Source organism: Mya arenaria, chromosome 15 (assembly GCF_026914265.1).
Source record: "Mya arenaria isolate MELC-2E11 chromosome 15, ASM2691426v1".
NCBI classification, from domain to species: Eukaryota; Metazoa; Mollusca; class Bivalvia; order Myida; family Myidae; genus Mya; species Mya arenaria.
Window position 1 is genome coordinate 43,023,700 of NC_069136.1, and position 72,089 is coordinate 43,095,788.

The 72,089-nt window shown below is 33.5% G+C and overlaps 1 protein-coding gene across 2 annotated transcripts; it reads right to left on the reverse strand.

The window, feature by feature from the left end:
* Positions 1-3,240: 3,240 nt before the first annotated feature.
* LOC128220413 (probable G-protein coupled receptor B0563.6) lies at positions 3,241-52,309 on the reverse strand. 2 transcript variants are annotated; one of them, XM_052928791.1, is made up of 4 exons: positions 52,108-52,309; positions 6,831-7,205; positions 6,334-6,487; positions 3,241-4,804 (listed from the first exon to the last, which is right to left on the reverse strand). In XM_052928791.1, exons 2-4 carry the CDS (start codon positions 7,175-7,177, stop codon positions 4,268-4,270), a joined length of 1,038 nt encoding a protein of 345 aa, XP_052784751.1. In that variant the 5' UTR covers positions 7,178-7,205; positions 52,108-52,309; the 3' UTR covers positions 3,241-4,267. The 2 variants fall into 2 exon arrangements, with proteins under 2 accessions (XP_052784751.1, XP_052784752.1); XM_052928792.1 differs by lacking the exon at positions 52,108-52,309 and adding an exon at positions 24,219-24,298.
* Between the last annotated feature and the right edge of the window lie 19,780 nt (positions 52,310-72,089).

Sequence of the window (72,089 nt, forward strand, 5' to 3'; positions counted from 1 at the left end):
TATATTTTGGCTTTTCGTTGTTAGTTTTACCAAAATCCTTCTGTTACAGATCCTATATACATACATACCATTTGTAATTCTAGACCAGAAATAAACGTTTGTACTCGTTTGTGATTTCATCAATTGCTGTACTGAGTAAAGCTTATATTTTTGAATCATAATTGTGGATAATACAAGTGCATTTTGTGTTCACCATTTTAACCTTACTCTAAAATAATTAAGGAGCAAGTTTGTTTTAGGAATGAACTGATTTTGACACATGGCACAATAATCACTCTATATATATATGGCACCCTTAAAGATACTCGTCTCCTTAGTGAAAAACTTGAGTTTCACTATTATATCATCATTTATACACTTAGAGCGTTAACAAAAGATCCCGTGTAAAATACGAGGCGAATATTTCGATTGGTGCTTTAGACAGATTACTTTGAGAAATTGGAGCACATGATTGTTTTCACTAAGATGCATTTTGATACACCGTTTACAATGGGTACGTGTTCTCTATGATTACGTACATTAAATGATCACGTTCCAAACTTAACAAATAAAATGCCGTATATAAAGGGCATTCATATAAGCCGAATGAATTTGCCAAATAACGCATCATACCATTATTGTTTCCATACGCTACTGGGCAAACGTCCCTGGTGTAATAAGGGTTTAAACTAGCTTGTGTGCACAACCTCACTCTTATCTCAACAATCCCAAAACGTAAATGATAAATCTTATCAAAGCATATTCGCAATAATTATGTGGGAAATTGACTTCATTGATTTCATTGCCACGGTAACAGTATATGATTGTCCAAATCAACATGGAATGACGTTGTTTTATCTTCTTTTTCCCTCTAGCTCTATACTACGTTTTATAAAACGGACACATCCCATAACCCAGTTTTACATTAACGACGTCCCTGTTGAACACAATTTATTGTATCTGAGTTTAATTCACCTAACGCTTATTGACGCATATATACTCACTCGCATGTCATCTCGATCGGAAAAAAAGACAAACGACGTTGAAACTATATCAACAATTATAAGGAATCTCATAGTGAAATGACCGTCATTTAATGTCTTCAACGTCGGCGATTTTACGGTATATGTGTTTTCCGTGAAAAAGAATATGTATTTTGGTAAATCAATGTAACAGTTTAGAATATGTAATGTTTTTTGCAAATACTGCTCACATCGTATCTTTTTTTTTCGTCGATACACTTGCATTTACAAAAACACTAGTAGTTTGATGAAAATGAAAACGGAAAATGGAAGTGTTTGTGCAATAGGTGCTACCAACCATTTTCAACCCAGTTATTCATTTTGAGTAATGACAATTTGAATACCAACGTGTAAAACATGCCAAATTTTGTATTACCTTTAACATTGTAGCTGCATTTGTTCTGGTCCTACGCATTCATTTCATACAACTCTTGTAAGCAAATAACACAATCTGGTGATGAATTGAAAGTGTAGTACCTACTGCTGTTGTCGATATGCAGCTTCATTCAGACCGAGATTTTTGTTATCGCCTATTGATGCTGTGGCTTCTCTTTTTGGCTTCACATTTAAAGCATTTCATTATCTAATGACGACACAACCATATTATCGAAAATAGGCCGCGCTATCGTTATAACTTCGATCAATTTGACAATTTTCACAAACTGACCAATTACTTCGCTTAGAATTACGTGTATCGCCAAATTGCAAATAACAATCTTAAATATCCGTTTCAATTTTAGAGATAGTCCATGCTCAAACCACAGCTTACGTTATTCTATCATTTGTATATTAAGACAGAGTAGTATAACATGTATGGTAGACATTGTGGAATGCAAAGAAAATCGATACTTTCTGCTGTATTTCAAATTAGTACGGTTTTAATATATAAGATATGTACGGTTGACTGTGGAACTATTGTTTCATGCACAGCGGAGAAAAAACGAAACTTAGAATGATCCTGATCAATACAGACTAAAGTGTTTGTGTGTGTGCCAGTTTGACAATGTGCGGAAATGTCACATTGGCTGTATCTGAAGTGTGGGATTATTGCTTTTAAGTAAACAATGATGTTGAAACTTAATGTGAAAACATGCTAATCACGTTATTTAGATCTTACAATAAGAACAGGCAGATATTGCAAATATGTACCTGCCTAGTTAACGCTTGCTAAATATGTCACAAAATTCTTATGTGAGCTTTTAAAAATTAACAAGAAAATTTACTAAAATGAGTGACCTATTGTAGCCGAAGATGTATAGAACTCCAGTTGTAATCGGTCTTTTATGCATGTTATTCTTCTGTTTCAGATTGTATACTCGATCTATATTTCCATTTATTTGTTACTATTAACAAAGTGAAGTCTACATTCATTTAGGAAAATCGAATATAATTGGCATAAAAAGGTGTGCCAAACAATGTATTTATTTCATTTTACAGGGAATTGATAATCATAAAAAGAAAAAAAGAAACACTCAAATGAAATTAAAATGTTAAAACGTTCATGATTCGATACACTCGTTGTACTAAACTTCTAAATTCTTCCACTCTGGTAAGGCTCTGTATCCCCGTTCATTTTTGTCCCCGTTCATCCCCGAACAAAGAAAATATTTATATAAAATCGGGAGAAATTATACATTTAAGCAAGCAACTTATTTAAAAACCCATATTTGCCAATAGTAGCAAGTACAACATTTGAATGAGCGTAGGCAACGTAGGCAACGCGTTTCTGCAGTGTATATGTTGCATATTTGGAAAGTTATGTTTTATTACAGATAAGGGAAGCTCATTTATGATTCACTTGTGATACCGACTAGGTTTGATGCGTCATCCGAGGTATGTCAACAAGAGAGATGTGCCGATTTGTTAAATAGCTTTTTTATTTAGATATTAGATCCTGTACTACATATCCCGTTCCCAGAGATATTAATAAGTTAACGTCGATTTATTAAATGTTATCCGGTATATAATAGAGATTTATTTGTAAAACAAGAATGAGATTTCACAATGTCAAACAGATTTTGAACTGGCAACTTGCGACGTTTAGCTCTTGGTGCTCTCTCGGTAAATATATTACGATCTTACACTGAGGCAAACAATTATCAAATAATATGTAAGGCTTAATATATTAACAACATAACTATTTTCTCATTCAATTTTGTCGTATGTTGCAAGTTGGATTAAACGTATCATTGTTCGTATGTTCTACTTAACACAATAAAATGTATTTCAATAAACCATATCAGATATATACATTTATTCATTTGATATAAACAATTAACACAACTCTGTTTTTCATGATGTTACAAGCAAAATATAACGATTAGTTTGAAGCAAATAAATCTAAAGTAAAATAAGGACATCAAATACAAATATTCAAATGCAGTTGTACATTCCGAATACAATAAAAATATTTACCAAAAGATACACGACGCTTAACAAATGATGTTTGCGGTATGTTTAAATGAAATAAACTCAACACAACACAGCAGAAATTTACATGAATAACTAGAACGATAGGTTTATACACATATAATTTCATCTTTTTTTTGTATTTTGTAGTACTATTCAAAGAAACAGCAATCGCTATATATAAAAAAATAAGAATCGTGCGCATTTGACTTATAATAAATTTGTGAAACACTAGTAACAACTCGGTAATCTCCTGAAGCTTATGACTTCAGACTGATGTGTTCCAATAACAAAACTTCTTCAGAAGAGAGGTATGCATCGGGTTTAAAGTATATTTTGTCTACTTCATTCATAACTAGAAAATTGACATAAATCAGATCATTTTTTAAAACACTAAAATGTATTTACATTTTCACATTTGGTGCCCATTCGCATAACAGTTAATACGTCAAAACACTGCGTTTTACATGAACCATTATTCATATTTAATATCTACAGCTTCACCGAAAACAAACATGCCAATTTAAGGAAATGAGAAAACATAACACCTTTAAATGTGCTTTACTGCTAAAACTGAAGCAATAAACATTCGGAATAGTACACGTTTAAATATAATACAACTGTAGACAAATGAGGAATCTATAGTATATATTTATAACAGAAAACTAAAGCAATACATTTTATAATGAATTCATATTTAAGAAATATTTTATTTACTTAAATGATGAGACCGAAAAACCGTCTATATCACTAATGTGTATATGGCACCTTCGTTTAAAGGTTATTCCCTTTAAAACATCTTTTTACATCTAAAACATCTTAAAGCCATTGAGTCGTCAATTCATGCGAAGTAGTGTTCAAGTAGCCGTTTCCATTGTTTGCTGTGGAATACTGTGGTATCTACCGGCTTGCCAGCAACAGCAATACATGAAAAACAACTTTCTAAAATTCTTACTGCAAGCAATACAAATGAAGAACTTTATGGCAAACGAGGTGTAACTTATAAACATACAGATAAGGTAAATTAGTCCTTCTGTGTAACCAAGTATGTTTGCGTTTGTAATCAATGATTTAAGTTTGAAAAAGTGACTTGGAGCATTCAGAAACACGACACTCACTGACAAAATGTACAACATCTTCGCAACACGCACTTGTGGCAGTCTTCGGATCAGATTAGTCTGTGTTCCGTTCTCGTTTGTCTTCTTCAGGCTTCGTTGTTGCTTCTTCTGAATCGATTGCATTATGGCAACTGTCATGAATGCCAGTAATATGATCAACAGGAAAAATGGGACAACGAGAGTTAAAGCGCTGTCTGTGTAGAAGATAACCTGGTTGTACTTTGCGTACTTATCCACGGAGCGACACTCGGGACGACCAGTTTCTCCTTCCTGAACCTGCAAGGAATATTGATTACATAATATACAATTAACACAACGGTGATCGACCATGTCATTTCTGTTATTTTTATTGCATTACAATAATGCTATGAAACCTCCAGGGACAATCAAAGTAGTCAACCATTCAAATATAAGTTTTGGTTACAGGTTCTTATACTAATGTGAAAAACTACAGAAACAAGATCAGAAGCCAAAAGTTAAGACATAAATCCTGTTAAATGTCACTTGGTTAACTCCAAAAACAAGAAACATTGAACTACAGCACAAAACTCCACAATCAGCACAGTGCATATACACTGTATTAAAAACAATGTATATTTATCAAGGAGTGTTAGGTACCGCCTTGGAACGGTCAGTAAAATGTAAATTTACTGGGGGTTTAAACCAGTCTACGAGCACAAACCTCACTCTTATCCCAACAATCCTGATTACAGAAAAAAACGTAAGAGGTATATATTACCAAAGTATGGCATGGCACCAATGACGCTGACGTAGATAAGTACATTCAAACATTTACAAAAATACAAAAACACTTTAAAAAAGGCATTGTTTATTGTTATCAAAAACTCGAACAGCAATTGTACTGCCATGCAAATTGAATGCAGAATCTTTATTTCAGAAACATCGCACATCTATCTCTAGCCATAATGAGTTTGTTATTCATTATAAAACACTTTTAAGAAACTTGTAAGAAGGCATTTACTTCTCTCATATGTCCTTTCATTAGAATTGAATTTGACATTTATTTCTGTATTGTTGCACGACCTTTATCCCAATTTTGTTTTAGGGATGTTTTGACGAGCATTCCGGTTTCATAATAAAGATAAAAAAAATCACCTCAAAATGAATTTGTCTTTTTTAGGTGATGGTTGCTTCGCTATGGTAATTTTTCAATGCAGTTTAGTAAATGGCTGAATTAAATAAAGAAACGCTTATACCTACCAAACAAGTGTTTCCTTTTTCAACCAGATCTAATGAGTCATTAGGATTTAGCCAAGATGAATTTTAATGGGTCTATTGATTTGAGGTCTGATCGTGCCCATCATTATATCGTTTAAAATATATGGATGCGTCTGTGGTCCGATTGTGGTGTGTTAACGTATGTATTTGGTGTTAACATTTTTAGTCGTTTGGTCCTTGCTTTGTGCCTCATATATTAACACAGGATTTATATTTGTTTCTTTGCTAACTGGGCTTATTGTCCCTGTATGTTTCATTGAGAGTAAATTGTAATTAGTTTCATCTTACTCTTTAAATACTTGCGATCATCCATCTTAGGAGAATCTGTGAGAACCGAACTTAGTATATCATGTAATTAAAAATTAAATGAAAATGTTTCTTATTTGAGAGTGATTTATTTTTACGGCGGTTGAGTTTTTATGTACTTCTAACGCATTAATTACCATGTTGGTGTCAGCAAAAATATTATAGTGCAGACAACGAAACTAAGCATGTATAAATATGTGCTGTTGATTATTCTAATTGGCATAATATAGTGTAGCACTGAACAGCAAATCTCTTCTTACCTTATTAATCAAAGGAGCAATGACGTACAATCCAAGGGCCGTAATGAGAAGAACCAAGGTTACGATCCGAGCGCGAAACAATGTGCACATTTGTTTAATTTTTGTTGGATAGCATATCGTTATGAAGGTTTCCACTGTGATGCAAACAACATACCTGAAAATAAAACCATAAAATGTGGCCGTTTATAAATTGTTTTTTGTATATTATCTATGACCTTAAAACATCTTTATGTATAATTAATATATTGATCGGCTGAATATTTTTGGGTTTCCGAAAATATATAAAATGTTTAATTTTATATAATTTTGATTGCTGCTGCTAATCTGTTTACACAACATCCAGTTTATTGTGTCATTACAACTCAAACAAAAAACTTTTCATCGAAATCAATAAAAATTAAATAATGATTCTCATCTATCCATTAACAGTTAAGTTCGAAATCATTTAAATAATGATAAAGTGGTATATGTGTAATTAGATATAATACTATATTTACCAGATAGACAAAAATCCACACACGTAAGTTAAATAGACGTTGATTCTACAGACCGCCGGCAGGTGATTGAGAGGATAACCAAGAGTCTCCAACCAGACCAGCAGCAGACAAAGAAGCATCCCTGTGTCTGCCCCAAGCAGAGACATAAGGAATATACTTGATGATACATTGCGCATTGGTTTGTCAACAACTATCAGATAGATGGACATCAGGTTGCCAAACAAGCCAACAAACACGATGATTGGTAGGATGTATAGGTATAGAGTCTTGTAAACGACAAGATACATGGCTGTTTCTGGTGTCTCGAAGGACAGGTCGGAGCAGTTTGTACAGTTCGTGGCATTCATCTTGGCAAATATGTCCCACAAAAAATACCTGAAAGCAGAAAGGTTTTGTCTGGGTTACATGAATTCATAGACTGCACTACAGACTGATTTAATTCTGAAATTGTTTTGCCAAGAAAGACGGTGTGAAAATGGAAACTATATGTCACGCAATTTGTTTTGTCCTATTCACCATTACCCATTTACATCCTTATTGCATGTTTTGGAAATTATCTAAAGACAATTTGTCATTGTATGTGACCTTTGCAACGGCTCTGATAAGTTTTAAATTTAAATATAAATGTTTTACTTGTAACTTGCTATTGAACATTTTATATGTCATATACACGCATTCTAAGGATCAGGTTAACTCACTAAACAATGAACATGAACTTGAATATTCATGGATGCCTTTCATTGTTTATTAATGTTAAAATGACACTCTTATTCAAAATCAATACATACACATATAAAACAAACAAAGATTTTTAGTGATACACCCTCAAGTACTTACTAAATAATGCATTTATGGAAAATATAAGTTACTTTTAAAAACATTATTACTGGGTTTTGAATAGTTGAAAACGCAACAAATGTTAAATGATTGGTGAAAGCTAAATGATTTACTGCGATTTACTATGGACTCATAAGGTAGAAATACCGTGTTTTCTGCACATATCTTTTAAATTAAACTCGGTATCCTTCATAACAACCATTGTTTACGACATTTGTTCATCGATTTGGGTGCATTAATACAATTGTATTGAATATGTGGATTCTTATTTGGGAGTAAAAGTGCATCTTTAAGTATGTTAAAGATGAGACAAAAGTGACTTTGTTTTTTTATCTGTGTTCAAAGTAAAAGTAATAATTTTGTTAAAGCTACACTCTTACAGATTGTACGTTTTGACAACTTTATTTTTTTTTGTCTTAGAACGAGCCATGTTTTGCAAAAATCCATGAAAAGTGATACAAGACTGCTGATAAAAAAATAAATCGCTGATTATTATATTGCAGTTCAAAAATTAATGGTGTATGCTGTTTTCTTAAATCGTTAGTAACGGTTTAAGCCATAAAACATTAATTTTCGAACGAAAATATGCTTAGCTGCGATCTGATTTTTTGTCAGCAATCTTTTATTATTGGTTTGCAGATATGTACGCAAAAAATGTGCTCTTTCCAAGACAAAAAGTTATAAAAACGGTAAATCTGTGAGAGTGCAGCTTTAAAAGCGATGATTGATTTAAAATTGATTAGTACATCTCATAAATTATGACTAAAAGATCGATCAAAAGTGTTGACAATAAAAACAATAAATATAATTGGGTCAAAAAGTCTAAAACATAATAAAATTATAATGATTCCATAAAAGCGGTGCAATGTCATATCATTATTCATAATATGGGAAGGTCTCCTGTCCAATTTTACAAACCATGAAGCATTGACTTATTAGAGTGTGTGTTGTTTTTTTTGAGTTTGTAAGATACCTATTTTCTGTGTATATTGGAATAAAGGAAGGAGTGTTGTGTCCTATTTCCTTATTATGAAGATATATACCCATTTCGTGGCCCTTCTCTGTCAAAGGTTTTACTATCTATTGGCCATTTTTAAAAAAATAAATACAAGCTTAAATGGGCATCAGACTATTTTGGGCTATTTTTTGTAGATAAAAAATAGTCCTTTATACATTTTTATTTTCAATGTCCCTTGAGCGTATCGATAAAACGTTGTATTATGTTGTAATAGTGATATTTGAAACAGTTAGTTGAATTAAATTGAGCACATTTAAAGAACTTATTTTCATTAATTTGAAGAGTTATGGTTCTCAGAGACAAAATAAATATGTTTATGTTGACGCATAATACCAGGGGATCACACGTTTTACTTGATCGAATGGATGCAAACAAAACGGATATTTTGTGAATACATTACAGAAGCCAATTTGTTACAATATTCTACATTTCCAAATGATCAAAACAGCCTCCGATACATTGAATTAAAAAATCAAAGACAACATTTATAAATATTGAAGGTATTTTTCAGCCAAAGAAAAGTTTTTTGCTGAATTAAACCGATATGCTTGTTATACATATGTATGCATTGATTTTGAATAAGAGTGCTAATTGAAACGTTTAGTGATTATATTGTGGTTGTTATTGATTATTATCTCAGTAGTATTCGCTCTACCAATAAAGCGGATTTTAAAACAGTTTGAAAAAAAAATAATATATTGTTGCCATGTGGAGCTGGTGATTTTGTTATGTTCTGTTTATACTAGAAAAAGGCAGGTGATAAAAGAATCTGACACCCGTCATCATAAAACAAACAGTTTTATTCATTTTTTTTAAATTAAATTCTAAGTGGAAAACTTGAAATGTCTAGTTTTCATGGACAAACGATTTTAAACATTCGTCACCGTAAAACGTCATGAGCATATGCATGTAACGCGCGAAATGTCATTGCTTTGTTAGATTGTCAACTGCGCAGGTGAAACCCGTACGTCTATGATAACAAACTGACATGTCACCAAAGGCTCGGTTACTTTTCCCGAACTCGTTGAATAAAGTGAATATGTGTATCATATAACAATTTGTGATAGATCCTTTATATAAGAATAAAGCTGGCCTGCCTGCTTGTCCGCTTGCGATTTATTTGCTCGAGCTATTATCGTGCGCTCAATATTGAAAATGCTTCTTGTTAATTGACCATGCTGTCATACGTTATGATATATCATGTGTCGGCTACTCTCTAGTGACAAATTCCAACATATTTCACTAGGCCGCGGTAGATTCTTGCCCGCTTATTGTACAATATGATATTCCACGTCCTGTTTTCAGAGCAAACTAATATTACTCGATATAATATCGATTTTACTCAATAACAGATCTTAATTCCCTGATATTTAGGCAAATTGTGCATTTGCCACTTCAAACACTATATGCAAATTTGGTGTTTTAAGTGCTTATTCAAATGTTTATTCTCTGGAAGATGTTGATATTTTGAATAAAGAAACTTGTATGCATGCTAGACTTAATATTTAAATGAAAAACTACAGAAAGAAGTTTAGTAGCCAAGCGTTTAAACATAAACCCCGTTTAATGTCAAAGCGTCTCTGCAATGTATTCATGGCATAGCTGGATAATGTTCCACTACTGAAAATAAGTGTAGGAATGCTCACTCGGTGTTTAACTGATAATACCGACGAGGTTTGATGCTCCGCTACAGACATGCACAACTCGAAACATGTCTTGGGACAGATACTGTACTGTAGGATTTATGTTGGCTGTGAGAAATATTGCATTGTAGCTAGTAGTATGTGCATACGTATTTTCTGGTAATTATAAAAGTTAGTGTTATTCATGTATTCATGACGTAGTAGTGTAGCTCCGTTCCTTCATGTCTTAAGTTTAGATAGATGTGATATGTGCACATACATTTTTGAGAAATATCTCACACCACTGAGGGTCATATGACATTATAAGAACCGGCCAGTCAGCTGCCAAAAATGTATATCATTCACCTTTGGGGCTGACTTGCTGGCTGGTCTTTATCATATCATACGGCCTGATGTGGCAAATATTCCTTATAGTATTCCAAGCATTTTGTAGTACAATTCATTTGTTTTAAAGCTCTTAGGATGTGTTTCATTGAACAAAACTTATGATGTTTACTCGAAACAAATCTTCGCCGTTGTGAAAAAAGCAAACCGCACATACTAGTTGTATGACGTCTGCGGTTCATTTTGGCTGGGTCCGGACCAGCTAAAATCATGATATGGACCGCTGACGTCATAAAGCTTGATTTGTTTTCAAAATACAGTGATATGACGGACCGACCGACTTTATAAATACGAAGCAGGGACACATTTTTGTGAGGTATTATATATCTAAACATATATTGTCTTTGTGTGTTCACTCATGTCCATGAAAAACGTATGGAACAGTCGAATCGCCAAATTCGCCGTCAAATTAATGTAAAAAAAGTTCGAAAGAAGCATATATAGGTGCAATTTCTCTACATTTTATGTAGATATGTAGATTGCATAAATGTACTTCCATATTCATATTCTTGGAAGATATTAACAGACAGATCCCGCATTGACATTGTCTGTGAATTAATACGAAATTCCCTTAAGTGTTTCACAATCAGAGAATAACCAGAGTCGAGGGAGTTTAACGCCTCTGTATGGCCGACTTTGATGTCAAACAAATATTGATTTGTACTTAATAAAATAGGAAGCACAGCAAATAATGTTTTGTCTGTATCACGAAATATGATATTTGTAAATTTGTCGCGTACGTGTTTTGATTGCCTTAAACACGAATATCGGTGTTTATGGTCAGTGAACTGCATTGACATCATTGTTTTAAAGTACAATCAGTCTGTATTTTCATTTTACAAATAAGCATTATTGCACCAACTGATATTGCTTGGCAGCTCAAAGTTTTTCAGTTTAGAATAAGCAATTCTAATCTTGAATGTAATGCAAGGTTATGTTAGAGTTCATTTTTGCGATCTACAAAAAATGGAGCGAGCGCAGCGAGGCTGCAGGCCGAGAAGCGAATCCGCTATAGTGTTTGTTTCATTGAATGAGAGGCGGGTGATGATGAATCGTTGCGGCTTTGTGAATATTTTATCGAAGCAAAAGCAATGGATTGATGTTTGTACTCAAAATGGGAAAGCACCGATATATGAACGTGTGTGGTACGTTTTGTTAACAAATCAAAAAATTGTTGGTTTTAAGATGATGAGAATAACCTTGGAATTATTGCATAGCACGGAACTTTACTTTACTTTATACTAAATATAAAATTAAACATTTTGTACTGAATTTGAATAATTGGATTTCAATTATACAGAACATATTTAAGGATGAAACGTTAAATATATTTTGTATTTGAATATTGCCACATTTATATTTTAATTTAGCACTTAATAGCCGCAAATACGATTTGTAAGCTTAATACACATCCAGTTAATATTCGGGTTTATGACGGTATCTTCAACTGCCTCCAAACAATGGCACCGTAATCTGTCATTCAAAGTTACCTCGTGGATGCGCAGAGGGTAGATCGATTAATTGAAAAAACGTATGACTTATATGACGAATCGTGACATATACTACTCCTGTTACCGCTGCTACTGTTACTACTACTGTTACTGCTGCTTCTGCTGCTACTACTGATGTGGCCTTGTGTTGTTTTTTGTTTTGTTTATTTGGGGGAGGGGGAACCGGAGTACCTGAAAGGAACCCACTTGTCCGGCTTAGTAACCACTAACCTTTTTCACATGCGCTAAGGCCGTTAATCGAACTGGGTCGCCTTGGTGAAAAATGAGTACGCTAACTACTGTGCTAACCGGACAACCATTATTGTTATTCATTTGAAGCATTTCTTTCCGTAAATCAGCTATTGCTTCGCACAAACGTGTGAGTCTTTCACCAAACATGTTGTCTTATAGACTTACTACTGTTCGTACCAATACACAATACAGTTAAAGATCTTTTTCTGCTAGCTTTAATTCAAACGACCCAAATGTTTGATGAATCTACAAATTATTATCTAGACAATGAATGCATGAAGGGTCGCCGATGTTTTGGAGGTATGTCATATTGTGCAGGGGAATGTCCAGTAATTGAACAAGGGGGCGTCAATTTGGGGCTCAACCTCATAACCACAATTATAACTATGATTTTGTGTGCTGTCGTAAGAAACTGCTGTTTGGTTCGAAAGTAAAACTCTTCACCGAAACGCTTAATGGGCATCTCCTTAGTTTACCTCATGATAGTTAAATACCATTGCTATAACCAAAAGATGTAGAATTAAAATGCATGAACTTAGACCGCAAATTTAGTAGGCTAGTTCGTCTTACTACGTCTACTTGCGTCTAGTAAGCTGTTAATTATTTGAGCAAATGAATACAAGTCCATGTAATCAATTGTTTTTGTCATAGGCAGTATCCAGTGCGAACAAAGACCTCATACCCAAATTGATATTGCCAATATTGATATTGTCAAGCCATTGGCATTTGCAATTCCGGACAATGATGAAATGGTGATACATCACGTTATTATCAGTATCATGAAAAAATGTACAAGTGACAGTTTAGATAAAAAACTTTTTTACTCACTAGCTTAGATATAAATGTGTAGACAATGCTACTAAACTAGTCATAAAAAATGCTATGAACTAATTACCGAATAAAACAGGAACATTTCACGATAATAACAGCAAGATTAAACTACTTCCATTTTTTTTTTCCTTTCTCTGTGTTATTTTGTTTTTACATGCAAAGGAGGCATTGTTGGGTTGTATGTAGTACATGTATACGTTATTAACAATGTTCAATAGAATATTGTAATACATTAATTTATTGTAATATTGTATCATTTCCTTCTCTCGTGTACTTTTATGGGAAAATGCATTTTGTTGGTAATGGTGTTGTATGCCATTATTTGAGTATGTGTACATTTGTGATTTATTTACATGTAAAAGATGATACGCTGTATATGCTTTATTCTTAATGAAATGTTCTTATGTTGTTGTTTATAACATAACCTGTATAATGTTTTGTGCCTCTATTTTCATTGTAACAAGCAACAGCTGATCGCTTATATTTTGGCTTTTCGGTGATATTTTCACTCTACTCCTTTGATAAACAGTAACATATCTGTATTGAATGCTACGCAAACACTTCTGTAATAGATCTGATATGCATAACTTGTAAACTGTTAGACCAGAAACGAATATTCATACAAGTTTGTGATCGTTTTAATTGAGTATGGTTCACAAATATGGGCTGAAATTTTTCACACGCGGTTTCTACATCAAACTGTTGTTTAAATATCTTTATTCGTTTTTTCTCCAAAACGAAAATTGAGAATCAAATACTTGGGACAATACAATTTCGGACATATTGCAAAGTAATACCTATATTTTCATGGAATTCCTAAACATAGTCTCATCTAATTCAGAGGGTTATATTTCGCTGTTCCCATCATTTATACATTAAAATCGTTCAAAAAAAACAAAATGCAATATGAGAAGCAAGCTGTTTGATTAATGCTACACATATATCACGTTTCAGCATCTTTTGGACAAGATTATTAGCCATTAAGTTCTGATTTATGGCTCTGTAATACACTGTAAAAACGGCAACACGTTCATTATGCTCACTCTTATTAACAGAACGCGTTCCAAGACAAATACCATGACAGCTTGGAGGGGCATTCTAATTTATGTTTTGTGAAATGAGCTTTAATATTGTCATTTTGTGTGTTGAACAGCTAGAAATAATTTGATTCAAAGTCATGCATCGTGAAAATTAGAAAGCATTTAATTACAACAGTGAAATATAAAACAAAGGTAACATTTTTCTTGTAAGAATTAAAATGAACCGCTTTCAATCCATACTATTTGAAGGCAAGTACCCATTTAAATAGCGATTTACGTATATCGTTGGACTCAAGTGAGAAGAAACTAAAGATTGAGCATAATTATTTCGTAACAAAGACTTTCAACATCTTTAAATAGTAAACATTACGCGTGATTTGATCTGTAAATGAAAGAGTATTCGGTACTGAATGGGGAAGGGGAAACTTTCACATATTCATTATTGTAATTAATTCTGATGCGAGATATACTAACATTTTCGTCGTTAATTGCCTCATTAAGCCGAAAACAAGCCTTTAATAATTGCATTCAGGAAATTGTTTAGTATGTTCCAAGGTCTTTGGAATAATCAGACATTTTAGTGTTTCTCTTAACTTCTTAATAGGACCTTCTCATTCAAACAGGCAAGTCCTTAACCGCATTAAACTAGTGGCTGTCATAGTAACGATTTTTTTCTCTATAGGTTACGGATGGAAACGTAATATTTTATAACAATTTCCCGACATATATAATGTCATTTTTTATATATATGACTAATTTAGTGAGAGAGCTTCTGTCAGTTAGATGTAATAAATAAAAAATAATGTTGTTGGAAAATGAAACACGACGCAAATGAGAATTTCGTTACAAAGAAGACACTTCACCAGAAAGTTTATAAGTAAATTGAAAAAAAAAAAACCTATGTAGAAACCCACAATGTGGTTCTAATACCGAGTTCTAATTTTATTTAGATAAATAAAGGACCTTCTGTCAGCTACGCTTTAAAAAAGTTTTATGCACGGTGACATAATTATTGTCCGATCATAACATAAGCAAACTGTGTATACTCCAAAGTTAAGTCCCATTTGATGTATCGCACAGTTTATTGCATAGTCCTTTACCAAAGGCAGGATTTACTGGAGAAACATAAACTTATTTATTTTACAAACAAATTCGATATTACCAGGACAAATATCTTCAAGAAACTATAGATATGTTCTTATTATGTACTGTTCAACGACATTCGTGGTGAGTTACTTATGTTTCTGTCTAAATAACCATACTGTTGTAAACATTCGCTGATTAATGTTTCCAGAACAGAGACCAGTTTTTTGGATTAAAAAAATATATTTCCCTAAAAGAACAGGAAATGCATTTAAACCGTCTTTAATCTCGTTTTTACGACTTTTTTTACTTTAAAATACATTTAAATCTAGGTATAGTTACTTAAACGTCTTCTGAAAAAAAAACTCATAAAGAAGGATTAGTAAATAACGAAACTACAGTGGCATGGAGGTGACTTAGGTGTGTTTTTATCTCGTTAAAACCACTTACGTATCTCGATAAAACGACGTAGTTAGTTGTAATAATGTCGTAACACCGAATTACGTATCGTGTTAACAAAATGCTTACGTATCTCGTTTAGACAGCATAATTGACAAATCACACTCCTCTTATTGACGCGCAAAAAAGGCATCTTTTGCCTAGGCCACGTTTACAATGCCGATTATCTTTGTAATATCATAGATTATGAGTTGCCAATTATTCAATTCAATTCAATCTTTTTTTGCATTAAAATATCAAACATGTTTATAGCAAATTCATAAAACATACATGGGCAGGGCATGGATCTATACAGGAATTGTTTAAACAGCAGAGCAGAGCATTTAAATGGATACGAACAATACCAAATTTATAACTTTCTTACGATGTTTTCATAGTATATGGATTTTGATGGAATAATTAGAGATTTATTCGAATTGTTAGATAACAAATTAATAAGCTTTTGCTTTGCTGGCCACGTGTAGTGTTATCTTTTAATATATTTGGCTCTTGAGTCTGCTTATTTTTAATCAATCTTTGGTTGCAGTAGATGCATAGTAGCGGAATTTGTTAAATTGTGTATTGATGTCAAATGATAACGAAACAACAAAGGAAACAACTTGTGTGTTGTTGTTGTTGTTGTTGTTTTCAGCCGAAAACAAAACATTACTCCCAACGTATTAAGCTAGAGTTATGAATAGTTATATGAACAACTGCAGAAATAAGTCCAGTAATCGAAAGTTTAAACATATTGCCTTGCTTTTCATTTAAATTCTGTGTTTGGCAAAATGTGCATGATGATGCTTTAGAATATCTTGAACGGCTATGGAGCTATGTTTAATGTTGTGCTCTACGACGCAGAAGACGGAAAGTTAATATCATGCAATCAATATTATATGGAGTGTTGCCCTAACCTTCGTCATATACAGCTAGTAGGCGATAGGGCAATATCGGTATTAGATTAAATTTATTGCAACATTATATGAATCAGTCTCGTTGGCACAATGCTACGCGAGACCGTGGTCTTTTGTTGTATAAAACAACTGGAGGACCCAACGGAGTACTACTTGCCTGGCATGGTGGCGAATCTCTTTTATAGTTATTGAGACAGATGTTCCAATAATTGTCTCTGCTGAGCGGCGCAACCTCTGGCAGTGATAAACGCCGCATGGTCTTATGTTGATATGACAGTATATAGAAGATCTTTTGTAGATTTTAAATCTAAAAAACATAATTCCCCGAATGATCAGAGACAGAAATATTTGCAGGAGTGTCCCTACCCACAAATAAAAGTATAACTTTCTGTGATAGAAAGTTAAATTATTTACACGGTCTTACACAGGAAACAAACTTTTTTACGCTTTTATTTTCTTTCATCGTTAGTATTTGAATAGGTATTGTTATGAATAACACGTTAAAATTGCAGATATTTGAGGTAATCAAGGAAAATATGCATTACCTTTAACAGTTTGATACGATCTATTATTTTCAAGCAATGTTGTGATCCAATATTATTGCGAAGTGAACGAGTAAATGTCAAAGTAGGTATATGAAGAAGTTCCTTTCCTAATTGTAATGTGCTATAACGGTTCAAAGTTTGAAAGACAGTGAAGGGTAATGTATTTGATTTGAAGTTGTACGATCCACGAATAAGTTCGTATATTTATAGCTTTATTAACATTTAAGTTACAATGATAATGCCTGGTCGCCCGATGTTATTACAAATGCAATTATAGGGACCAAAGGTACTTATATATACAGTAAATACAGTTATTTTTATATATAATTTTATGCTCTTATTTCAATTGAAATTGCAAGTATAGTGACTTTTTAAAAGGGTTAAAGAATTGTAAATGGACTTTTTTTGTTTTCCTTCCTCTGAACATATCCATTTATTACCAATTTGTGGGTCGGATTACTTAAATACAAATAATGTTCCTCTGTTCATATATATTAATAAACAGCAAATACGATCCTTAACCTTAAATTCCCATTACTTAATCGGGCTTCTGAATATGTCATGGCAATAGTGCATTAAGAGCGGAAATGACATCCAATGCAAATGCGAACCCAATACCTCCTTTCGCCTTCCTCATAAAGCACGGATAACCCGTTAAAACATAACATTGCTGTCACTTAAATTTGATTAATGGTCCCCAGTGACAACGTTAATATGTTTTTTTATGTTCACTTATATTATCAACTCGTCTTTTCGAAGAGCGGTAAATATAGTGAGATGTGCATACATAGAAATGACAAAATGTGTGGTAGGTCCACCACACGAGTTCCGTCTGGTAGGTCCAAGTGAATGCATCTTTTAACCAACAAGAAAAAGCTTGACTGAAAAATACATAATAATTTTCGTGACAGTGTGTCTAATTAACCATTTTTATTTCCGTGTTTAAACGACTGAACGTAGGCCGAGATATGTAAATCGAAGTATCAATGATAAGTGTAAATAGTTTGAAAGAAGCATGCAATCACCGAAATGGCGGTCAAGTTTGCTATGTTATTTTCTATCATTTTGTTTTGTTACTTTTTACACTAACGCTAGGTTACCTCGGAACCTGGAAAACGAAACACGCCTGTAAACAATTTAATATGCGCAATTTCCAATGTCCTCTTGGGCAATCAAATACGCCATAAAATAATGATGTAAATTGGGTGCTTAAAACGACAGAAAGAGGAAAACTTGCGGCACAACTCTGATTAATGTAACCGATCAGTCCATTGCGAAAGCGCAACAGAAAATCAATAAAGCTTATCATCAGACAACATACACTATAAAGAGTTCCATTAAACAACAGGCATAGCCCATTTACAAACAGTTAAAGTGTCCGCTTTTTAATTGATAGCAAAAGCAGACGAGTCCGATTTGACCACAATTTGCTCAAGAATTTATTTAGAGAATTAATATAAAGTACCAACAATATGACATGGATGGTCAGGGGAATAAATGTAGCCCGATTTGTTTAGTTCACGCATATTACGTGACGCATGCGTACCATAAACCAATCTTTGTTATTCTAATTGTATATGAACAATTCAAATACAGTATATCTGATTGACAATTCTATAACCAATACCAGTGCCTGAAACCCAAAGCCACAATCTGTATACCTATATACCACTACTTGAATGTCCCAGACCACACTTAAATACCAAAATACTCTACTTGAATGCCCAAAACCACACTAAAATACCCAAAACCTCTACTTGAATTCCCCACACCACACTGAAATACCCCAAACCTCTACTTGAATACCAAAACACACACTGAAATATCCAAAACCTCTACTTGAATGCCCAAAACCACGCTGAAATCACCAAAACCTCTAATTGAATACCCAAATCCACACTTAAATACCCAAAACCTCTACTTGAATGCCCAAAACCACACTGAAATACCCAAACCTCTACTTGAATACTCAAAATCACACTGAAATACCCAATTTCACTACTTGAATAACCAAAACCACTATCCGAATGCCAAAAAACACTATCCGAATGCCAAACCACTACCCGAATTTCCAAATCCACTACTTAAATATCCAAAACCACTACCTGAATATCAAAAACCACTGCATGATTACCCGAAACCTCGACCCTTACAGTAACCATTGGCAAATTGTTCATAGTTGGCTAACGTTTCTAATGCTTTTGGTTTGTGTTTCGTTCGTAATGAGTTGGTTTGGCCTTGGCTTTTAGCCTTTAACCACGAGTTTTGATTAATATATAGACGACTAGACATCTCCGTATTGGCCAATGATTATTACAAATGTGTTTACAAATTGTTTATGTTTTTATTCTATATCTAAACAATGTTGGAGCTTACAAGTGCTATTTCTATTTTCGAATGTCGAACCAAAGACAAGGCATTAAGTATTGAGTAGTATAGTTGGGAGTCAACCATTGGCATAATTCAGCAACATTGGAATTTTAACGGAACCGGACTACTATTGATACCAGTAACAATGTACTAGGGATCTTTCGTTGAATTTGGTGTAAGGTCGGAATTTATTTTCACCGATTGATCACAGAGCAATTCTTCCTGAATGAAAATATATGTTTTTCTTTAATCATGAGTGAAATCAATATTGACATTACGTCGACAATGAACATAGTTTTGAATTCCTTTACTGATGCTTTAATTTAAGGAAAATGGCCTATTAAACTAGCGTTTATTTGAAGATCGCTGGGGGAAGCATAATTTTTCAACGTCATTTTAGTGCAATCATTCAAAAACTATTCAACCAGGCAACTCGAACGCTTTGATTGTTTTGCTAAACAATATTGTAACCACAACGAACTTGGGCGTTAAGGTGCGTATCTGAATCAGTAGTTTTAATCCCATATATATATATCAGTGACCTTTCTACATGTTTAGGTCTTTCATTTAAATAGATTGCCTTAAAGATGGTAAATGGGTTGTGAGCGGTAGGTGTGTCTCCTTCCCTTACGAAATATTTGAAGAATACAATTATGAAATAAAAACTTAAAACAATTATAAACGCCAAATGGCTGTGGAATTAATTTAACCTTAAAAGGTTGCGGGTGAAGTCGTATTCGCGATTCCGAGCAATTCGGCAACATGGCTGGACTATGTCTTGGTGCGTTCCTGTTAATACTTATATCAGTTACAATGTAATGGTTGTCTTTATTTATCACTGAATTGAAACAGATAGCAACACACAATGATCGTACTTATTCCAATATTAAAGTTTAACTAATCAATCAAGCATGATACGGGCACACAGTAGTAATAGCATCAGCAAGTAAGAATGAGTTTATGTTGCAGGCGTAGAAAATCCAAGAAGAACAGTGCACGATATGTATTTATTCATGCTCAAAAATATGAATATGAATTGCTCCATGTCACTTCCCTTCTGCTTTTAAATTAATTCTAGGCTATAATAGGATAATGACTGAAAGCCTACGAACGAAACGCACACTTAACAAGCAAATAGATAATTTAGGGAAGCACTTGCTCTTTAAGCATTGCAATTTAGATCAATCACATTTCCATATTATTGCCAAAGTGCACTTTTACCTAAACTAAAACACCGTTTCAAATAAACCAGAAATGCATAATAGTATAATTTCACCGATTCCACTTTGATATGAAAATTTGGACTGGAGAGCCAAGTACACATTCATAGATCCACAGATTGCAAGAAATTTCACATTTAATTTTTAACAACAAATTGGTTCCATTTTCACCCTTCAAAAACCCATTGACCTACAGCATAACGGCCAAATCCGGTTCACAGGTCATGATACTTTATACATTAAAGGGAGGCAGAAAGTTTGTTATTGACTGTGTAAGTTAACTTTCTACAGATTAGCGTCTTTTTTTCATAAAAAAAAAATGATTCTGAAAAAGTTCAAATACAAGTGAAAAAATGCCAACCACATGTGTATTTAAGGAATAAATTGCGGGGTTGATGTCATTATCAAGGTATGAACTTCATACCCCGATAATGACATCAACCCCGCAATTCATTATTAAATCACACCAATAGTTCATGAGCTCATACAAAAATTGTTAAAAATATTCTCCATTTCTTTGGTGAAAACCTTTCTCTAATTCTTTCTTACCCATTCTGTAAACAGAACGACCCGAATGTAACCGGAAACATTTTTCAAATGACGTCACAATAACGCGGGAAAAGATCAACCACTTACAATCACTTTTAAACGTAAAATTGAAACACTAAAGGCAGCAATACATTTATAATATAATAAATTAACACTTTCTAAAATGTTTATTTATATTTTTCGGGACCGGTTGCCACAATACATACATTAACAAGATCAATAGCTTTAATGTAAATTGTTTTTCGATGAATTGCGATCCGAACATATCCGAAGGTGTTGCGTTCATCGATTGACGAACGCAATTGCCGAAAGGCAGTTCATTTAAGGAATTGAAGTTGAGGTGTAAATATACCTGTGTATTCAATAGTGTTAGATGAAATTTTTTGCAGCTATTTTAACCACTCGATGAAGAAGACCAAAACGTACTTAGATAAAATAATACCACTTAATTCGTTTTACGTCACGTTTTTATCTAAAACCGTATATTAACGGTGATAATATCCTAATGTAGTATAACGAATTCAAAGCGAATATGACATTACCGCAAATGGTTTACTTGACAACTTGAATCAATACGTTAATTTCTATCACTAATATCACAAAAAACCGGTAAAATAGTAAAGCGAAGGTACACTGTAACGAGAATGTATGTCTTTGTCTTTATATAAATACGATACAAAACCAGATACTAACCATTTCCATTATTGTTTTACCCGACTTATATATCGAATCCCCTGGTTTATACGACACTACACTGATTCAGTTACAGATGCCCGGGGCACTGATATTACAAATGTAATTTCTTTGTAACGGAAATAAGATCCAATGAAATATGGGAGGCAATAATTGTATCGTGTGTTGCAAAATAGTTACAATGTAGTCGTAACTTTAGAATATTGCTGCCACTTGAATGTCCACGGAGACAACGATGGTATGTCTTTTGATCACTTGATATTTACACACACATTTTTCGAACAATACCAATTAATACGGTGTGATGTGAATCTATACAAGAAGACACTAGCATATCCTGGATTCAGTGTAATACTGTTGTAACGCGTACTATATTTATTTTAAGATACTACTTTTCACATTAAGCCCGCGACACTAGACAATAAATAACACAAGATCTATCATTTTCATGACGCGTTTAATTAGCTGTTTCATTTCCAGCAGTGTTTGTGGAGCGACCAGCACGCGATATAATAGCGTCGTTGTTAACGCACTTCGATCCGGGAGGTTACATTCGACTGGAGTGATTTTTCTTTCAGATTTTGAGTTCACAAGGCGCCATTATACGAGGAATAATCACCAAGTGATATCAGTATTACATGGGGACACCAGGGATCATCATTTGACCTACTGGCCATCAGACAACTATTTCTATTTTGGGGTCGGATTGATTAAGAGAATATGAACATTGTGTGGCTGTTGACCTCATCTTATTCTGGTATCATTTCAAATGATTTTATGTGCAGATATTTTTTTTTGTAAAAAACAACAAAATAAAGTACACTTAGCAAGCTGTTTTGCTTTGAAAAAAAATGAAAATAGCTCATGGCACGTCGGTTTTCATTGTTCCGTACAATACTGAGATATATTTGGACGAGTACACAGTTGTAGGGAACGACTTATTATATTCTGTTCCTTTATTATTCCAATTAGTTTAATTACAACGGCGTTGATATCACATTTTGAGAACATGCTAAAGTTTTGTTTGTAATCAAATCAAAATGGTTATCAAAGAGGAAATTTGGCACTTTTACTTTAGAGCGTCTGTCGATCCTGGGATTCATTTGGAACTTTTTCACGCGTTTCGGTCAAAGGTTAAACAGGAACAAGTCATGTGAATTTAACAATACGAAAAAATACAGGAATGTTACGTGCGTGCGTGTCTGATAAGAATACATTGAACCGTCATGTTTTGAAATTGAGGCTCTATGATTGAGCGTACACATTTGGTTTAGAATAACTTATTATAAGTGTAACTAAGTGAATACAATACAAACATGGTATGGCGCTTTTATCACATTGTACGCACATATTTTTTAGCCAAAGACAATTTAGGATTTACGCCATTTACTGTAGCTCCATATCATGTAGAGCAGATTTGTCGGTGATTACAAACGTTTATTTGCGCAGAGAGTATTTTGTCGGTATACAAGATTTGGTACAGTAGTCTATTATCAAAAGTTCGCTGTTCCCTCTGCAAATGCGCGAAGTAAATATGACAGCTGAGGGTGCCGTTGTCTGGAGGTAATTTCAGATTACGCCATGACCTCGAATTTTAAATAATGTGTTATAAGCAATCAAATGGTATTAACAACTCTTAATGACATTTTTTAATTGTTTATTTGTCAACGAAGGAATAAGATAATCTTTTCTTGATCTTCAACTTCTTTTATTATTTTCTTTTTTCTTTTCTTTCTCAAACAAGCTCAATTCAGTACCAGAATGTGCGGTTTTGTTGATTTTCATTACCAGGCGAAAACAGAACAAAATATTGTAATTGAAGTAGCAAAACATTATATGAATGGCAAAAATAAACACGACATACCAGAAACTGTTCTACGCAAACATACCGAGCCAATTTAAAGAATCTACATGTAATTACCTTCAAGTCGTTGATTGTTGAAAAGTACACTAAAAGATCACATTCCTGAATTTATTCGGTACAACCAACACTTATTTCTTTTGCTATATTGAAGTATTAACAAAACTGCGAAAATTCACCATCTTATGACACTCATTTACTTATTAAATAAAGCTTTTACCTCTGACCAAAATATCACGTAACTACAAAGCTTTCTCGGCTAGTGGCCTAACTGCCCTCGCTCCACTTTATGTAAATGAAAATGATGAAAATTAGATCTATAATATTCTTTAGCCGCCGATAATCTTGTTATTTATTTTTTCGATATGGCTTTAGCGCATTTTATCCCAGTAAGATTTCTTTAACAATCAGATAAGAACATGCGTATGACAAGAAAGTTAGTTTGACTTGACATCTTGTCAATTTCCGAAACTTGCGATGACAAAATGTCATTTTATAGTATGTACCCGTTTAGAGCCATTTAGCGTCGATTTAATATCCGATTTCAGTTGACAACAGAACAAAATAGAAAATTAGAATTACTCTATTTAAGTTATTGTAAAATATCCAATTAACTAATTGTTACGTCCAATTTCATTTGATAAAAAAGTATATTAAAAGTTGAATTTACTTTTTAAAAAAATGCATATATACAAATTTAACTTCCGATTTCAGTAAAAAAAGATCAAAATAACTAACTATATAATGATATAGTGAAAACATTCAATATAAGTCATTTTGTAATTATCAAATCGTCAAATACCGGAAAATGTTCTTAAAAGTATAGTTGTGTATTTATATGCAGATACTACTCCTGTCCTTGATAAACGTCAAAAACACGTTCAGGCATGAGGCAGCTGTTGTTGATGGAACAGTTACTTACGATTATTGTAATGCATTGAGAGCGGTAATCTGATTTCAGCCGTTAGAGCCGTTATTCACGAAAACAGCTTTAACATGCTTACTTGTATTTAAAAAAAACATCCCTACGGACAAATACGAGCTGTGATACATACAGCAAGCACATTGTAGTATGGATATTTTGGCATTTTCAAAATATACCCCAATAGAAATTGGCATTTGGTGTATTATTTGTAATGACAATTATCTTAAATAACAATTTTCCATAAGTGTTGGTGGACCGACAATATCGTGGATTATGCATATCCATCCCCGGAAAAGAGTGAGCTGTATATTATTTGACAGTAGCAAATGCACTATTCCTGATTATCTGCAAGACCTGGAAGACCGATATCTGAGCGTCAAAAACTTTATTAGCCTTGAAGTTTACTTCATAAAGCACCACTACGCATGCGTTCCCATATTCTTATCGAATGTCATCAATGTAGAAAGTGCATCTATTATTTGAATGCTGTTGAAAACAATCCATCAAATAGACGTTATCTTCATGGAAACAAACTATTTTTGCAGAGAATGCAAAACCAGATGATCCCTTGACGTACATGAAACATAATACACATTATTATATTTCACGAATCGAGTATGTGTATTTAAGCGCGGTTTGCATGGACTTTTAGAAATGGCCACTTGGCCTCAGCTTCTAATGGACTGCTTGAATGATGAACCTAATAGCATCGTTTATTAATGAAACGTAATTGTTGTGTAACACGTGATTTATATAAAAAAGCAGAATATTGTTCATTTACCTTGTACTTGGTCAGAAATAGCCGGACCAAAACTAATTTAGACAGTATGGTAGAGAGCGCTGTTTAGCCCGAGAAGGAGACGTAGTTTAGTGGTATTTGGTGAACGGAGGCCAATCCTTCAAAGACTGTTGTCAAGGCATCACTAACTTTTTTTTTGGTTTTTGCCCCTCTTAGAAGAATATTTTGTTGATATTTTTGAGAGTTATTTATATAAACGGATATCTTCACTGAAATATTTAAAATTGTCGAAAGAAATTAGATAAATGCCGAGAAATCAATAATAATTGCAGAGTCGTATTGTTTTGTGTCCCCCTGTGTTTCACTTGCTGCCCAAACACACTCGTCTTCCTTGTTGCTTGTTTTGGTAAGAGTGTGTTTAGACGGTGTATGTGATTTATATATCTGATGCCCAAACCGCATAACTTTTAAGAGCAACCGAACGTGACTCAGGCTAATAAAGGAGTGACAACAATCTTTAAGTATAAATGCTATACTTGGTGAATCACAACCTCCACCAAGACAATCAAAACAACCACAGCTGTGGTCACCAACGGTCGTTCGGTTCTGATACGCAAATATGACGTATTTGTACGTCACGTTTATGGTCATCGGAAACGCTTACGGATGATATAACACAATGACAACAATGTATATTCTTGTCCGAGGCTCCTACGGTGGAAAATTGTCCTCGTAGGCATGACATGATAGTGTGATTTTGTGCCCAGAAAGACCGCCTCGGCTTTTAATGTGATTAATTGGACTAGGGTATAATTGACTTCAAGATAATTCAATCGCTCTGAAACGTCAAATTATGAGGACGTAATAATGAGTACCTAGCACAAATCTGCCTTGATTACCGGAAAGAAACGTTAATAGCCTCTGTAATATGCCGAATGAAACGGTAAGGTCATAGGTTTTTTTGTTGTATATCATGGCAGGGTTAATGAAACTGGAACAACACCTTTGAGAAAAAGTCTTAAATAGATAAAAAAAAAACAATAAGTGAAGTATAGGTTATATACTATGGACAACCAAATTAAAACTGATTGTAACTTTTTAAATCTCAGCTGGGTTGGCTTGAAACCATTTACTTACAAAGTTGGTGATATTTGTCCCCGAGAAATTAATTTCTCCCACCTCAGATAAGTAGATCTCAAAATTTGACAATGCTTGAATATAAGTGCCTTCCATGGACGAGAGTGTAAGAAAGGTTAATCCAAATCATCGCGTAGGGTGTTCTGTGCAAACTCGGTAAACCTGGTTTCCGCCAAACACCCTACGCTCGGGTTGGGGTGAACGTATCTAACAATCTCGGCCATGGAAGATACTTACAATCTTTCGAGACTGCTGGCAAATAGGAACCGCTTCAAGTTTTTTAAAGGTTCGAACGCGTGAACAGGATGTGTTATTGCCGCATTAAGCAGGAGCAGGTAACGTTTAAGGGAATGACATAAGGCTTTAGACATTATGGGGTGACATGGGGGCTTGTGACTCGTATTAGCGAGATTAGGTATTTTAAAGATATCAGGTGTCAAAGATCGAATACCTTATGGGACGTCATTAATAACGAGTCAAATTGTTGCGAAATATTTACAATTGAAGAATCATCGTAACGTCATTTTTGATTGGCCATACTTTTGGAAAATACTAGCGTGTGACGTCAAATAAACAATAGATACGAATAGGCACAATTCCAATAAATCATTTAGAAATAACAAAACCGTTCAATTATTCACATTTTTAAATCTGATTAATTTCCAGCCTTTAAATATATCACCGGCGTGTAAAAATAAGATAAATAATGCCAGCATGGAAGTTCAAAGCAGGGTATATCGTGAGGTGTCATCGTTCATGCTTAAGAATGCGATTGGTAATTGCTTAATGTCTCTAATATTCTGCTATCAAATGCATTGAAGGCGAAACAAACAGGATAACAACATGTTATTATAGGAATGGAAGTTATGCTTGACTAGCAAATGGTTAATTTAATGACCTATTCGGCGAACATCGTATTAGCTAGTTCAAAATAATTGCCTCAGTATATTTATACTTAAGTAAATGTATGTACCATATTATAACTGTTCGATATGATGTTCCAGAGATTCAAGCAGTCGAGAAAACTAGTCACAAACCGGTCATATTCACACGAAAAACGTTGCGTAAGATATATTTATTTGATGAATGTGTCTTGGCGTATATTATTTTATCTTGTACCTGGTTCTCATAACTGAATTTATGTTTTTTTAGATTATAACAGTCTGTCTTTTGGACCTATGATTTTTGTACAATCAAACGTCATCTGCCTTTCTGGTCATTATATGCATTCAAATCCACTGTGTATTCCATGAATTATGTCCAATGAATAAGAAGCTTCATAAAATTCAGTGACTCAGACGCAAATGAAAATTATCAAATATGATCACTAGGTACATTGCACTTAGGAGTGCCTCCAGAATATCAAGCCTACAAAACTCATTTTTTGATAGTTATTGTGAAGGAAAGAATTATTGTCAGAGGAAAACTTCTTTCTTATAACGTGTCTTTATATAGAGTTCGTTTATTTACAAAACGATTGTGCTATCGAGAGCTTAATCAGTGTTTTATTGAACTTATTGGTTTATCAGTAGTTGCAAAATAAATCTTAAAGTGACACTTTTATTCAAAAGCAATACTAACACATGTATAACAAACTTAAAATTTGAGTGATAAACCTTAAACTACTCACTAAATAATACATTTAAAAAAAAAAGTTTCTGATAACATGATTGTAACAGTGTATTTCATACCTGAAAACGCAAAAATATTAATTGATTGGTGACTGGTAAGGGATTAACTGTGATCTACTTTCGACTCATATATTCACAGTATCTTTCATACTAACAATTGTTTTCGACATTTATTCATCAGTTTTGGTATACTTAAACAATTGTATTATTTGAGGTAAATCATATTTTGGAGTAAGAGTGGATCTTTAAACGTAGACGATATGCGTCTCAATAACTAGACTAGTATTCGAAGCGTCGATGTTGATCAGTAGCTAGTATACCAAGGTTTCACAGATTAACGCAGTTAATTTTCTCTACCGGCAAATGGAGTGCTTAATCGGTAGAATACTTCAGATTAAATTAGGTGAATGCTTTTGAAATTAGAACTAAGGAAGGGAAAGGATACCCCGGAGTGTAATTCGCTCTGTACATACCAACATAACAATGGTAGAAGAACAATTATATAATCAATAAGCTTACAGCCGATGGAATGCGCCAAGGATACAGCGTAATGTGTATACGTATTGACTCATTGTATAATGGACAACATGGAAACAATGGAAATATCCGAGTGTATTTCAGAGGAAGGCGTATATGTATTAAATATGTCTCTGACTATGTACAAGAGTGAGTTATTTAACAAAAAACACACAGAATAAAAGTGATATACAGTGAAGTGTCAGAATACAAACACTGTGCCTCGTGCAAACATAACGTAGAAGAATGCTGCACACGATATGAGGAAATGATTTGCTCTATTTAAACAAAATGAGAGAAATTTACACTAGTTGACCGACACTTCGTTTTAAATGATTCACAATAAAGCTACTTTTGACATTGGTTTAATATGAGTGCAAGTTAACAGTATCTTGTTGAAAAAGACGCTCGCGTTTATTCCGTTTGATTTATGTTCTTTGTATCTGAGTCGTGATGAATAGATATTATACAATATATAAATTAATGAAGTCAATATCAGTTCGCGTATCTATAATCTGAGCTGTGTCTTAAACAGTTAATGTCAATCAAAGTAGAAACAGTTTCAGACCTCTCTTCATACAACTGTAACTTTCTCATGTTACGATGCAATATTTCCTGGATAAGTCAACTAGCAGATACTTTATGTCGTAAATATAGCACTATCACTGATGCTGGATAATTATACACACAACCTTTCCATTAAAGATTTAACAACCCTTTACCTTTAATGAAAATAAGCATTATTCTTGTTTTAATATGTAGCCTATGGAAACATCAAACAGCTTTTTAAAGTACATTGTTAAACCTGTTTTGAAACAGTCAACAAGCGGCAAAGGCGGGGCTAAAGCATTTCGTTAACAACAGCACAATCCGTCCCTGAATTGTTGTTGTGTGTTTTATCCTTAGGTTAATATCAAAATTTAACAATCGAAGAAGAGGCATGAATTAACAATTATTTGAGTAATGTGCCCTTCTTTTTATGTTTCTGTTGTGTCTTGCAACATATTAACCAAATTTGATTGAACGTTTGAAGTAGCTTTTTTAGTACTTAGTCGCCGTCAACAACGACGCCTAGGCAATGACAAAACCACGGCAAAATATAAACCAAATTTGATAGAACATTTGAAATGACTTTTGCTGCACTTCGACGCCGTCAATAACGATGCCAAGGTAATCACGACTATATTAATTTTAAACGGAACAACTAATAACATTGGTGATATACTTTTGTGAACAGGAAATTGTATTCTTTAAGGGCGCCTATCAGTGGCTATCAAAACATATTGTTATGAAACTTTATCTTATTACCAAGAATTATATTTCAATTACATTAATAACGATTGCTTTTATTAACTTGTCCGTGAATATACTTTTATAAGTACTGTTAAATGACAATCAGTCACGAATGTTTTAAGAATTGAAAAAAAAAACACCCACTAACAATCTGAACAAAAGTGTCCTCAACAAAAGTTTGACTATTGAGGGTTCCGTATTTTAATTAAATTCCTTAATCAATAACCTGCTTATGTGTGTTGTCGTTACGATTGAATTAATTCGTTATCATCAAGTAATTGGCTACTAGGCATGTCCCTCGTTTTTATGATTATAGTGCATGTTTATTGTCCACATTAAATTTTCTATCGCCTTTTATCATCTGCCTTTAGCATCAAGCTAAGTTATGTAATCATCGCAAAACCTTTGTTGTGTTAAAAACAAGTATTCATCAGAATCGTGTAAAGTTTTGGTCAAACATTCAATCATTGGAATTCTATTTTAATCTAAATAATAGGCATTTTTTCATGGCTGTTCTTAAAACAAAAATAAGACCACTTATTCAGAGTTGAGTTTTTTACTCTTACAGGTAGGAATTTGCCAATTTATACGACACAATCTTTACAACATTGCCCTTAATTCAACATTACAGAAAATAAACTGAATGAAAAAATACTAACCAATATAATCAGTTCAATCTTATTTATTATTGAATGAATCTCGGGGGATATTAAGCAAATAGGTTCTGGATAAGCTCTCGTATGAATTATAGATAAAATGGTTTGTAACGTAAATGATTTTTTTTTCTACTTGTTTGCAAGTCAATAATAGCGAAGTGTTAACATAAAAGAATTGATGGAAACAGTGAGATAATCTGTGTCTTGAGGGAAGTTTCGGGAACCCCCGTGACTTTTACATTTTCAACGCAACAGAGTAATATTGTTTAATTTTATCCAGAGCTCGGAGAAAAGCACGGCGTTATGATATATTGTTTGAAACAAGATTCCGTTTATTACAGCGTAGTCACGCGAAAAAAACGTTCCATTCAGCTTAGTTTCGATTATACTACTTATATCCATATTGTGATAACGTATGTAATTAAGAAAAATGTAAAAGACATTTCGATCCCTTTTGAATATTGTTACATCTTTTAATTTAGTTGTTTTGACTGGTCCAGAGAGAAAAACTGAGCTAACTGTGAGTAGTATATATTGTATGGTAAAGTAATTGTTTGTCAACTCATTACCTGAGGATAAGTTAATCTTGTTCGACGAGGCTATACTAAAGATCTTAATTGAACTTTCTGAAAGTACATATGTGTGGTTTGCAGCGGACGTATGAACTGTTTGAATACTTTGAATACGCATATTGAGGTTATGAATTATTTTTTGTAATAAATGTGTGATCTGAGAGCCGATCCTAAAATTATGCGTCTGGCTTTTCTAGCTTCACAGATTAATGCGATAAAAGTTTTTGCTGAGAAAAACTAATGCAGCTCACTTGTTTCGCAACAAAAGATGACGAACGAAATCTCTTCTTTGAATAAATATGCAAAATATCATCACGACCATAAACTTTACTTTTCAAAGTGGAATCTCCTCCCGCTAATGTAAGTAGACGAAACTTTGTATTGGTGTAAGTCCGTTTACACATCAAGTTTATTCGTGTGTAACAAAGGAAGGATTCATTTTTATCAATCTAAATATTTACAATTGACACCGTTAAAACTTTATATACTTCTTGGTGGTAGCAGAATAACATGAACATCAACTGTAAAAATAATAATAATAAATAATTGTATAAACGTACATGTTCTGAAATACATAAATGTCCATATTAGTTACTCGTTATGAAGTAAATTGTTCAATTAGTATCAATGCATTCAGGTTTATTCCGTTATTTACGCAAGATGGCTATACACTCTAGAGCTTTTACAGAAGAAAATTTGACGTAAAGACTAAATTACTCCCATTATAACAAGATCTTAATGTAATAAGTGAATACAATACATATAAATATAGTACATTTCAGCAGCCAGCGAGAATCGATAAAACACAATATGTGTGATAGTTCAACTTCTCATGGCGTCCGGATTACCTCGAGTCCTTGAAATGTATTCGGAATGTGTCAAAGCAGTTAAAGGCAAACGATATGCTTTCTTAATTAAATATCCTAATAATAAAGTGAATTTGTGTGCTGTCGTAACAATTGAATTAAATCGTTATCATTAAATGATTTGCTTCAAGGCATGTCCCTGTTTGTTATTTCTAATTTATAGTGCATTTTCATTTACAACATTAATTTTTCTAACGCCTTTTATCATCTACCCGCGTCATCAAGCTAAGTGCTGTTATTATCACAGCGCAATTGTTGTGTTAAAGACAAGTATTCATGAGGATCGAGTGAATTTATAAGTCAAACATTAAATATTGGGCGTCCATTTTAATCTAAAAAATAGATAAATTATTAAGAGTTGAGTTTCCTACCCTTCTACAGATATAAATGTGCCAATTTCTACGACAAAAACTTTCCAACATTGCCCTTAATGCAACATTAGAAAAAAGAAAGTAGATGGAAAAAAAGTTGCCAATACAATCCGTACAACCTTATTTATTATCAAATAAAGTCGATGTGGGATATTAAGCAAATAGATTCTGGATTAGCTCTTGAATGAAATAAACATAAAATTGTTTGTTACGTAAATGAGGGCTTTTTTCTACTTGTTTGCAAGTCAATAATAGCGAGCTATTCACATAAAAGAATTGATGGAAAACAATTAGATAATTTCATCAATCTGTGTCTTGGGAGAAGTTTCGGAACCCTTGTGGCTCTTTCATTTTCACCGCAACAGAGTAATACTGTTCCATTTTTTCCAGCGTTCGGAGAAAAGCACGGCGTTATGATATATTGTTGGTAACAAGATTCGGTTGATTACAGCGTATTCTTGCGAAAATACGTTCCATTAATCAAACTGCGTATATTAATTACTGAGATAGCGTATGCAATTAAGGCGTCATACAAACATTTCGAATCCTTTCTGAATAATGTTACATCTTTAAATTAAGTTGTTTTGGGTGTTCCAGAGTGAAATACTGAGCTAACTGTGAGCTATATATATATTATTTTGTAATGTTATTATTTGACAACTCATTATCTGAGGCTCAGCCAGTTATGCCGAGTAAGTCTTGTACGACGGTTAAGGTGTTACTTAAGATCATTATTGAGCTAACTGAAAGTACATACGTGTGGTTTACAGCTAATGAAGTCTTGTACGACGAAATAATACTAAAGATCGAAAATCAGCTTACTTGAAGAAGCAGTTATGTGGTTTGCAGCGTCCTCATCGACAGTTTTTATACTATAAATGCGGATATTGAAATTATGAAAAACATTGTCTGTCAAATGTTGTATCTGAGTTCCGACCATACAATTATGCAACTGACCTTTCTACCCTGAAAGATTCATTTCACAACAAAAGATGACGAACGAAAGCCCTTTTATGAATTAATATGCATAATATCATCACGACTGTAAACTTTACCATTCAAGGTGGAATCTCCCGCTAATGTAAGCAGACGAAACATTGTATTGGTCTAAATCCGTTTACACATCATGTTTATTAGTGTGTACCAAAAGAAGGGCTCTTTTTTAAAATTCATAATATTCACAATAGACGCCGGCTAAAACATTTCTATGCAGAACTTTTCTTACGTTTTTATCATAGACAATTATGGTTAGACACGTCAAATGCATCCTTTGCGTGAGCAAGAGGAGTTCTTTTTCTAGACGGGGTTCGAAAATACGAATGTCACTGTAACAACAATAAAATGTATTGTGAATACTGGCGCTATAATTGACTGATATTGTATGAAATGAATTCAAATTCAAGCTCAATAGTCAATAAAATTACTTTAAATTATAACAACTATGTTACATCTATTTTTTTAAATATTAACAAAACTGTACCAACATTTTGGTTATATCACGTACTTTTTGATAACATAATATTAATGCAAAAAAGTAGGGAATAAAGATTGATCAAAAGATATTAATTCTCTCAGATTTCGCGTTTACTTCTAATAGCTAGACTTATGTCTCAGTTATATGAAGCTTTTGAATGCAATACCGTGTTTTGATTAAGCAGTAGACACCTAATATATTTAGAGGCTTGAATTCGGATCCTTCGGGATTGTTGGACATAATCAGAAACGTTAGTTATTCCTGAAAATAAAAGACCGCTTTGGGTTGCAAGAGCGGTAATTGTAGTAAAGCGTTTAATTATACTAGTACGAGACAACTCTATCCGAATAATAGCTTTTTCCAAAACCTACATTAGAAACATTTATCGAAAACACATATTCGAAACCGTTAGGTGCTTGCAATGATTAGCAGTTGTATACACTCAGAGGAAGCACCAAAGTGTGTTTTATTACAAATATTTAAGATCGTCCAAGAAGAAAATAATTGTTTAAAATTGCACGTTATGAAATACATTAATGTGCATGTTTGTTACTCGTTATGCACGTGTAGTTTTCCATTTGTATCAATGCATTCAGTTTCATTTAATTTCTAACACAAGATGGCAATAAAAGAATTTTTACAGGAGAGAAAAACACTAAAGACTGAAGTACTCCCCTCATTACACTATCCAAATTTATTGAGTGGATCTTTGGGGTGCAAGAGCGGTAATTGTAGTTATGCGTTTAATTATACTGGTACGAGACAACTCTATCCGAATAATAGCTTTTTCCAAAACTTACATTAGAAACATTTATCGAAAACACATATTTGAAGTTTTATTTCGTTTCTTACGCAAGATAGCAATAAAATAATTTTTAAAGAAGAGAAAATACACTTAACTCTGAAGTACAACAGTCATAACACTATCAAAATTTATTAAGTGGATCTAATACGTATAAATACAGTACACTTAAGCAGCGAGTGAGAATCGATAGAACACAATTTGTGTAATAGTTTAACTCTCCTGGCATCTGCTTATACTTTGAAACCTTAAGATTTATTCGGAATCTATTAAAACCGTAATAGGCAAAAGATGTGAATTCCAAAATAAATTACTTCAAACAAAATGAGTGAAATTAAAACAGATTGATTGACGTAACGTATTAAATGTTTCACAAATAAAGCTACATTTATCATAAGTTTTACATATGTGCCAGTTATATGTTCCTTGTTTAAATAAACAGTTTGTTCCGTTTGTTTTCTGTTCTTTTTACGCTAAGCAGTAATACTAGGGCGATGATCTAGAATAAACACCATTGGCTTTTTGTTTTCGTGTTTTTGTAACATTGTCGCCATCACATAACACACCATCTAATGAAGCTATGGCTAACTGTTCGATTTGTCACAAGCCGCCTTTACTTAGTGAACACAAATGGTGTGTAGCTGGGTATCGGAGAAAGCAATACGTTACCATGGGAATGATTAGTAAGACACCTGCAGTAATCCAAAAGGCGAGATAGGGGGACATGAGGCAAACCCTTCCAGAAGAACAGAATTTATGTACATTTTCGAGAGTTTCGGCAAAGCACTACTTACATTTGTAACAGACTGAGGCAATTGTGTTGAAAGTAAATACTTATTATAAAATGACTAAGAGGTTACAGTAAAATGACGGATGAATTTCTTAAATATACTATTATCATTTATTTGTTTTTGTTTGTGGAATAAACTTATCTTAGTTAAGTTATCCGGAACATTCAATAAGTTCATTTGTTATGATGGACGCAGTTAGAGGCTTCATGTATGGTGTCCTCTTGATTCGACCAACTGTACCTATGTTGTAGAGCGTTATATATGAGTCATTACCAAACATCTAGGAATAATTATAAAGCGGTCCTTCTTTTTTCCTTAACTAAAACGTTATGATGAACAGACATGAAATATATAAATTAATTTAGTCAATATAAGTACGCGTATCTATTATCTGAGCTGTATCTGAAACAGTTTATGTCCATCAAAGAAGAAACAGTTTATGATCTCTCTTACATACCAACGTAGTTTTCTCATGTTACGATGCAATATTTCCTGGATAAGTCAACTAGCAGATACTTTATGTCGTAAATATAGCACTATCACTGATGCTTGATGATTATACACCCAATCTTTCCTTTGAAGATTTAACAACCCTTTACCTTTAATGGAATTTAAGTATCGTTCTTGTTTTAATATGTAGCCTTTGGAAACATCAAAAAGCTTTTAAAGTACATTGTTAAACCTGTTTTGGAACAGCCAACAAGCGGCAAGGCGGGGCTAAAGCATTTTGTTAACAACAACATAATCCGTTCGTGAATTGCTGTTGTGTGTACTTTCCTAAGGTAAATATCAAAATGTAACAATCGAAGAAGAGGCATAACTCAACAAATATTTGAGTTATGGGCCCTTCTATTTGTATTTATGTTGTGTCTTGCAACATATTAACCAAATTTGATTGAATATTTGATATGGCCTTTGCAGTACTTCGACATCTTCAACAACGACGCCTAGGCAATGACAAAACCACGACTTCATTAATTAAACGAAAAAACTAATAACATCGGTGATATACTTTTGTGAAAAGGAAATTGTGTTCCTTAAAGCGCCTTCAGTGGTGATCAATCATATTGTTATGAAACTTAATCTTATCGCTTACCAAGAATTATATTTCCATTTCATTTATAACAATGGCTTTTATTAACCTGTCCGTGAATATTTTTTATAAGTACTGTAAAATGACAATCAGTCACGAATGTTTTTAGAATTGAAAAAAAAAGCTCCAAGAACCTTAACAAAAGTGTCCTCAACAAACGTTTGACTATTGAGGGTTCCGTATTTTAATTAAATTCCTTAATCAATAAAGTGCTTATGTGTGTTGTCGTTATGATTGAATTAATTCGTTATCATCAAGTAATTGGCTACTAGGCATGTCCTTGTTTGTTCTTTCTATGTTATATAATTATAGTGCAATTTTTAGACAACATTTATCATTCTAGCGCCTTTGATCATCTGCCTTTAGCATCGAGCTAAGTTTTGTAATCATCGCCAAACCTTGTTGTGTTATAGACTAGTATTCATAAGAATCGTTTTAAATTTTTGGTCAAACATTAACTCAATGGGAGTCTATTTTAATCTAAATAATAGCAATTGTTCTAAGCTGCTATTACGTCTATTCTTGTTCTTAAAACAAAAATAAGACTTATTTAGAGTTGAGTTTTCTACTCATTACAGGTAGAAATTTGCTAATTTATACGACAAAATTGTGAATGAAAAAAACTAACCAATATAATCGGTTCAATCTTATTTATTATTGGATGAAACTCGGGGGATATTAAGCAAATAGGTTCTGGATAAGCTCTCGTGTGAATTATACATAAACAGGGTTGTAAAGTAAATAAAGAAAATCTACTTGTTTGCAAGTCAATTATAGCGAAGTGTTTCCATAAAATAATTCATGGAAAACAATTAGATAATCTGTGTATTGAGGGAAGTTTCGGAACCCCCGTGACTCTTACATTTTCACCGCAACAGAGTAATATTGTTTTATTTTATCCAGAGCTCAGAGAAAAGCACGGCTTTATGATATATTATTTGAAACAAGAGTCCGTGATTACAACGTAGTCACTCGAATATACGTTCAATTCAGCATAATTACGATAGTACTACTTATATTTATTATTGGGATAACGTATGTAATTAAGGAAAATCTCAAAGACATTTCGATCCCTTTTGAATATTGTTACATCTTAAAATTTAGTTGTTTTGACTGGTCCAGAGAGAAAAACTGAGCTAACTGTGAGCAGTATTTATAATATGGTAAAGTTATTATTTGTCAACTCATTACCTGAGGATCAGCCAGTAAGGATGATATAATCTTGTTCGACGAGGATGTACTAAAGATCTTAATTAAACTTACTGAAAGTACATAGGTGTGGTTTGCAGCAGACTGTTTGAATACTTGAAGTACTCATACTAAGGTTATAAATTAATTTTGTAATAAATGTGTGATCTGAGATCCGATCCTAAAGTTATGCATCTGGCTTTTCTAGCTACAAAGATTCATTTAGATAAACGTTTTCGCTGAGAAAATATAATGCCACTTTTTTATTTTGCAACAAAAGATGACAAACGGAAGCCGTTCTATGAATAAATATGCATAATATCATCACCAATATAAACTTTACTATTCAAGGTGGAATCTCCTGCTAATGTAACTAGACGAAACTTTGTATTGGTGTAAATCCGTCTACACATCATGTGTATAAGTGTGTTCCATTTTGAAGGACTCTCTTCTTTAAAATCTAAATATTCACAATAGACGCCGGCTTAAACATTCTGTAATGAACATTTCTTACGTTTATATCATAGACAGTTATAGTTAGACTCGCCAAATTCATCGTTTGCGTGAGCAAGAGGATTTCGTTTTCTAGAAGGGGTTTGAGAATACGAACGTCGCTGTTGCAACTATATCATGTAGACATTGTTAATACTGGCCTGACGGTATTATACTACTTGGTGGTAACAGAATAACATGAACATGAATTGTAATAAATAATAATAATAAATAATTGTATAAACGTACACGTTCTGAAATACATTAATGTGCATCTTAATTTCTCGTTATGAACGTATATTGTTCCATTTGTATCAATGCATTCAGGTTTATTTCGTTATTTACGCAAAATGGCTATAAACTCTAGAGCTTTTACAGAAGAAACTTTAACATGAAGACTAAATTACTCCCATTATAACAAGATCTAAATGTAATAAGTGAATATAATACAATCATATAATTATAGTACATTTCAGCAGCGAGCGAGAATCGATAAAACACAATATGTGTGATAGTTCAATTCATGGCATCTGGTTAACCTTGTGTTCTTGATTTGTATTCGGGATGTGTCAAAGCAGTAAAAGGCAAACGATATGCATTCTTAATTAAATATCCTAATCAATAAAGTGAATATGTGTGCTGTCGTAACAATTGAATTAAATCGTTATCATCAAATAATTGGCTACAATGCATGTCTCTGTTTGTTATTTCTAATATTTATAATTATAGTGCATTTTTATTTACATCATTAATTATTCTATCGCCTTTTATCATCTGCCTGCATCATAAAGCTAAGTGTTGTTATTATCACAGGACTTTTGTTGTGTTAAAGACTAGTATTCATAAGAATCGAGTGAATCTCTAGGTCAAACATTAAATATTGGGCGTCCATTTTAATCCAAAAAAATCGATAACTTATTAAGAGTTGAGTTTCCTACCCTTCTACAGATATAAATTTGCCAATATCTACGACAAAAACTTTCCAACATTTACTTTAATGCAACATTAGAGAAAATAAAGTGGATGGACAAATAGTTACCAATATAATCCGTACAATCTTATTTATTATCAAATGAAGTCGATGTGGGGGATTTTAAGCAAATAGCTTCTGGATTAGCTCTTGAATGAAATATACATAAAAAAGGTTGTTATGTAAATGAGGGCTTATTTTTTCTACTTGTTTGCAAGTCAATAATAGCGAGGTATTCACATAAAAGAATTGATGGAAAACAATTAGATAATTTCATCAATCTGTGTCTTGGGAGAAGTTTCGGAACCCTTGTGGCTCTTTCATTGTCACTGCAACAGAGTAATATTGTTCCATTTTATCCAGAGCTCGGAGAAAAGCACGGCGTTATGATATACTGTTGGAAAGAAGAGTCCGTTGATTACAGCGTAGTCACGCGAAAATACGTTCCATTCAGCAAATTGCGTATATTAATTACTGAGATAGCGTATGCAATTAAGGCATTATACGAACATTTCGAATCCCTCTTGAATAATGTTACATCTTTAAATTTAGTTGTTTTTGGTGTTCCTGAGAGAAATACTGAGCTAACTGCGAGCTGTATATATTATATTGTAAGGTTATTATTTGACAACTCATTATCTGAGGATCAGCTAGTTATGCTGCGTATGTCTTGTACGACGGTTAAGGTGTTACTTAAGGTCGTTATTCAGCTTACTGAAAGTACATAGGTGTGGTTTTAAGCTGAGGAAGTCTTTTACGACGGTATTATACTAAAGATCGAAAATCAGCTAACTGGAGGAGCAGTTATGTAGTTAGCACCTTCCTCATCGACAGCGTTTATACTATAAATGCGGATATTGGAATTATGAAAAGCATTGTCTGTCAAATGTGGTATCTGAGTTCCGATCATGCAATTATGCAACTGACCTTTCTAGCTTCAAAGATTCATTTAGATCAACGTTTTCGTTGAGAAAAAAAATAATGCCGCTCACTTGTTTCGCAACAAAAAATGACGAACGAAAGCCCTTCTATAAATAAATATGCATAATATCATCACGACTATGAAATTAACTATTCAAGGTGGAATCTCCCGCTAATGTCAGCAGGCGAAACATTGTATTGGTGTAAATCCGTTTACACAGTATTTATAATACTACTTGGTGAAAACATGAACATGAACCTTTTAGTTAAATAAGGCCCTCCTTAATATAAATTTCATGAATGAAATTGTATGAAACGAATTCAAATTCAAGCTCAGCAGTCAATGAAATTACTTTAAATAATAACGACTTTGTTACATCTATTTTTTAAATATTAACAAAACTGTACCAATATATTTTTGGTTATAACACGTACTTTTTTATAAAATAATATTAATGCAAAAATAAAGTAGGGAATAAAGATTGATCAAAAGATATTAATTCTCTCAGATTTCGCGTTTACTTCTTATAGCTAGACTTATGTTTCAGTTATATGTAGTTTTTGAATGCAATACTGTGTTTTGAATAAGCAGTAGACACCTAATGTATTTAGAGGCTTGAATTCGGATCCTTCGGGATTGTTGGACATAATCAGAAACGTTAGTTATTCCTGAAAATAAAAGACCGCTTTGGGGTGCAAGAGCGGTAATTGTAGTAATGCGTTTAATTATACTGGTACGAGACAACTCTATCCGAATAATAGCTTTTTCCAAAACTGACATTAGAAACATTTATCGAAAACACATATTTGAAGTTTTATTTCGTTTCTTACGCAAGATGGCAATAAAATAATTTTTATAGAAGAGAAAATACACTTAACTCTGAAGTACAACAGTCATAACACTATCAAAATTTATTAAGTGGATATAATACGTATAAATACAGTACACTTAAGCAGCGAGTGAGAATCGACAGAACACAATTTGTGTAATAGTTCAACTTCTCCTGGCATCTGCTTATACTATGGAACCTTACAATTTCTTCGGAATCTATTAAAACCGTAATTGGTAAACGATGTGCATTCTAAAATAAATTACTTCAAACAAAATGAGTGAAATTAAAACAGATTGACTAACGAAAAGTATTAAATGTTTCACAAATTAAAACAACTTTTATCATAAGTTTTACATATGTGCCAGTTAAATGTTCATTGTTCAAATAAACAGTCTGTTCCGTTTGTTTTCTGTTCTTTTTACGCTACGCGGTTATACTAGGGCGATGATCTAGAATAAACACCATTGGTGTCTTTTTTGTGTTTTTGTAACATTGTCGCCATCACATAACACACTTTGTAATGAACACATATGGTATGTAGCTGGGTATCGGAGAGAGCAATACGTTACCATGGAAATAATTAATAAGGCACCTGCAGTAATCCGAAAGGCGATATTGGGGGACATGAAGCAATTCCTTCCAGAAGAACAAAATGTATGTACATACAGTTTTGGCAAAGCACGGCTTAAATTTGTAACAGACTGAGACAATAATGTTGAAAGTAAATATTTTTAATAAAATGACTAAGAGGTTACAATACAATGAAGGATGCATTTCTAAAATATACTATAATCATTTATCTGCTTCTGTTTGCGGAATAAAACTAAACTTAGTTAAGTAATCAGGAACATTGAATTAGTTCATTTGTAATGATGGATGCAGTTAGAGGCTTCAATTTGAAGCATACATAGATAGGAGAACAGTGACGATTCAAATATTGCCTGAATTGTGACGTCTTTGTTTGCCTGCGTACGCGTATATTGGTTTATATCTGGTGTCCTCTTGATTCGACCAACTGTACCTAAGTTGTAAAGCGTTATATACGAGCCATTACCAAACATCTAGGAATAATTATTAAGCGATCCTACATTTCTCCTTAACCAAAAGAGTCACGATGAACAGACATGAAATATATAAATTAATGAAGTCAATATCAGTACGCGTATCTATAATATGAGCTGTGTCTGAAACAGTTTATGTCCATCAAAGAAGAAACGGTTTCTGATCTCTCTTACATACCACCGTAGCTTTCTCATGTTACGATGCATTATTTCCTGGCAAAGTCAAATAGCAGAACATGTATGTCGCAGATATAACACTAACACTGATGCTTGATGACTATACACCCAATCTTTCCTATCACCTATCAGTGGCTATAAAATCATATCGTTATGAAATCCAATCTGATCTGTTTTTCAATAATGATATCTATCATATTATTAACGATGACTTTTATTAACCTGTCCGTGAATATCCTTTTATAAGTACCGTAAAATGACAAGCAGTCACGAATGCCTTTTAGAATAGAAAAAAAAACGCCTAAGAGCCTTAACAATAGTGTTCTCAACAAACGTTGGACTATTGAGAGTTTCTTTTTTTTAATTACATACCTTAATCAATAATGTGTTAATTTGTGTTGTCGTTACGACTAATTTAAGTCGTTATCATTAAATAATCGGGCACTAGGCATGTCGCCGTTTGTTCTTTCTCATGTTTTTATAATTATAGTGCGTTTTTATTGACAGCGATAATTATTCTAGCGCCTTCACTCATCAGCCTGATGCATCAAGCCAAGTGTTTTAATTATCAAAAACCATTTGTTGTGTAAAATACTTAATATAAATAAGAATTGAGTCAATATTTAGGTCAAACATTAATACATTGGGAGTTTTTTCTACTTTAAAAAAGCAGTTGCTTTTACATTGGCTGCAACTGTGTTTATTATTTTTAAATAAGTCTTATACACAATAATAAGATAATATAATTGCATTTGAGTTTCCTACCCTGTCACAGGTAGATATTTTCCAATTTCTACAACTTGAACTTTTCAACAATGTACTTAATGCAATAATACAAAAAATAGGAGTAGATTAAAAATAGTTACCAATACAATCAGTACAATCTGATTTATTATCAAATGAAGTCAATGTGGGGGGATATTAAGCAATTAGGTTACGGATAAGCTCTCTTATGAGATATAAATAAACAAGTTGTTACGTAAATGAGGGCTTATCTATTTCTACCTGTCTGCAATTCAATAACAGGGATGTTCTTACATAAAATAATTGATGGAAAACATTTAGATAATTTCATCAATCTGTGTCTTGGGGGAAGTTTCGGAACTCTTGTGGCTTTTTTTATTTTCACCGCAACAGAGTAATATTGTTATATTTTATCCAGAGCTCGGAGGAAAGCACGGCGTCATGATATATTGTTGGGAACAAGATTCCGTTGACATCAACGTAGTCATGCGAAAGTACGTTCGATTTAGCATAATGACGAGTATACTGAGATAACGAATGCAGTTAAGGGCATTAGACGAACATTTCGAATTCCTCTTGAATAATGTTACGACTTTAAATTTAGTTGTTTTTGCTGTCCCAGATATATACACCGAGCTATCTGTGGGCTGTTTATACTGTATTGTAAGGATACTATTTGGAAACTGATTACCTGCGGTTCAGCCAGTTATGTCGAGTTAGTACATTTGTGTGGTTTACATTTACTCATCGACAGTTTTAATGCTTTGAATACGCATATTGTGTAAAAGATTGTCTTTAAAATATGTGATCTGAGTTCCGATTCGAGAATGGCACTTGACATTTCTAGCTTCGAATATTCATTTAAATAAACGTTATAGCGGAGAAAAAATAATGCCGCTCACTATAACGTACGAAAGCCCTTCTATAGATAAAAAGTGTGTTCCATTTTGTAGGACTGTCTTCTTTAAAATCTAAATATTCATAATAGACACCGGGTTAAACTGTAAACACTTCTAAAAATAACATTCATTACGTTTTTATCATAGACAAATATGGTTAGAAACGCCAAATTTATCGTTTGCGTTAGCAAGAGGATTTCGTTTTCTGGACGGGGATCGAAATACGAACATCGCCGTAACAACAATATTGCGTAGTGTGAATACTGGTGATATATAATACTACTTGGTGATAACAGAATAGCATGACAATTTGACTGAATCAGGCCCTCGTTATTATGAAGTACATAAATGACATTGTATGACATGAATTCAAGCTAAACAGTATATGAAGTGACTTTGAATTATAATAACTTTGTAACTTCTAATTATTTAAATATTTACAAAACCTTGCCAACATCGTTGGTTTATAAAACGTACTTTTTTAGGACATAATATTTATGTCAACATACAGTTATGGTATAACCATTGATCAAAAGATATTCTTTCTATCAGATATCGCGTTTACTTCTAAAAGCTAGACTTATGTTTCAGTTATATCTAGCTTCTTAATGCTAAACCGTCTATAATAATCGCCTAGAATTGATTAAGCAGTGGACACTAATGTATTAAGTGGCTTGAAATCAGATCCTTTTGATTGTCGAAAAATATAATAAAAATGTAAGTTATTGCAGACAAAAACAAAACGCCTCACCCGGTGCAAGAGGGTTTAGCGTGGCTATGAGTTTAATTAGATTGGCTCGAGACAACTCTATCCGAATAAGCTTCGAAACAGTTAAGTGCTTGCAGTGGTTAGCGGTTGTTTACACTCAGAGGAAGCACCAAAATGTGTTTTATAACAAACATCAAAGTTCGTCGACAAAGAACATTGTTTGAATTTGCACGTGCTGAAATACATTGATGTGCATGTTAGTTGCTCATTATGAACCGATTTTGTTCCATTTGTATCAATACATTCAGTTTTATTTCGTTTCCGACGCAAAATGGCTATAAACTGTGATTGAATTTTTACAGAAGACAATAAAACACTTTAGACTGAACTACTTCCCTCATGGCACTATCAAAATGTATGAAGTGACTATTATACGTTTAAATACAAAACACGTTAGCAGCGAGTGAGAATCCACATGGCACAATGAGTTTGCTAACTCAACTCCTCGTGACATCTGGTTTTTTCTTTGAGTATTCTGAATCTGTCAAAACAATTAAAGGCAAACGATATGTATTCTAAATTAAATTACTCCAAAAAAAATAAGTGAAATTTAAACAGGGTGACTGACGTAACGTATTAAATGTTCCACAAATAAAGCTACTTTTGTCATAAGTTTAACATTTGAGCAAGTTAACAGTTTCTTGTTTAAATAAACAATCTGTTCCGTTTGTTTCCAGTTCTTTTTACGCAATAGTAGTAAGGCGATGATCTTGAATAACCAGCATTGGTGTGTATTTTGTGTTTGTATTACATTGTCGGCATTATATAACACAAACTATGTTTTGAAGCTGAGGGCGATTGTTGGCTTTGTCACCTGCCTCTTTTACTTAGTGAGCATATGTGGTATGTGGCTGGGTTCGGGAGAGAGCAATACGTAACCATGGAAATGATTAGTAAGGCACCTGCATCAATCGGAATGGCGCGATAGGAGGACAAGTGGCAAACCCTTCGAGTAAACAGAACGTATGTATAATTTCGAGAGTTTCGGCAAAGCAACCCTAACATTTGTAACGTGCTGAGATAAAAAATGTTGAAAGTGAATATTTAAAATAAACTGACTTAGAGGTTACAATATCATGAAGGATGAATTTCTAAAATGTTCGTTTATAATTAATCTTACTTTTTGCGAAAAACACTACTTAGTTAAGTAATCCGGAAAAAATGGAAAAAAATCATGTTTTATTATTGACGCAGTTCTTGTTTTTGAAGATGATACCTGAAACAAAATATTGGGTTGAATATAGCATCCTTTCATAACTAAACTTTCAGTGCTTTGATTTTTATGAAGAATTTGCTAATTCATGTTATCTTTGAAACCTTTTTTGGCCAACACGTGTTCACTGCTTCCGAGTGTTTTGGCTGTGACTTTATTTTCTTCAAATACTTTACTTTTTCAAATCATTTGGAAGGAGAGAATAGCATATACAAGTCGCTTTTATTTTTGATAATGTTTTTTTTTATTTGTTCCCAGTTTTAATACAATGATGCTTTTTATTATGAAACTCTATGATCACACAGTTTTAAACCTTTTATTTTATAAGGCAGACTGTGTGTGATATTTTTGGTTTCTAACGATGACTGCATCGTATCTTTGAAAAATATTTGCATTAGGTGCTCTGAATTGTTTTCCTCCGTCTGCAGATAGTGTTGGGATCACTAATCATAGAAGTACTTGGGGTTTATATTTTCGTTTTATTTATTATTATTTGTTTTATTGATAAGTTTCCTCAAGTTAATGCATACTTTGATAAGATTTACCTCTTGCATTTTATCTTTATTAGGGATTGTTGGGATAAGAGTGAGGTTTGTACACATAAACTGGTTTAAACCCCCAGTAAATTTACAGTTTACTACATTAATATTTATGCACTGTGCTGTTCTATGTTTCTTGTTTGTGATTTTGTGTTTATTTAAGTCAATATCTATACGCGTATCTTTATCTGACCCTTGTCTGAAAAAAATCCTGTACATCACAGAAGATTATAAATATCTATCATGTGTTTGCGGTATGGATCGAAGAATCCGACCCGAGGGCACGCGCGTAAGACGGTTATGTGGCTTGCTGAGTTACCGGCCACATAGTGTGCCCGGAGGTCGGATTTTCGATCCGGACCGAAAAACATGGCTGATATCAATTTGTAGAAAAATTGAGGTACAAAACGCACTTTTGTACATTTCACAAATAAGCACGCGCGAAGTTGTTTACTGACTTAATAAAGCGCAGTGATTTAAAACACTTTTGACGTCAAATAGTTCCTCTAAAAATCGCGATTTTACGATACTTTATTTTCTATTTTAATTGAAATTCTTGCATACTTATATTTCTGATTGCGCTTTATTGATTTTGCATAATATACTTTTCATTGACCATACAATAAAATAAATAATAATTGGCGCGTTGTTGCGATTGAATCATCTTATATTTAGGTGTAAGACGGAGTTTTCCAGTACTGGTCACAAGATCGGAAACATACGTCCTGTATGCAAAAAAAACATTTTCTGATATTTCTTGCATACCGCCGTAGATTTGTTATGACACACACAATGTATGCTTTGAACATTTAAGTACCCTTTACCTTTAATGAAATTAACGCATTGTTCTTGTTTCATTATGTAGCCTATACAAACATCAAACATGTCATAAAAGTACATTGTTAAACATGTATTGGAACAGTCAACAAGCAACGAAGACGGGACTAAAGCATTCCGTTAACACCAACATTATCCGTCCGTGAATTGTTGTTTTGTATACTATCCTGATATTAATATTATATTTCAACAATCGAAAAAGGGGCATTATTCACAAATTATTTGAGTTATTGACCCTTGTATACATGTTTTAGTCGTGTCAAGTTTGACTGAACGTTTGGAACAGTTTGTGCTGTACATCGACGCCGTCAACAAAGACGCCTAGGCAGTTAAAAACCTCGACTTTATTATTTAGAAACGGAAGAACTAATAACATCGGTAATATACTTTTATGAACAGGAAATTGTATTCTTAAAGTACGGCTATAAATTGGCTTTAAAATCATATTGCTATAAAACATAATCGTATCTGTTTTCAAGAATTATATTTCTATTATATTATTAACGATTGCTTTTGTTAACCTGTCTGTAAATATCCTTTTATAAGTACTGAAAATGAGAAGTAGTCACAAATGTTTGTTTTTAAATAAAACAATATAAGAAACGCTTAAGAGCCTTAACAACAGTGTTCTCAACAAACGTTTGACTGTTGAGGGTTCCGTATTTTTATTAAATTCATTGAAACATTGAGAGTCTATTTAAATCTTAATAAAATAGTTGCTCTTTCCTTGGCTACGATTAGGTCTCCTCTTTTTCCCAACACAAAAATGAGAACAATTATTTAGAGCTGAGATTCCAATTTCTACGGTTAAAACTTTTCAACATTGCCCTAAATAGTAGTAGTCAATACAATTAGTAAAATCTTATTTAATATGAAATTATTTCGATGTGAGAGTTATTAAGCAATTAGGTTCCGGATTAGCTCTTGCATGAGATACACATAAAAAAGCTTGTTAAGTAAATGAGGGCTTATTTTTTCTACTTGTCTACAAGGCAATAATAGCGAAGTATTCACATAAAAGAATTGATGGAAAACAATTAGATAATTTCATCAATCTGTGTCTTGGGGGATGTTTCGGAACCCTTGTGGCTCTTTAATTTTCACCGCAACAGAGTAATATTGTTACATTTTATCCAGAGCTCGGCGGAAAGCACGGCGTTATGATATATTGTTGGAAACATGATTCCGTTGATTAAAACGTTTTCATGCGAAAATACGTTCTATTCAGCATAATGACGAATCTTATCTTCATTATTGGGGTAAACGTATGCAATTTGAGGAATAAGACGATCATTTAGAATCCCTCGTCAATAATGTTACATCTTTTAATTTAGTTGTTTTTGGTTTTCCATAAAGAAATACGAAGCTAACTGTGAGCTGTACATATTCTTATAAGGTCATTTTTTGACAACTCATGACCTAAGGATCAGCCAGTTATGCTGAGTTAGTCTTTTACGACGGGTTTATACTAAAGAGTGTAATTAAGGTTACTGAAAGTGTGTAAGTGTTGCTTGCAGCGTACTCATTGACAATTTTAATACTTTGAATACACATACTGAAATTAGGAAAAGCGTTGTCTGTCAAATATGTTATCTGTGTTCCGATCCTATAATTATGCAACTGTCCTTTCTAGCTTCAAAGATTCATTTAGATAAACTTTTTAGCAAAGAAAAAATAATGCGCTCACTTGTTTCACAACAAAAGCTAACGAACGAAAGCCTTTCTATAAATGAATATGCATAATATCACTACGAAGGTAAACTTTAATATTCAAGGTGGAATTTCCCGCCAATGTAATCAGTCGAAACACTGTATTTATGTAAATCCCTTAACAAATCATGTGCATGAGTGTGTTCCATTTTGAAGGACTCTCTTCTTTAAAATCTCAATACTCACAATAGAAGCCGTAACAAAAGTTTAAACATTTCTATGAGGAACATTTCATACGTTTTTATCATAGACAATTATTGTTAGACACGCCAAAATCATCCTTTGCGTTAGCAATAGGATTTCGTTTTCTAGACGGGGTTCAAAATACAAACATTGCTGTAACAACAATATAATATGGTGTGAATATTGGTGATAACATACTACTTGGGGATAACGGAACAGCATGAAAACTCTACTGAATCAGGCCCTCACTGGTATGAATTACATGAATGACATTTTATGACATGAATTTGAGCAAAACAGTATATGGAGTTACTTTACATAATAAGAACTTTGTTACTTCTATATTTTTATATTTACAAACATCATTTGGTTTATAAAACGTTTTTAGACCATATTATTAATGTAATTACGGTTATGGTAGTCACGAAAAACATTGATTAAACGTTATTTATTTTCTCTAATTTCGCGTTTACCTATAATAGCTAGACTTATGTTTCAGTAATATGTAGCTTCTGGATGCAATACCATCCATAATAATCGCCTAGAATTGATGAAACAGAAGAAATTAATGTATTTACTGGCTTGAATTCGGATCCTTCGGGATTTTAAGACATAATCAGAAACGTTAATTATTCCTGAAAAAGACAGGCTTCGGCAAGTACTGAAGGTTTATTGATGCAATACGTTCGATTATACTGGTTCGAAGCTACTATACTCAAATGACCGCACTTCCAAAACGAAACATTCAAGTGTGTGCAATAATTAACAGTTGTATATACTCAGAGGCAGTCCTAAAATATGTTTTTATAACAAACATTAAAGTTCGTCGACGAAGAAATAAATGTGTTTAAACTTGCACGTTCAGAAATACATTCATGATTATTGTAATAGCACATGTGAACGGATAATGTTCCATTTGTATCAGAGCATTCAGTTTTGTTTTATTTCTTCTTCTACATATGATGGCAATAAACTGTAATAGAGGTTTTAAAGAAGAAAATAAAACACTTAAGACTGAAGTAGTCCTCTTGTAACACTATCATAATGTATTCAGTTAATAATATACGTATAAATAAAATACACTTCAGCAGCGAGTGAGCATCGATAGAACCCAATATGTGTGATAGTTCAACTTCTCATGGCATCTGGTTTTACTTTGAAAAATTGAAATTAATTCGGAAGCTGACAAAACCGTAATAGGCAAACGATATGTATCCTAAATGAAATAACTCCAACCTCGACAATATTTTTGTCTCGCTAATATGCTAATGGCTATATTGTTTGGTTCTGTCATCTCGTCATATTTGAGATTGGTATGATTAATGTTACAAATGGTGGTCGCGCAAAATTGTTTCGCATGTTGACCAATATTTATGTCAGTTTCAAAGAAAAATATATGCTTTTGGGTACATTTTAAGGGTTTCATGTCTAGGTCATTCGCTTTGATCTACGGTCAATGGTTTAAGCAAACAAAATAAAAGAAGTGCTAAAAACACTTCAAAATGACTGTGAGATTTGCAAAACAAAGATTACAACAACTTTTACATAGTTCGACGACAGTTATTTCTGAGGGGAAATGCCGTCATATGCAAGACACTTAGTTCGAAATTTGTAGATAACGAAAAAAGATAATTAGTGTTATATTTATCTGAAAATGTTATTTTAAATACCCGTGTTAAAAATATGGAAACATCATAATGTTATATAGGGCTAATTATCTCAATAATTTAAATAAAACTACGCATAAAACAGTAATTGATTATTTATAATTTTGGCGGATTAATATTGAATTTATGATGACTGAAAAAACGTCCCTTTTACGGAAAAGACGTCTGATGTTTTATTTCAATAAATGTCTAGAGTATTGTTTGTTAAACTTGTAATTGCAATTGTAATGGCCAATCTTATAATAAATGAAAATTCATCATTCAAAGCATTTTGACGCAGTTTAACGGGGCTATTACCGCTGGGTCCCCATCGGAACATACATTAACGTAGATTATTCCAGCAGGAGATAAAACAGTATCAGACAAACAATAATTCAAAAAATGAACTCAGTAAACATAGTTTTAGCTACACAGTCATGCATTGTTGACAAAGGGGCGATTTTGGTGTAGATTTAGTCAAATAAAGACGACGATAAACCAGACGTCCTTTTGTTACAGTTGTGTCTCCAAGCTGTTTTCGTTCAATTAACAAACATTTGCAAATACCTGTATTTATCACAGATCACTTGTTAATAATCATTATATACACATCCTTTCTTAAAAGATATTTTGCAACATATATTTCTGAAACTGACCTTCATATCACACCCTGATTATTTAAAATGCAAGTAAAGGATTTGCTTTATCTTCGTGTGCAATATATATAATTGAACTGCTTCTCCTTTATACAGAGCAATGAATAACACTTTTGATATTGATATGAAGTAAGTGTAATACAAGCAAACTGCATGCAATAGAGGTAGTTTGGTTTCTAGTAAATGCTTCGCATTAAGTCTTTGGTAGGTAGTTTTCTGACAATTTAAGTAATTCTGGTAGAAGAAAAACGCTGACATAGAATAACTAGCTCAGACTATATTTAAATTTTAAAAAATCATAAAACTCCTATTGAAAATACAAAAACAGAAGTGTTCCTTAATCAAATTAAACTCTTAGCATTTAAAATTTCGTTTGAGGGACATTGGCAATCATTATTTACATACCTCAGAATTAAGCCGTCGCCGATATCAAATCATTTACGAGTTAGGATCAAAATCATTTTCACTGTCAATCAGTTTGTGCTTATGAAATATCCGGTTATCCTCGGTAAGCGCGCGGTAGCGTTCGGCGTTAACTGTCACCCGCAAAATGCCACTGAGCCCCCACCGGTGCGAGGTTCTAATGAAATCTCGGCTAGAAAGTTGTTATCGATTACGTCGCTTGTCACATGACAATTTCCACAGAGGCTTTTCCAATAGCATCACTTCCTTCGTACTCAGAACCGACAGCCAGCAAAAGCTGATCTGTTATATTTTGTAGCAGAAATTTCCCCAATACTGCTTGAGGCATACGTTATTCTTTTACGTACTGTAGACTTTTCCGTGTTACAATATTAAAAAATGACTTCTTTGATATGCCAAATTGTCAATAATTCAAATATAAACCTTGTTCAAAGGCACAGACGTAACTAAACGAGCAACACAAATGTAAAAAATATTTTACACATACATCAAACTAGCTTTATCAATATAGGAATTGAAAACCGCCTTCAAACTTTCAGTAAAACACAATTTTGATTCATTTGGACGCAATATTTATGCGAAAAGCTACAGAAACAAGCTCAGTAGCATAACATTAAAACATAAACCCGGTTTACTTGCGATTTAATTTAGAATATATGCTCACACTTGTCCCAGCATTTATCAATAATTACAAAAACCGAAACAATTGTCTCATTGGTGCCACCAGCAACCTGAAAACAATGGAGATTAAAGTCAAACCAACCATTACATGATTGAGTGATATTAAATCAGATACAACCACCACCTTAAAACGATTGATTCAAGCAAGCGCAAGCGTATAAACTCTTGTACGATGCAATTATTCAATGTCTGTATTTTTACATAGCTCAACTTTGCAAATTCAAAGTTCAAGACTTTGTCTTCATATAGTCTGAAAATGAATACATCATTGTACAAACAAAGCGGAAAAACAAATCAATATACAAAAACAATCGATCGATTATGCTGTCGAATTTTCTTCGAAAATTTAAAAAGTAATCGAACAATTGAAAAAAAATGTTTCATATATTAGTACATCGGTAATGATACTGAAACAGCCTTAAGGATAACCCATTGCCCTAAACAATCAACACGTCAATAATATAGACCTTTGAGTGTTACTACTTACATCTTTAGTTTAAGCTTTATACGCAAACTAAGAAAAGCCAAATTTTAAATGTTACAATTTATTTAAATATCAAAAGCTGTTTTAATAAATTTAGAACCAGTTATTCATTACATATAAATTTTCGGTAACAAACACTGATTTGCCTAAATAAAAGCTCGTTAACTTAAGTTCAGTACACGGACATTCCTTTCTATAAAAGACATATATTTTTGACACGACTATTTTCTGTTATACACCGTTCCGAAATCAAAATATTAGCACATTTGTAGGATGTGCATTTTCTATAGAAAACAATCAGTGCACATTGACTTAGTGATTTAGATTTTCTATCCAATTATGTAAAGTATCAGTTAATAGTTCATAAATAGAAGGAGTGTGTATATTCTTCTATATTATATCATTAAAATTAAATAATTCCTTTTCAAGATTAATTAATGCAGAATGCAAATAAATGCTAAAGCGAAGGTCATTTTTAGAAAAGCAGCAAATACTTCGAGTTCTATACAGTGTTTAGTACATTTCATAAACAATCATGAAAACAGTAATGGAAAAGCATGTTTACTACTTGAAGACATTCTGAGCATACTCCAAATCAAATTGCAAGAATCGGTCAAATGAGCATCTATATCTTAATTGAGAGGCATTAGTTGGTATTAAAGATCATGCCGCCAGTTGAATGACTAAAACATTATAAGCTATGACGAGTATTTTGTACTCAATCAAACACGTAATGTTAGCGTATCTTGGACCTTATTTCAAGTTGACATATTGGAAGCGACAAGCAATACGGGACGTCACATGCAAGCGAATACTATCCATCGAGTACAGGTCCCAAGACTTAGCAACCTGCTGCTTCCAGGGACCAGTCGACGCGGAGACACGTATTCTTGATGATTTACATAGGCATTTTTAGAAATATAATTTTACCTGAAAAATGCCTTTAGGAAAGCCATATTTCAGGGGTCACCAGATTGCGTAAAGAGAGACTTTACTTCGAGACAACTTGTCCATCCATAAGGAGTCTAAACACAAACTTGGTTATGGTCATGTTCAGCTTAAGTTTTAATGTTCCCAGAATATTTCAAATGTTAGTTTCACTTGCACTTGAGAAGTTTCGAAGGTGGTTTCGTAAACACTAAATGGCAACGCCATTCATCAAACTTAACAAGATTAACGCCAGTGAACTAACACCAAATCCAAATGGCCAGTCAACCTACAAAGGTCAGAGCCAGTCAACATATTAACACTCAATAATTATATGAAGATCTACAGGACTAACCACAGTAGTCGAAACTTTAAACATAACTCAAGCCTTAAGCTAATGTTCTTTAACTTATCTATGTAAATTGAACTGATCACTGTATGATCATATTAATTTAATTTTTAGTTATACATACTTTGCTTTTTGTATATACTATACATGTTTCGTGATAATAAACAAATAACTTATTTATAATGATCAAAAACAAAACAAAAGCACTAAAGGTATTGTACAAATGGGGTAAATGAAATACTGTTCAAGCAAATACATGTGTGACATAAAGGTGCGCCCCATATTTTGGAGAGAAGAGTTGCTTAATTTTGCTTCAATAGTATTGAGCAAGATACACTAAGTGAATGTGCTTTAGAACATCCACTGATAACAATGTCATTCAGTAAAGGGTTTCCTTTTTCATATCAGACAATCGCGCCAATTGTATTTGAAAACAAAATCTCGATTTTTATGTTGTATCTCTTAATTTTAAAAGACGGGAAATATAGCGGTCTGTCATTAAGTTGCGTTTGGGAAGACACAAAGCTATTATGTTCAGCATTAACACCCATTTACAAACATTAAGATATTGGATTCAAAAAGCATCAATTGCTATGCATTGTGAAACTGATTTCATTGCACTCTTAAGGGTAAAATAGTTTTATGTAGAAATAAATTGATCAAAGTCTCTTAAGATCTTGGACAGAAAACAATTACGCTTGCAAATATGTTCAAAGTTTAATTGATTAGCTTCAGTATTTTGGAAGCTGAATAGTTTCTTACTTTAATTATTACTCAACAAGAGTGACCAGACTGCATTCCCGACGAAGAAAACCTTGACTTATTACAATGGTAAACACGACCGATGTTCCATGTGATATCGTTACATGTGGCAAAATAACAACACCAAAAGGATATAAAATTAAGAAATAATACGAAACCAATGACAATAAAAAATATTTTAGTTCTTAGTGATTCTAAAGGAGTATTCGGTTCTAAGAACTTGTACTGAGACTTTAAACCGAATCGTAAAATTAGTAGTATTTGTTACACAATTGATTTTATTGGATTCATAGAGTAATGATATTTTAAACTGAGGTTTTGGTACACATCTTATTATTATGTATTCAGTATGCGAGAGGTAGGCGGATAAACAGATACGAACTACGTTTAATGCAACATTGTATTTTAATGTATAAGTAAATACTAATTTTTAGAATAGTACATGGTTGACTATTTATTTTGGTTTATAATTACCCCAATAGGAAGAATTATTATTTTCACTGGGGCAAATATCAAACAAAAGCGATAGTCAACCATGTATATCCTGTATGATACATATGTTTTGTCGTTTTTCAATGAATTGACAAACTGAGTTGAAGATTTAATTGAGGAACAACATACTATTTGATAAGGAGGATTAGGGTATCAAAGAAAGAAAACATTGGATGTGTATTGCTATATTCATTTCGCTAGAATCATAAACATTTCTCAAGCGAAATATCGTGAAAATGACTAAGAATACATGTGCTCGTCTGGCTTAATCGCCCTCAAATGCCGTGATAATCTCACAGGTGAAATTGACAATAATATTTGCGGGAACGAACGTCTATTGTAAAATGTTTCAAAATATAGAAAACATGTATATTATAATGTATAAAACACAAGAGTTGTTAAGGCTATCCTTATACCAATGAAAGTGAAAACATCAGTGTCAATGACCACCTCAAGAGGTATGCATTTGGTCATTACTCTGTTGACCCGATATTTGGACGGCATTATACATTTTTGGAGGAGAGGAAGAACAGACAAAATAATAACAGTAATGTAAGCGGAAAAGTAATAATACAACATACATGTTATCCTGCAATACAAAGAAATAAATGGACTGTTTTGTATGTAGTTCCACATTTCTGTATCAGATGCATGAGGATCTATCCGTTTTATCATACAGCCCAAATATTGGAAAAAGGCGAGCTACAATAACGTCATCTTTGCAGGATTCCTACCACTTGCATATAAATGGTCGTTTCAGGGAAGTATTAAGCTTCGGTTTTCGTACATAAGTTCAAATAACAGCATTTACAAAAGGCCTGGTTATTGTCAAACAAACCTTCCAAACCGAATAATCATCGGATGGTAACATCATATCTTGTTATGTATTAGGGTTTGTTGTATCAAATATTACAGCTATAATTTTAGAAATTTAAATGATGACTCTCCAAATCATTTTGACCTATTTAGAGCCTCGTACATAACCTAGATAATCAATGTATACGCCTTCTGAAGTGGCATGCCACAACTTCAACGAAAGAAAATTAGCGCAGCCTTCTATATTCCTCACGGAATAGCGCAATCATCATGTATTACAGATGCATTTGGGATGCAAATAGGTTTTGTTTTACAATCATATCTACACCTGTGAGGAAGTGTCCTTCCGGATCAGACACAATGCGCCACGACAGTAACTTCGGGAAGACAAAAAAATGATATATACAGATGAGATATTTTTAAGCAGAAAATAGACCCACATCGCCAGTGGCAGTAGATATAAGCCAACTTTTCTCTTAATATAATTTTAAATTGCCTTATTTGTCTAGACATAATTGATGATTTCTGTACTTTTATGTGGCAAGTATCCTTTATATAGCCTGGTTGAATTTACAAACTTCAACAATTTTAATTTGGAAGGACGTATTAAGCTGCTGAGAATAACAAATACATATCATTGCTTTTAAAAATAGAAACGTATTGTCTTTTATGAATTTCCACAGAAGTGAACTGACGTTCACAACATTACCATCTGCATGATATATACCAGTTAATAATTTAACCAGATGATACCAGAATATTTTTTCAGAGACAAAGAAACATTTAAATGTTAAAGCGTTATATTACTCGGCACGTAAATGATTCAGTTAAAAACAACATCAATACCATATTGGGATTATGGCACGTAAAAAAATGGTCTGCTATTAAATAAACGTTACGCCATTTTTATCTTAGGTAAACTGCCTTGGTATGTCACTTACTAAGTATTCAAAACACCGTTATATGCTGCCTTAGCACATTTGTTATTGTGTTAACAAGTCTCGCCTCAAATGCTCGTTATCAAAATCTCATAAACCGTAGTATATGCTTCAAAAGACATACAATTGAATAAATGATTGGTTATACAATGAACAATACACAAACAAGCATTGCGTGTATACATTTTTTCACCCATGCATATACGGTATGTTACGGAGCTCGTCGGATGCAAATTATTCTTGCACAAAACCTACAAAGCTTGAATTGCATGAAATAAAAACTATTAAAAACTAAATATCATCGAAGATAGCTTGATGACTGGTAACTTTGTTATATCGTTCCTCGGAGAAGTAAGCACTGTTACTGCAACGTGTTTCACTCCTTTGCAGTGAATGTCTGTATCTTGTTGTATATGCTTTAAAGTTTATTTGATAACATTATTTTCTTTTTTAATAATTCGCTTTAATGTGTGTGTCGGATGCAAACATCTTGCTTTGCAAGAATGATATTGGCTAAGAAGTCGGGCTTTCTAATTCATTTACAGTAGGGGTCTCATTTCATCATTCATCACAAATGGCAAAAAAATTATATTGATTCTTAAAAGTTTTAATCGAATTCATAACGTCTAAAATAAGTATACGAACATATATAACAAACACAATATATGGCACTAAGACAATTGCAATGTACGACTTAGATTGCGTATGACTTTTAACAACATAATCTCCTTGCCCTAATATCACGAACGTACTTGAGTCAATTCCTGATACAAATGTTAACTTAATGTATCACTCAATAACATAAAACAAATCAAAATTTGATACAGCAACTTACTTCCTGAGAAGAATCTGTTTAAATACGAAAAATATTATCTAAATAGTATTTTAATCAATCAATTATTAGAAAAGAAAACAGAGGGCTCTATCATTGTGGCTGCGTATGAAACTAAGCTACATTTTCGAGCAAAACTATCAAATTTCAAATTCCAAAATATTACATTGAACAAACATTAATTACTTTGTATTGTAGATCTGGTCATTACATTAACAGTTTCACAAAAAAATGAATGACACATAAAAAAATCCTAAAAACTTTTCATAAAATCGTCGGTTAAAGAGGAATCATTCCCTGAAGGCAGTCTGTTTCTTTCAAAGTCAGAATTGAATTATTTCTGGTTTCAATCGTTACTGCCCAAATTGACCGTCATACATGTTCAGGTTTTGGCGCATGCTTCCCATCTTTAGTTTCGAGTTGAACGGTAGTTGGATGACACGTAAAAATATGCTATTAATCTTACCTAAAATGTAGGACCAAAGAGGAATTTTTCCCTGAGGAGAATCTTTTTTCATTTAAAGTCAGAATTGATTTATTTCTCGTTTCAATTGTTATTGTCAAAATTGACCGCCACACATGTTCATTAAAGTATGCCATATTAAGCATAGCAATAAGTTGCAAAATATAATACGCATCAGGTCATATCACACCAGTAAATATGCTAATACCGATTTGGGTGCATCTTGCACCTATTTAGTTTCTAGTTGTCACAATGAATGCAAACAGGTGGTCACATGCAAGCCAATTATGGCCATCGCTTACAGGTCATGCAAACCAATAATGGCCATCGCCTACAGGTCCCGATACTTGGCTATTCTTTCCAGGCACAAGTTTACCCGACGACATGATTTCCTGATAATTTGACATCGTTTTGAGCTGAGGAATGACTTTAGGAAGACCATTTATGCAAAAAGCTACAGAAACAAGCTCAGTAGCAAAATGTTTAAACATAAATCCGATTTAGTGGCACTGGGCAAACGCCAAAGACATAGAACACAATATATATGCAAAATACTACAGAAACAAGCTCAGTAGCAAAAAGTTTAAACAAAACCCAGTTTAGTGGCAATGGGCAAACGCCAAAGACATATCACACAAATTCACATACAAGAAACACAGCACAGTGCATACATACTATATATAAAGAGACTTTCCTTTTTCGTGGTGGCTGAAGCAAGGCGCGACATTTGTTGTATCTATTTTTGGTCTAAAAACAAACTTTACCCTTACCATGTTAAACATAAGTATCCTTCTGTATTGGAGCCTGACAAAAACAAGATTGTTTCCAATGAGCGCTCCACTTGCACTTTGAATGTTTCGAAAGTGGTTAAACTAAAACTGAATTTCAAATCCAGTCAACTAGCTAAACAAAATCAAGCCAGTAAATTAACACTATTTCCCAATGCCAGTCAACTAACACTCATTCCCAATGTCTGTCAACTTACACTCATTCCCAATGCCAGTTAACTAACAGTCATTCCCAATGCCAGTCAACAAACACTCAATCCCAATGCCAGTCAAAAAACACTCAATCCAAATGCCAGTCAACTTACACTTAATCCCAATGTCAGTCAACTAACACTCAATACCATGGCTACTCATCTATTATTCAGCTCCAAAAACAGTTTTATAACACTCAGTTTTAAAGCCATTCAACTAACACTGAACCCCAAGGCAAGTCAACAAACACTCAATCCAAAGGTCAATTAACTAACACTTAATCATAAAGCTAGTCAACCAACACTCAATCCGAAAGCCAGTCAACAAACACTCAATATCAATGCCAGTCAACTAACACTCATTGCCAAAACCAGTCAACAAACACTCACTCCCAATGCCAATCAACTATCACTCAAGCCCAATGCCAGTCAACTATCACTCAATCCCAATGCCAGTCAACTATCACTCATTCCCAATGCCAGTCAACTAACACTCAACATCAAAGCCACTCATCTAACACTCAATCCCATTGTCAATCAACTAATACTCATTCCCATGGCCAGTCAACTAACACTCAATCCCAATGCCAATCAACTATCACTCAAGCCCAATACCAGTCAACTATCACTCAATCCCAATGCCAGTCAACTATCACTCTTTCCCAATGCCAGTCAACTAACACTCAACATCAAAGCCACTCATCTAACACTCAATCCAATGGTCAATCAACTAATACTCATTCCCATGGCCAGTCAACTAACACTCATTCCCAATGCCTGTCAACTAACACTCAATCCCAATGCCATCAACTAAAACTCATTCCCAATGCCAATCAACTAACACTCAATCCCAATGCCAGTCAACTAACACTCAATCCCAATGCCATCAACTAACACTCAATCCCAAAACCAGTCAACAAACACTCAATCCCAATGCCAGTCAACTAACACTCAATCCCATGGCCAGTCAACTAACATTCATTCCCAATGCCAGTCAACTAACACTCAATCCCAATGCTATAAACTAACACTCAATCCCAAAACCAGTCAACAAACCCTCAATCCCAATGCCAGTCAAGTAACACTCAATCCCATGGCCAGTCAACTAACACTCATTCCCAATGCCAGTCAACTAACACTCATTCCCAATGCCAGTAAACTAACACTCAATCCCAGTGCTAGTCAACTAACACTCAACCCTAAAACCAGTCAACTAACACTCAAAATCGAATGCCAGTCAACTAATACTCAATCCCAATGCAAGTCAACTAACACTCATTCCTAATGCCAGTCAACTAACACTCAACCCCAAAAGCAGTCAACTAACACTCATTCCCATGGCCAGTCAACTAGCACTCATTCCCAAATGCAAGTCAACTAACACTCATTCCTAATGCCAGTCAACTAACACTCAACCCCAAAAGCAGTCAACAAACACTCACTCCCAATGCCAATCAACTATAACTCAATCCCAATGCCAGTCAACTATCACTCATTCCCAATGCCAGTCAACTAACAATCAACGCCAAAGCCACTCATCTAATACTTAATCCCATAGCCAGTCAACAAATACTCATTCCCATGGCCAGTCAACTAACACTCATTCCCAATGCCAGTCAACTAACACTCATTCCAAATGCCAGTCAACTAAAACTCATTCCAAATGCCAGTCAACTAACACTCAATCCCAATGCCAGTCAACTAACACTCAATCCCAATGCCCGTCAACTAACACTGAACACGAAAGCCACTCATCTAACACTCAGCTCAAAATACAGTTTTATAACTCTCAGTTTTAAAGCCATTCAATTAACACTGAACCCCAAGGCCAGTAAACAAACACTCAATCCCAAGGTCAATAAACTAACACTCAATCACAAAGCCAGTCAACCAACACTCAATCCGAAAGCCAGTCAACTTACACTCATTACCAATGCCAGTCAACTAACACTTATTACCAAGGCCAGTCAACTAACACTCAATTCCAAGGCCAGTCAACTAACACTCAATCCCAATGCCAGTAAATACTCAAATCCCAAACCCATTCAACTAACACTCAATCCCAAGGCCAGTCAACTAACACTCAATCCTTATGCCAGTAAAGTAACACTCAGTCCCAAAGCCAGTCAACTAACACTCAATCCCAATCTCAGTCAACTAACACTCATTTCCAATCTCAGTCAACTAACACTCAATTACAAGGCCAGTCAACTTACACTCATTACCAATGCCAGTCAACTAACACTTATTACCAAGGCCATCCAATCTCAGTCAACTAACACTCAATCCCAAAGCCAATCAACTAACACTCAATTCCAATCTCAGTCAACTAACACTCAATCCCAAAGCCAGTCAACTAACACTCAATCCCAATCTCAGTCAACTAACACTCAATCCCAATCTCAGTCAACTAACACTCAATCCCAAAGCCAATCAACTAACACTCAATCCCAAGACCGGTCAACTAACACTCAATCCTTATGCCAGTAAAGTAAAACTCAGTCCCTAGGCCAGTCAACTAACACTCAACCCCATGGCCAATTAACTAACACTCAATCCCAAGACCGGTCAACTAACACTCAATCCTTATGCCAGTAAAGTAACACTCAATCCCAGTGCTAGTCAACTAACACTCAACCCCATGGCCAATCAACTAACACTCAATCCCAAGACCGGTCAACTAACACTCAATCCTTATGCCAGTAAACTAACACTCAGTCCCAAGGCCAGTCAACTAACACTCAATCCCAATCTCAGTCAACTAACACTCAATCCCAAAGCCAATCAACTAACACTCAATCCCGAGACCGGTCAACTAACACTCAATCCTTATGCCAGTAAAGTAACACTCAGTCCCAAAGCCTGTCAACTAACAATCAATCCCAATCTCAGTCAACTAACACTCAATCCCAAAGCCAATCAACTAACACTCAATCCCAAAGCCAATCAACTAACACTCAATCCCAAAACCGGTCAACTAACGCTTAATCCCAATGCCAGTGAACTAACACTAAATCCCAAGACCGGTCTACTAATACTCAATCCCAAAGCCAGTCAACTAACACTCAATTTTAAGGCCAATCAACAAATACTCAATCTCTAAGTCAGTCAACTTAGTAATACACTAAATCCTTCGGCCAGTCAACTCACACTCGATCCCAAGGCCAGGTAGCTTACACCGACGCTAATAGCCTGTCAACATATTAGCACTCAAGCCTAAATCCAATGTCCTATGACTTATCTATGTAAATACTACTTATCACTGTCTTTTTTTCAAATTTCTGTTATATATAATTAGCTTTCTGTCTATACCATAATTTCTTGGGATTTTAATAACATAAATTCATATATTAAAAACACGAATATTCTAACAGGCATTGCTCGAGTACTGCTGCTTAAACATGTGGCAAGTTGTCCATGGTTTTGTTAGAAACACACTGGAATAGTACAATTAGTATTTAATTGAGATATATGAAATACTATTACAATATATATATATGTATGTTATTATGCATAAAGGCGCATAAAGGTGTGCCACAAACTTTCGAGGACAGGGTTGCTTCGTTTTGTGTCAAAATATTGAGTCAAATAAACTAAATGCATGGTCTTTAACACACACATCAATAACAACGTCATAAACTACAGGGATTCCTTTTCCATATCAGACAACTATGCCAATTGTATTTGACAAAACTCTCCAAAACAGAGATATTTATGTTTTTATCTCTTAATTTAAGAGATGGGAAAGAGAGCGGTCTATCATTAAGCTGCCTGTGTGAAGACACAAAGCTATTATGTTCAGCATTAACATCCATTTACAAACATTAAAACATTGGATTCAACAAATATAATATACTATGCATTGCGAAACTGGTTTCATTGCACGCTTAAGAGTTAAGGAATTTCGTGTAGAAATAAATTAATCAAAGTCTCTTAAAAAATTGGATTGAAAATAATTACGCTTGCAAAAGTACGTTTTAAGTGAGAATTAATTAGGTTCAGTTAACTAAATAGTTTTGAACTAACATTAAATACTAAGCATGAGCGACCAGACTACAATCTCAGCAATGAAACACTGAGTTATGACAAAAATAAACAAGACCAATGTTCCATTTGATATCGTTATAAGTGACAAAATCTAACCACCAAAAAGAGACGGAGAAAAAATAATAAAGATGAAACGAGTGATCAAAAAGAGTATTCGGTACGGTTTATTCGGTACTCAGTTCTTATAACGGAAATTGGACGCAGAATCGTGTTAATAGAGTATTCGGTATATAGCTGAGCCATTTTTATTAATAGAGTTATGATAGTTGGAACGCCGGTTGCAGTACACATTTAAGAATTACATATTCAGGCCCCAACTTGTCTCTTATAACAGGATTAACCTAAGGTCACTATATGTGTACTGTTTACTATGTTAGAAGTATAAAGGCTTTTAATCGAAATTAACTTTAATATAATGACAAAAAGGATTTTCCAGTGATCAAAATAAAATTTATGGAGGCATTTTGGCTAGTTGAAATAAGCCCCTTATGCCTTTTAACTTTTAGAAGATGTAAGAAGTTGGGGCTGGTTTGCGAGAGGTAGTCGGATACACACTTACGAACAATGTTTTATGCAATAGTATTATATTTTGTAACGATTAAGTAAACATCTGTTTTTAGAATAATACATGGTTGTCTTTTGGTTGCTATCTGCTCCAGAGGGACATATAGTGTCCACGATCTTTAACATCAATTTTACTGATCACATCAAGAAGTTTTGAATTATTCCTATGTATTGGGTCATTACTAACCGATTGTGTTGGACGGAATTTAACATATTTAAGGAGAGGACGAACAGGCGAGATAAAAGAAATATTGTATCCAACTTTAAATTTAAAAAGAAATAATACAACATAAATGATATCCTGAGAGAAATTTTGTGGACTGTCTTGTAATATGTACTTTCATAGTTCTGCATTCATGTCTTGAGAAAAAATCTGCGAAAAGACTTGCCAAAACAAATGAAACATACACAGGAGTTGATCGGTTATATTATTCAGCAGAAAATTGCCCACCATCGACGGTGGCAGTCTGTGTAAGACGTCTTCTCCTTTGTTACAATTTATCTTTTCCTGATCAGTCTGGACAAAGGTGCTGTTCTCCGCACTTTTATGCAAATACAAAGTTTGCCTACACATAGCCTGATTCAATTTACGAACTGCAACAAGTTTTTGTTGTAAGTTCGAATTTAGCAGCGGAGAAGGGAAAATGAACAATACATGAAATACAGACATGTATGTCTTCAGTGTATTTGCATTTACAGAATATAAATCAATTTTATTCTTCTAACCATTAAATGTACGTTTGTATAGACATCTACATTTTTGTATCATATTTTTTTAAGCGTCCTTAAATCGTTTTAGGATTAAAAGGATTGCGTCCATATTATTGTTGTGTTACCATTTAAAACTTCAACCAGATGATACCGGAATATATTTTCAGATTAAGAAAACGGCGTTACATTACTCAACACGTATACATTTCCATTCAAAATAGCATCAAGAATTTTAATTGGGATTTTTCTATTTTTGAACAGGTCTGCTATTAAATGAACGGTCCGCGTAAATAAAATTTAATTAAGGATTAATAGTTTTATTTACATTCAAGTAAATCTACATTTCTGCTAAAATAAATTGATTATTCAATAGCATTTTTCTCTTTTCTTTCTCTCGTTGTTCTCAACGGTGGGTAAATTAGAACAGCTTTCGTAACCTAATTTTATACGACAATGAATGCACAGATAAAATAGTTCCTTATTTATATGTTTATTTCTTTCAAGGTCAAGAATATTATGAATACGTATTATTGCATACAATGTGTGTTTTCGGTCCGTTATCGTGGTGTATTAAAACGCAAAAACCCGGGCGTTATCGGTAGAAAACGTGCATTATTCAGTAAATTCACGTGCCGTTAATGCCCGGTTTTTTGTTTTACATATGCGCTTTCAGGGCCCGCATCATAACAATGAAGGCTAAGCGACCTGGTTTCTGACCGAAAGTTGGTCAACGATGCAAACTTTTGCACAAAAACATATTTTAGAATATGTAATGTAGCTGTATACAAATACCAAAACAGGAAATAAACCACAAACGTCATATAACTTACATATCTTCTGCTGATTTGTCTTTTCCTGGCAAGCTGATGTGTTTACCAAATAGTTTTTTCTGCAGTTGTTTTGACTATTAAAAGCACTAAATTATGTCTAAAACGACTAACTCCTCCGAACTTTTAGTTAGTTCTGTCGATTTTATTCAGAACATACGACTTATATATGGACATGATTCCATTATGTCGCATTCAATGAACAAAGAAATTTCAAATATTTTTTTCTCTGATGCTGAAGATGCTGTACAGTACATTTTATCAAGAACATGTTTACAAAATTTTCAGGCTAAAATTAGTTATCAAAACAAATAATGGTTAAAGTAGGACTGGATAGGTAATTAATTGGTTACCAAATAGGTATTGTGTGTAAATAATCCCAGTAATCCAGTCAATTTTCGAAAAAACAACACTTTCAAAACGAATGAACACTGCAAAAATGGCGTCGAAACAAAATGCAGCTGCCGAGTTATGTTGCGGCCCGAATCGAGCTTAATGTAAAACATTTTCAATGACATCACTCATGACGTCATACAAGCACCCGTTATAGAGGTTATTTTGAACTAACTGTTTTTGCATTTTCGTGACATTTAACAGCATTTTTAAACACAAACGTTTCTTCAACTGTTCCATCCATCATGCAATTATCTACATTAAAATCAATCAAATTATCGTTGCTTATTTTGTTTTAACTGCTTTACTGCAGATTACAGTTTTGCATGTTGCCAATAATTGTACTACGATTTCATTAAAAAAATAGTTCCGTAGTAAATATGCCCCGCCCCTTGGTATTATTGCGCACAATGACAGGACAGAAGTATCGAACAAACGCACGCGATATCGATGGGAAATGCCATTGCACTTTATACAGAAATAAAGTGCAATTGATAAACAATAATCATCGTGAAGGAAGGAAGTGTGAATGTAAATATTGTGAAATGTCACTCACTAAGTATTCACTGTTATATGCTACCCTAGCACATGTGTTAATTTGTTAACAATAATCGCCTCACATGGTCGTTCATAAGGATGCTTTAAGTTTCGCCAAGGTTTAGGCGGACCATTTATTGATTATCATGATCTGTTAGCATAAACCGTTGTTCATGCTTCAAACCACGTACATGTAAATATATGATTAATTATACCATGATAACGGCAGTGGCAAGCATTGAGTGTAAACAATGTTTTTTTCTTTATCCATAACTCGAAGCATGAACGCTATATATCGAAACTGTTCGGAAAACAATTATTTTTGCATGCTATAATTGCATGATATGAATACTATTTAAATATAATTGGAGGAAGTTTGATGACTTGTAGGTATTATATTAAGCACTGTTACACCATCGCGTTTCAGTAGTTTGCAGCCAATGTCTGCATCTGGTCGAAAATGATTTAAAGTTTATTTGCCAGATGAAATCATTTCCTCGTTTATTCTTTGCTTTCTTCACGTGTCGGTTGAAGACATTTCGTTTAACATGAATTGGAACACTGTCATTTTGATTTTAAGTCGCACTTTCTTTAATAATTAAATTATGCTTTGTATATTTATATACATATACATTTATTTCACAATCCAGATTTGTGCTGGTTTTACTGTGTATTTAACACACGACTTAATCATTTTGTGCAAGTTGTCTGTCCTCTGACGATATCTTCTACCTGTTTATATTTATCAGTTGTATTAGGAAAGTGCGTGGGTTCCCTCTGGACAATTCACACTGTTTTACGATAGGTTTTCAAATTGAAAAGTATTTATTGTTCCTGAGATGTTAATATACTTTGTTGATACATTTTAAAGCATTATATATATTTTACTTTAGAGTTTAGTTTTATTTTAAGATTGTGTTGTGTTGGTTGTCGATGTTCGATTATTTCAAACTTACAGTCTAAGTTTACATTATAGCTCGACTGGGCGGCAAGGTATGGCATATACAGGTATGGTTTCATCTTTCTGTAGAAAACCTTGATACATAAGGTTATAAATTACTATGTCGAACTTAGTGACTCTCAGATACGATCGTATTCAGGTAAATAGTTACTAAGGTAACACATTTAACTTTCAGCTGTCACCATATACTGTTACCTAGCTGTTAAAAGGCGCGACATTTGGTACACATACTTACTGTGAAGTTATTTACATTCGTTGGCTTGACATTTTGTGTTTTTCAAGGAAAAGATAATTTCGTGTGTACTTTGTGAATTTCATTTGATTTCCAACTCTGCAAATTTACCACGCGCCGATCTCGTGCAATGTATGGTCTACGTCACACAGTTTATGACACTTATTACAATCGAACAATGGGACAATATGCCAATTAGCGCAGATACTCATGTCAATTTTTGCTTAATCGGTAATGTAAGAGTAATAAATAAAGATAACTTAACATCAAGGATAGAAATATATATCATTTAATATCAAATAAGTATTTTTGCAAACTGTGAAAATACAGTAAGGAATTTTGATTTTGAAGAAACAGTTATATAATAGATGAAACCAGTACCGACTCATTGTATTTAAAGCATTATTTATTGGATGTTAAAACACCCCCACAATAATAAAGGAAGTTCTTATAACAATGTAAGATACGCCATTTCCTTGACCATTGACGTCATAAGATTTTAAATATTCACGTTATGATCATCATATCAAGATATGAATGCATTTACTATCTGGATGAGTGGAAGAGCAGACTATGCAACTGTTAGAATATGTGATCAACGAGCTGCAGCAATATGAATAAATCCATTTCATTCAAAATAAGAATTTATTTATTTTCTGGTTTCATTTGTTATTGGCCCAATTGACAGTCATTCGTGTACATTGATTTATGTAATACAAAACATTGTGATCAGTTGCAAAATACAATATGAATCAGGTCATATTACACGAGTAAATTTGCTAATAGCGGTTTGGGCCCATTTGCAGATCTTTAGTTACTAGTTGACACAGTGGATGCGAACAGGACGTTAAATGCTACCCTATTCTGGCCATCGAATACAGGTCCCGATACTTAGCCACCTATTGTTTCCAGGCATAGGTCACCCGACGACACTTATAAGCGATGACTTGACAGCTTTTGAGCTGAATCATGTCTTTATGACGCTATTAAATTTCCGGGGTCACTTGATTGCGTAATAAAGAGATTTTCCTTCCGGAGTAGCTGATACAAGGCGCGACTTCTGGGCTATCTATTTTGGGTCTGAACACAAATTTTACTCTAGCTATGTTAAGCATTGGAATTTTACAAAAATATGGTTCATAGTTTTGAAGTTCTCATATTGTTTCGAATGTGAGCTCTACTTGCAATTATTATGCTTTGAACATAGTTCACCTAACACTAAATGGCAAAAACCAGTCAACTAATTAACTCAACTAAACAACAAGGCCAGTGCATTATCAGCCAGTCAACTCGATTTCAATCAAGCCTAAAATCAAAGTCAATGAACTGTAACTGTATCTATTTAAATATTGTGATATATTTTATTTGTTTTATTATCTGTATACAGTTTATATATCACGATGTTTAAGGGAACGCATTCAATAATTTTATTTATTATGATGAAAACAAATGTACTAACAGGTATTGCTCGAGTACAGCTAATTGTCCTCGGTTTTGTCAGAAACAGACTGAAGTACTATAATAAATATTGCATTGAGATATATCAAAGAACGTTACATGGTCACATAATGTGTGTCATTATCTGAAAATACGCGCCACAAATTTAGGAGAACAGTGTTGCTTCATTTTGCTTCCATGTAATTGAGGCAGATACACTAAAGTGCATTTCTTTAAAATACACATCAATAATAATGTCATAAAGTACAGGGTTTCCTTTTCCATATCAGACAATCGTGCCAATTGTATTTAAAGCAATCCTCGGAAGAAAATAGTTCTTATGATTTTATCTCGTAAATTTAAAAGATGGGAAATAGAGCGATCTATTATAAAGCTGCGTGTTTGAAGACACAAAGCTATCATGATCAGAAATAACACCCATTTACAAACATTACAACATTAGATTCAACAAACATCAATTGCTATGCATTGTGAAACTTGTTTCATTGCACGCTTAAGGGTTAGATAATTTCTTGTAGAAATAACTTAATGAAAATCTTTTTTTGGATTGAAAAAAATGAAGATGAAAAAAGTATTTTAATGTGAGAATTGATCTACTTCAATATTAAGCATTTTCTAATCTTCGAAATCGACATAAATGATCGGAATGTAACATCATACTGTGATCTTAATATCTATATTATTAAGATGTGTTGTATCAAATATTACAGACATAATTTTAGAAATTCAAATGATGAGTCTTCAAATCGTATTGACCCGTTTTGAGCCTTTTACTTAGCCTCAGTAATCAATGTATACGCAAACAAAAATTACAGGCTACACTATCAAGAAAAGAATATGATCGCATGCGCATCTGTCTCTGTTCCGCCCGGAATCCTGCAAACAGTATGCAATACCGATGCGAATAGCCTTTAGCATGCAATCATATCGAAAAGAGAGAGAAAATATACTGTACGAACAGACTAAATGCGACATGAAAGAAACGGCAGGAAGACTTGCCAACACATGAAACATACAGAGGAAGTAATCTGTATTTTTTAAGTAGGAAATTGCCCGACATCGCCGAAGGCAGTCGATATAAGACACATTCTCCTGTATTATAATTGAAACTTGCCTCATCAGTCTGGACATAGGTGGTGATCCCTGCAATTTCATACCGAAAAGGATTGCCTATATATTGCCTGATACAATTTACAAACTGCCACAATTTACCTTAAAAGGAAGCTGCTTTTAAGGAATTGAGGCTGCGTTTTAATGACGGATTATTCTCTTTATCTTAGTAATTGAACAGTTTCTAACTAAGTTTAGTCAGCCTGAAACAACATATTGTTCCTACTTGTTTAGAGTTAATTTAGGGGCTTATATGCTAGTCAGTTTTTGTCCAACTGTCATATTATATATTAAAAACGTGTTGATACTACAGGCAATGTAGTATTGTTAATTTCATATAACATTTAACAACTCGCTATGCTGGTCTCGCAATACAATGATCCTCTACCTTTTAAAGCCTCACCGTCCATTTAATATAAGTTGATTATAATATTCAATCATAAAATAAAAATATTTCGTTTAACTTTCTTATTGCTTCAACAACAGCAACGGTTTTCTCAACATCTTAACAAGTAATTAGTTTGTATAATCATTGATACCTTCCACGTTTTCAGAAACTGTCGCATGTCACTTTGACATTAGTAATGAAATGCTCTATGGTATAATATTCACTAAATTGGTGTTAAATGATTTTTTCACAGACCATAGCAATCACATTTGTCCTCAGACAAACACGAATAGTATTAATATTCTTTTCTTTTCATTTTGTATGACTCATGAACCTGGTACTCAAAACTGCAATTGTTTTATATAAATTGCGATGTCATATCAAATATATATGGAGCCCAAACAAAACAAAGGTGTGTTTAAAAGTTAGGACAAAATGTAATTGTAGATCACATATGTTGCAGCAAGTCGGATACTGTCTGACGTTTCATTGTTTTAATTCGCCATGGCCTTAATCTTTATCACGTGCATATTCATGCCCAAATTAGTTATCACTTTATAATGTTTCCTATGTTGACAACGATATATTAAAAGTGAAAAGAACTTGTGTCGGACTCATTTGGTTTTCGAATATTTTCTAGCTTGTTGTATATGTTGAAACTTCTTAAGGTGTTTATACTAAATAATGTATTCTAAATTCACAGTTTCATAGTCCAATGCCATGAACTTAATAACGTTTGTATTGAGGATGCCACTGTTTTGCATGATGATAATGTAGCATTTAGAGATAAGGCATCAAATAAAGTAAATGGCAAACGTAATATTGTGTATAGAACCCACGTTTTAGTGCTCATTGATAATAAACCTTTATAGAAATGCATTTGTTTAGAATAATAATACTTCAGGAAAAAATGCATGATATAAAACAAATTCATTGCAATTTATGAAAGTTGGATAACTAGTAGTTCTTTCATCGTTCCGTTGAGTAGTAAGCTTTAATACTCAAACGTGTTC

What these genes read in the sequence shown, in the direction of transcription:
- LOC128220413 (XM_052928791.1), bottom strand. Translation starts at nt 7,177, where the DNA reads ATGAATGCCACGAACTGTACAAACTGCTCCGACCTGTCCTTCGAGACA. An exon ending in TGTGGATTTTTGTCTATCTG is followed by an intron (nt 6,488 to 6,830) that starts GTAAATATAGTA and finishes TTTTATTTTCAG; the next exon opens with GTATGTTGTTTGCATCACAG. An exon ending in TTGCTCCTTTGATTAATAAG is followed by an intron (nt 4,805 to 6,333) that starts GTAAGAAGAGAT and finishes TATTCCTTGCAG; the next exon opens with GTTCAGGAAGGAGAAACTGG.